Source organism: Gobio gobio, assembly GCF_949357685.1.
Source record: "Gobio gobio genome assembly, chromosome: 6".
NCBI classification, from domain to species: domain Eukaryota; kingdom Metazoa; phylum Chordata; class Actinopteri; order Cypriniformes; family Gobionidae; genus Gobio; species Gobio gobio.
Window position 1 is genome coordinate 38831947 of NC_137102.1, and position 72089 is coordinate 38904035.

A 72089-nucleotide genomic window follows, 5' to 3' on the forward strand; every position below is an offset into this window, starting at 1 on the left:
TCAATTTTGACCAAATGTGCAGTTACTCCGCTTTGCCTTTGGACACACATCTCTTTTAGTATGTACATCTCTCTCTCTCTCTCTCTCTCTCTCTCTCTCTCTCTCTCTCTCTCTCTCTCTCTCTCTCTCTCTCTCTTGCGCATGTGCGGAGTGATTGTGGGAAGCGTGTGAACGGGGAGTGTGTGGGGAAACTGAGTAAGTTTCAAACTTTTCCTTTTCTAATTATATTACATCTGATATTGTTGTGGATTAAGAGTAGAGGTTGTAGTGCCTCAAATTCGGACGGTTTCTCTAGTTTATCTGCTCGACATGCGTGTAAGTGCATGCCGGCAGATTACTCGATATCTGTTGAGAGTGTTCTGGTCGTTATTGGCAGGGAAATAGGTGCACAAAACATCATGTCTGCCTCTAGAATGAACAAGGCAATTGTTGTTTTTCTCAAAGAAGTGGAAATGGTTAATCATTTAGTGGAGTGTGGTTTGACTGTTCAGAATGTGTTTGTTCCGGTTTTACCGTTGTCGAATCTCTCTAAAAAGGTGATGCTGTCAAATGTGCCTCCGTTTATTTCCGATAAAGCGCTTGAATCTATTTTAGCTCGCTATGGAAATTTGATTGGATCTATTAAAATGATTCCTCTGGGATTGAAAGCTCCAGAGTTGAAGCATGTCATGTCATTCAGACGTCAGGCCCTGATGATATTAAATGCTGAATTTTCAATGCTGGATGTTTCTGTTAAATTGTCAGTGCTTGGTAAAGATTACACGATCTTTATCAGCACTGACACCATGAAATGTTTTGTTTGCGGAAAACACGGGCACATTAAAACAGCTTGTCCTGTGGCTAGAGAGGCTCAAAATGCAAACAGTGTTTCAGAATCTAATTCAGTACAAATCTCAAATGCTCTGGAGAATAATGATTTGGTCTGGCTGACTCATGAAAGCACAGAAGGTGTTTTGAACGCTGAGGTTTCCATGAGGAGTGGAAATGAAGAGCATTTGAATCAAGGCTGTAGTGTTGAGATTACAGATGCTAAAATACCTGATATCACACATAGTGAAGTGAATAATACTGTAGAGACTGATGGTGAGCTGGAGCCAGTCGGATAACAAGATGGGTCCAAAGTCAGTGATGTCTCGCAGGCATCAAGCAGTAATGTGAGTCATAACGATATTGATTTGTCCGTTGAAAAAACTATATCTCAGGTTACTGAAAGTGATTTAGAGAGTGAGTGTTCAGACCTAATCACTGATGAATTGGCTGAATTAAATTCTCAAGAAAGCGTAGTTGGGAGATTCACAAAGCTTCGGTATTATACTGTAGAACAGTTAAATGAATTTTTGAACGAGACAAAAAATCAGAAAAGACCAAAGGTTGAAATGTTCTTTCCTGATTTAAGGCTTTTTATTGAATCCTCACTAGTTGCTATGAAGAAAGCAACAATTGAGGAATTGGATCAGCCTAAGCGTTATCGGTTAAAGAAGTTTGTGAGTGCTGTCAGAAAAAGAGTAAAGAAAAGCTCTTAAAGAATTATCATGTACTGGAAATTACATCAATATTGGATTTTATTCTTTCTCTCTCTATTCATCCTGATGGTGTCTTTTAACATCGGATCTTTAAATATAAATGGATGCAGGGATGCACAAAAGAGAGTCATGTTATTTAAGTACTTGCAATTTAAAAAAGCAGATGTAACTTTGTTACAGGAAACTCATACTGACGCCTTCAATCAAGCAGATTGGATAAATGAATGGGAGGGCAGTATTAGTCTTAGCCATGGCACAAATCTCAGTGCTGGGGTTGCTTTTTTGATCTCAAAGCGAGTTAAAGATACGGCTGTTTTTTTCAGAAATAATACCTGGACGGCTTCTGCCTGCAGATATAATAATAGATGATGATAAATTTTCTTTTTATAATGTTTATGCTCCTAATATAGGAAGTGAGCGTAGTGATTTTTTTCTAAGGCTTTCTGAAGAACTGTTGAAGTGTCCTGGAGATAGGATGGTTGTGATAGGTGGTGATTTTAATTGTACTGTGGACTATACGTTGGATAGAAATCATAAAGAACCTCATTTTGGTTCAGCAGGTGTTTTTAAATCCTTAATTCGCAGACATAATCTGACAGATTTGTGGAGGGATGCTTATCCTCATGTTAGACAGTATACTTGGTTGAAAGTCAATTCAAACAATGTATCTGCAGCAAGACTAGATCGTTTTTATACTGAGGAATGTAATAAGGGAAGATTTTTTGGTAGTTGAATCTCACCTACATCTATGTCAGATCATCATTATATTTCTATGTCTATGTCTGTTCTGTCATCTAAACCCTATCAGTCACACTGGCACTTTAATAACAGATTACTTCAAGATCACATTTTTGTGCACTCTTTTGGTGTTTTTTGGAAGTCTTGGAGAGAAGAGAGAGCTAGTTATTCATCCCTAAATCAGTGGTGGGATTTGGGAAAAGTGCAGATAAAGGCTTTTTGTCAACAATATACAGCAAATAATACTGAAAACTTGAAAACTAAGATGAAGATAATAGAACAAGGAATTCTTCAGCAAAGCATCCATAAAGAGGGAGGTGGATTATCATCAGCTGACATCATCAATGAGAACAAATGCCTTTTGAAGGATTTATTGCTGGAACAGGAGAAAGAAACTCTTGTCAGAATGAGATAAAGTGCAATGAAATGGATGCTCCAACTGCCTTTTTTTTTGGACGGGAAAGGAAGTCAAAAGAGCAGAATTTTTTTCACAAATTAAGACTTTCTAATGGCAAAGAAACAACTAATCAAGGATAAATTATATCTTCTGCTTTGTCTTTTTATGAGGAACTTTATCATTCAGAGCTCTGTGATGAAGCAGCAGTGGATGAATTTCTTCATGAACTTCCACAATTGTCTAAAGAAGAGGCGAAGGAACTGGAAGGATTCTTGACTTTCTCTGAGTTTTCAAGTGCTGTGAAGGGACTGAACAGTGGAAAATCTCCTGGGCTGGATGGTCTCTCTGCTGATTTTTTTAAAAGCTTTTGGGATGTGCTTGGAAATGATCTGTATGATGTTTTTCTAGAGTCATTTAAACAAGGTATTTTACCCCTAAGCTGTCGAAGAGCAGTGCTGACATTAATCCCCAAGAAAGGAGACCTTGGACTTTTAAAGAATTGGCGTCCTGTGTCGTTGCTGTGTATTGATTTTAAAATCTTGTCAAAAGCTATAACTAACAGGTTGAAGAGCTATATGGCAACTATAGTTCATGAGGATCAGTCATACTGTATTCCTAAACGGACGATTTTTAACAACCTGTTTTTGATAAGAGACATTATTGAAGTTACCAAGAAACATCAAATTGATATTGGACTCTTTTCGCTAGATCAAGAGAAAGCTTTTGACAGAGTGGACCATGTATATTTACTAAAGACTCTGAAGGCTTTTGGCTTTGGTCCGCAATTTGTCTCTTGCATTAAACTGCTGTACAGTGAAACATCTAGTATGCTCAGGATTAATGGTTGTCTAACCAGACCTTTTGCAGTAACAAGAGGGATACGGCAAGGATGCCCTCTTTCTGGACTCTTATATTCAATTTCCATTGAGCCTTTGTTGTGTTACTTAAGGAAATGTTTATGTGGTTTTGGTGTTCCTGGTCCTTCAGAAATCCAACCTGTTAAACTTACAGCTTAAAGGCCTGTTCACACCGGGACGATTTTCGCACGCGTTTATCGCCGACGTTTAACGCCTCGGGACTAAACAATGGGCGCCAATATGAGTGTTCACACCGACGCGCAAAACGCCAGGCGTAAAAGCGTCATTTTTAAAAAAACGCCTCGGGTTCGTTTTTTTATTTTGACGCGGCGCGTAAAAAACTGGCCGACCAATGAGATCGGCGCTTTTGTTCACGTGCCTGGAGCTGCTGAAGTGACAGTAAAACACGACTTGGTGGCGCTCGAGCACAAAACGGTCTTGCCGAGCACACATTGATACGACGAAGAAGTAGTAAGTAGACAAAGAAGAAGATGAACTGCTAATGCTGCTTGCCAGTTAGCAAAAAGTGTGTGAATGGTTTTGTCCATATACATAATATGTCTATGGTTTTGGCAAGCACATAAATACTGTCTCTCTTCTCCTTCTGTGTGACAAGCGAGTGTCAGAGGCTTAAAGTGCCGCAGCACCATCTTGTGTACCGGGAACGCATCGACTGAATGTGCACGTTCACTCGGCGCAGCGCCAGTGAAAATCGCTTGGGTGAGAACACTCAAGACGCGCCGAAAAACGGCACGAAAAACGCTGGCGATAAGCGCGCGCGATATTCGTCCCGGTGTGTACAGGCCTTAAGGCCTGCTTACACCGGGACGATTTTCGCACGCGTTTATCGCCGACGTTTAACGCCTCGGGACTAAACAATGGGCGCCAATGTGAGTGTTCACACCGACGCGCAAAACACCAGGCGTAAAAGCGTCATTTTTAAAAAAACGCCTCGGGTTCGTTTTTTTATTTTGACGCGGCGCGTAAAAAACTGTCCGACCAATGAGATCGCCGCTTTTGTTCACGTGCCTGGAGCTGCTGAAGTGACAGTAAAACACGACTTGGTGGCGCTCGAGCACAAAACGGTCTTGCCGAGCACACATTGATACGACGAAGAAGTAGTAAGTAGACAAAGAAGAAGATGAACTGCTAATGCTGCTTGCCAGTTAGCAAAAAGTGTGTGAATGGTTTTGTCCATATACATAATATGTCTATGGTTTTGGCAAGCACGTAAATACTGTCTCTCTTCTCCTTCTGTGTGACAAGTAGTGATGGGCAGACCGAGGCTTCGTGAAGCACTGAAGCAGTTGAAGCAAATGTGTCATATTGTTTCGAAGCTTCGAATCAATCTAACACCCGTCTCTACGGCGCCATCTAGTGGTCATTTCCATGTGTTGATCTGAAATACCTTGACAATTATCCATGTAAAAAAATTTTTTTTTAACATCTGTCTGACAACTACATGATCTTGGTTTTGTAACCTGTAGCCTCGTCATTGTAAATAACTATATATTTTGTTTGTTATACAAAATTAACATTAATAAAATAAATAAAGCCACAATGTGTCACATTTGTCACAAAACATTTTTATTCAAAAATATGAATTGCTCTGCTGTTGAAGGACTCAGCTGACTTCTTTTTTTACATATAATTTCTCCAGCCTTTGAAAAAATCCTCTCACAAGGGACACTTGTTGCTGGCATGCACAAATATTTTTGGATGATGTAAATACATGGATGATGTATTGTTGCAGAAGGCTAGCTGCCTATCACAATACACACATCTCACTTTATTTGGTGCTTCCAAATGGAAATGCTCCCACACCACAGATGTACGGCATCTCTTGCGTGCAGCCTCCATTTTTATATATTCTATTAATATATCTATCTATATATCACCTATGAATCTATATCTATATAATTCTATATATCTAACTTATGCTGTGCTATCTATCTGTCACTATCTAACTTAGCCTATATGAATGTGTCACTATATCTATCCTAACTATATGTCACTGTCTATACCTATCAGTCAATATATCTAATTTAAATCTAGCCTAAATATAACTAACCAAAGCGCACTATAAATCTCACTGCTATCACAAAATCACTGCTATCACAAAATCACTCTCCTCTCACAAAAACCCACGAGGTGAAGATGAATTTACTTCACTTTTAAACTGTGGTGAATTAGGTTTATACAGATGTGTGACTGTGTGGCTTGTTCCCGCCCCCTTTAATCAACGCAGTTTCGGAAGGCGCCACCTGATGAAACACTTTGAAGCTTCAAGGGTTAGTTCACCCAAAAATGAAAATTCTGTCATTAATTACTCACCCTCACGTCGTTCGAGACCCGTAAGACCTCCGTTCATATTCGGAACACAAATGAAGATATTTTTGTTGAAAGCTGAAAGCTATGGTAATTTTCTAGTGGGACAGGCAAAGCTGGCCATTTTAAAATCCCACAAATGTAAAAATGATGGACAAAATACTGATTTGCTTGGAATGTTTAAATCCTTGTTAAATCCGAGTTGCTGTGGATCATGCATACTGTAAACTAACAAATAATATGTACTTCTTTGATGTGAGGTGGAGTGTGAAAAATGCTCTTGTGGTAAGAGATGAATCTGGAGATGGTTTAACTGGTATTTTTTTTATTTATTTTTTTGTGTTCTTTTTATTGCAAACAGTAAAAAGATTGCTTTTTTAAGACTAGTTGTTTGATTAAAAGAGTTTTAAAAGTCTCTCTCTCTCTCTCTCTCTCTCTCTCTCTCTCTCTCTCTCTCTCTCTCTCTCTCTCTCTCTCTCTCTCTCTATATATATATATATATATATATATATATATATAATTAAAATGAACTTGTCCTCCTATATCTCTTCTCCTGGTTCAGTTTTACTACTGTATTTCTTTTTAAGGGGCTTATTTTGGGAACACACACACACACACACACACACACACACACACACACACACACACACTAGGCTACAATGCTTTTGGGAAACGCAACCCTGGTTATTTGTGTGATTTGGTTGAGTGAGTAAAGTTACACGATCTTCTTTTTTTCGCATTTCCTTTTAACAACTCTCCACACGCCACTTTAGAATTAAAATTGTAATTAAACTTTTGCGTTTGCGAAGCTCGTCTGTTCTCACCATTTAGCGATAAACAGCGGAAATGAAAACCTGCTAGAATCCACGTCATGACTTGACGCCACTAACCAATGAGAAGAGTTGTGGGCGGGAGAAGTCGTCCTCGATCGACGTAATACTTTGGAACTAACCAATGAGAAGCTTTATGGGCGGGGTGACAGGTGCAGCCCCTCCTCGATCTGCAGGCTGCAGCCAGGTGCTTCTCTCTGAAATCGAAAGCAAAAGTTTAAACTTTTTGGCTGAGAAGACGCCATTTCGGAGACCTGGAAACTTTAACAAATCTCACACTTCACGGTCAGTTATTTGCTTCTGATAACATATCATATTATAATCGCATGTGTTAGACCCGTTTTCCTTTGATTCATTTGTTGGATCGGTTTCGTTAGCCAAACTGAACGCCTAAAACACTTTCTTGTAGAAGCAAAGCTTGATTGCTTATTTTCCCATTCATGCGAAATGATTTAATGATATTTCAATTTTATTGGTCATGTGTATAAAGTCAGTGAGAAAGTATATGTTGATACTTTTGTTAAGGCACAGGTGTTCTACAGCTGTAGGCCTAAATTAATTAGGCCTGTCGTGATTATTGAAAATCTGTATTCTAATCACATTTATGTGAGAGAACCGCAAAATTGTTGCTGTTTAATACCTTTTGACAAATATATATATATATATATATATATATTGATGAAGATGATGACACAAATAATCAGACTGCATTAGGCTATTATTATTAATTGTATAAATATAAATTTTCACAGCTTTAAAGTACATCATATGGGCCTATATTTTATTATAATTTTTGTTACATTGCATACAATGCCAAGTGAAAAAATATAGGGGAGAGCGGGGCACAACCTAACGCTTTTTGACTTTCTCTAGTTTGTGTAAATCCACTTGGGGTTCAGAGTATTTATTTTTTCCCCACTTTAATTGCACACACATCTAGTACAATTATGTGGTTTTGTTTAATTAATACAGTGTATGCTTTTTTTCTTGATTTACCCCGAAACAATTGAAGTGAAATGTGACAGCATGACCTATAGGTGGGGTACATTGTAACATGACCAAATGAATGTTACCTGATATAATCAAAAAATATATATATCCAAGACAAACTAAAATATTTTGTCAATAAAATACAATTATTAACTTTTTTACATAAAATAATGGCATTTTTTAATCATTACAAATATACTACTTTTTGAGTTTTACAACAAACGCACTGCAAAACACATACAGCATAGTAAAGACATAATAATAATAATGAATAATTTCTGAACATTGATTCTTATTCATTATTCACCTTTTTCTCATGGTTTCTCAATAAAATGTATAAAAGTTTAGAATATAATAGCGTAGTTCTAATAGGGGCTCATTGTAACTCAGTGTTACAGCGCACCCCACCTGCGCAACTGGGATTTAACCCCGGATTGTGTCTTCTGCTGATTAGATCAGCATTAAAGGGTTAGTTCACCCAAAAATGAAAATTATGTCATTAATTACTCACCCTCATGTCGTTCGATACCCCTAAGACCTCTGTTCATCTTCGGAACACAAATGAAGATATTTTGTTGAAAGCTGATGGCTGAGAAAGGCCTCAGATAGGCCTCCATTGGCATTCAGTACATTTACACTCACAAGACCCATAAAAGGCACTTAAAATGTTGTTACAAAGTCCATCTCACCACAGTGGCTCTACAACAATTTTACGAAGCGAAGACAATAGTTTTTGTGCGCATAAAAAAATAAAAATAACGACTTTATTCAACCTCTTCTTGTCTTCCATGTATGCCTCCACGACGCATGCGCGAGAATATGACGTAGCGCCGGCGTTCGGGAATCCATGAAATGCACACTTTAACCCCATTTGAGCACTACGCCGAGACCTAAAGCATGATCAATGTAGAATTCAACAGCTTAGACACGCGCGTCTTCCTCTGCTTGTAAACAAATCGCTTCTGGGTCATGTGTTTGAACGCCGGATCTGCGTAATATTCTCGCGCATGCGTCGTGGAGGCATACACGGAAGACAAGAACAAGTTGGATAAAGGCGTTATTTTGATTTTTTTTTGCGCACAAAAACTATTGTCGCCGCAACGTAAAATTATTGTAGAGCCACTGTGGTGAGATGGACTTTGTAACAAAGTTTTATGGGTCTTGGGAGTGTAAATGTACTGAATGCCAATGGAGGCCTATCTGGGGCCTTTCTCAGCCATCAGCTTTCAACAAAAATATCTTCATTTGTGTTCCGAAGATGAACGGAGGTCTTACGGGTGTCGAACGACATGAGGGTGAGTAATTAATGACATAATTTTCATTTTTGGGTGAACTCGGGGCTAAACTCAAAACTCAAACTCAAAATCGGGGCTAAAATTAGGGAGTGTGAACTCGGCATAAAGTGAACGTATAAATTGAGAAATGTATACGTGTTTTTGCAAAAAAAATCTTATACTTCTGGAACACTAGGTTGTGCTTTTCAAACTTATCTATCATCAGGACATGCTGTTGATGATCCCTACCAAATTTTGTGAAGATATGTAATTTGTTTTGAAAGATATTGCAGTTTTTGACACAATTCAAAATGTTGGACGCGTGGTTCATCCGATCCTTGGCCTGTGTGGCTCAGTCCAAAGATCATCTGATCAGATTTTGGACAAAATTGGACAAAATTTGAAGGAGTAGTAGTGAAAAAAATGTAATACTCAAAATGGCCACTATTGTAATTAGGGCTGCAACAACGAATCGATAAAAATCGATAATTAAAGAGTTGGCAACGTATTTCATTTTCGATTTGTTGTGTCGCGCGACTATTATGCCCCTCAATAAGACACGGAGATGTTTGAGTATAAAAAAAGCATGGTTGAGCGCAAAGCAGAGTGGAAGCGGGCGAGCCGTGCTGTACCCGTCGTACCACGCAGCGGAAAAGCAAACCGAGCCGAGCCGTAGGCTACCAGTCGAAAAGCGCCATTAATAAATCGATGATGATTGAATGAATGATTCAGCACCTAAAACGAAAACATCTTGGAGTCCTTAATGAGGAGGTAGTTCAACAGCAGCGTAACGTTAAGTCACTACAAAATCCCACTTTTGTTCCGTTTCGAAGTGAGGGTGACGTCCCTCCAGTAGCTCTTCTGGTGCTTGTTTACACGTTATCCAGCTTGACAAGCATGACAAGTTAGCGTTAGCTTGTTAATAACAGTAGTAAAGCAGGGGTGGTTTAGTTTGCAAGACTAAAGACACGTTTTTATTCACTTGCCTTTTTTGGCCCATTCGTTTTTCAATCTGTTGCTATGTTAATTTCGTTGACAAATAATTTGTCAATATTTTAATCAACAACATTTTTCACAGACAAAAACGAGACGAAAATCAAAACCAGCTTTGAATGACAAAAACTATGACTAATATCTATTGTCTTTTTCGGTCAGCATTCGGTCTTAAAGTGACAGCAGTCCATTAACCTGCTTCCATTTGTGCTCTTAATATTAATCAAACAACAAAAGACAAAGATAAATCGCCTCTTTAGTTTTAATAAGGATTCATTATATTTGTACATTAATTATTTAATCTATAAGGAATGTTGTTTGCAAGTTGTTATAAAGAATGCATATCATTCATTACTTAGTAACGCGTTACTCTAATCTGACTACTTTTTTCCAGTAACGAGTAATCTAACGCGTTACTATTTCCAAACCAGTAATCAGATTAAAGTAATTTATCCAAGTCACTGTGAGTTACTATTTTTGTCATTTTCCTTAGTGAAAATATATATTTTTGCTTTCTTGTTTAGTCTCAGCAGGGTTTTTCCTGCATAGAGAATTACGATGCAGCCGCCTCCGTAAAATTTCGTGCCGCCTCCGTCTGTCGACAAAACTCAAGACAGGCAGTCACTTGCTAAATAATCAGTGAATGTTCTGACCGATATACATAGTAGACTAGGATTTGTGCGCTCACCGCTCATCTTCTCTTTATGCCGTGAACTTTTCAATGTTCACTCACGCTGCACTGTGCCCTCTGATTCGATGTTGCTTTAAGCGCATCATTCTGCACCCGGGATGCACATAAAGCGCTTTGTTGCTGCTCTGTTTTGAAGCGTTTCATATATTTTCATAGTTTTGTGCACTTAAAGATTATTAAAAAATATCTTGTTCTCACGTATCTATCATATATTTGTTGTCCCTTTACAGATCTGCACATTACGTTTACAATAAACTATAAATCTTGTAATTGTATATTATTTGTGTAGGCCCCAGTGTTGTAGTCGAGTCACCAACTGTCGAGTCTTGAGTCCCAGTGTTCCGAGTCCAAGTCCGAGTCACCAAAGAAGAGTCCAAGTCGAGTCAGCATTACCTGAGTTCGAGTCCGAGTCGAGTCCCGTGTTCGAGAATACAGAAAAAATACAGAAAAAAATGTAAGATTGTGATATATTATTACAATTTACAATATTTGGTTTTCAATTTATTATACTTTAAATTATCATTGTGATGCAAAGCAGAACTGTTTCCAACACTCATAATAAATCAGAATATTAGAATGATTTCTGAAGGATCATGTGACACTGAAGACTGGAGTAATGATCCTGAAAATTCTGCTTTGCATCACAGAAATAAATTATAATTTAAAGTATAATAAATTGAAAACCAAATATTTTAAATTGTAATAATATATCACAATATCATTTTTACCCCCCCTGTATTTTTGATCAAACAAATCCAGGCTTGATGAGCAGAAGAAATTACTTTCAAAAACATTACAAATAGTAATGTGTCCAAACTTTTGGCCTGTAGTGTATGTCATGTCGGCAAATATATTTGAAAGGTTGTTTATTGCTGCTTCCATAGACACCATTGTGTATTTTACAAACTATAAATGTATTGTTTTGCTAGAAATTATATGTATTTAAATATCTGAAATCTAAAATAAACATAAGCGGGATTAAGCGCTGAGCGCGTCTGTCTTTGGCTCAGCGCAGCGATTGCAGAAAGCACAGTTTGAATCTGGCAGTTATTGTCACGTCACTGTACATTCGCTTCACTGTACATAGACATCGCTGACGTATGATGCCAAATAGGCAGACATCGCCCAACCCTAGCTTCCTCTGTTTATTATCATATATGCATTAGGCAATAATAGTTTTTTTAAAGCTAATGTTAGCCAATGGAAAGCATTTTACTTACTTTTCTGGGTGCATCCATGACAGATGTCTGTTAAAGTTTGAATTTATCCCAGTCTTTTCCTCAATTGTGCGATTACACACACAACATTTAGCGCTGCTCTTTTCAGCATTAGATGCAAAATCTGTGTTGGCAAACTTCACGACAAATGTCAACATTTAGCCCGCGCTAAATAATGCACAAGAATGCGGCGAAAAGTGAGTGACGTCAGTCAGTGAGTGTGTTGTCAAGCAAGGAGAGCGAGCGGTAGCAGTGTCTGTGAGGGAAAAAATAGATCACGGCCTGTCTTGGGAGCCCGAAACAGGAAAAGTGTAACAACTTATATCAAATTTTGATAACCTATTTAGTCAGAAACAACGTAATTAATTTGATGAATGCTCAAGTGCGATTTTATATATCCTCGAGACTCGAGTCCAAGTACGAGTCATCAGTCCGCGAGTCCAAGTCGAGTCACGAGTCCAGAGAACGGAGTCTCGAGTCGGACTCGAGTCCAGAGAATAAGGACTCGAGTCGGACTCGAGTCCGAGTCCAGGACTCGAGTACTCCATCACTGGTAGGCCCATATAATTATTTACATTCATATATAAATATAAATTAAAAATTAAATATAAATTGTTTTTCATAAATGTATTTAATAAGAACACAAAGTAATTTGTACCTTTTCATTAACATTTTATAAAATTAGTCAAAATATTTTTTTTGGGAGATACAATTTCAGGAGATTCATTGTTGACGTTACTGTTAAAAATGCACTTCCAATAAAGTGTTGGCAAAAACGTCATTTTTATGTTGCGGCTGCAGAGGTGTTGTCGGCAACTGATGAATGTAACTAATAAAGTCACTTGTAATCTAACTTAGTTACTTTTAAAATCAAGTAATCTGTAAAGTAACTAAGTTACTTTTTAAAGGAGTAATTAGTAATCAGTAATCAGATTACTTTTTCAAAGTAAATGTGGCAACACTGGTTCTGGTTGGTGCGTCTGAGTGTAGTGAAGAGAAAAAGTTCTAACATCCTGTTAAGTTTTCTCATTATTATTTTTCTTAAAAAAAAAAAAAAAAGATTTATAGGTTTATTGTAGCAACCTGTGCACTTTCTGAAAATGTTTTGCACTGTGAATTTGCATTGTCAGTTCTGTTTTTAAATAAAGGATTGGAAATTAATGCTTTTTTATCCGATTCATAGATTAATCGAAAAAATTATCGACAGATTAATTGATTATTAAAATAATCGTTAGTTGCAGCCCTAATTGTAATGGGGAGAGTCTTAATGTAAGATGATTAATGTGATCAGCATAAAGAGAGGAATCAGGTGAACTCCTTTTTTTCTTCTTCTATAGCCCAGGGATGGGCAAACTGGTCCTGGACGGCCACTGTCCTGCAGAGTTTAGGGCCCTATAAAATCTGTTTTATATTTTCCCAAATTCCGTTTTTTCCGTTTTAATTTTTGCTAATTCCGTTTTAATTTTTGCGAATTCCCTTTTTTCGTTAAAATTTTTGGGAATTCAGGTTTTTTTTTTACCCTTAACTGTTATTTTAGTCGTAAAAAGAGTGCGCTTTTAATGTTAGTATAATAGAACATAAAACATAAAATAGGAATTACCTTAAATTTATTGAGGTAACACACATCACATTTACTCACTGTACTTTTCAGGACAAACACTGCACTCTAAGTACTTCAAGTCACAACAAAATATTAGTGCTGTGAATTGATTAAAAAAACGGAAGTAATCAAAACAAAATTCTGTAATTAATCATGATTAATTCCAATTAATTTTTATTTTGGAGTTTTTAATATTTTGATATTGTAATAATTTCAGTTACCTGCCAAATTAATGAAGAAACAACTTAAAGACAGCATATTTTAAATGTGTTGTAATGCCATCTTTTTATGAATGAAGGCCAGTATCACTGATAATGTCTCTATGAAACATCAGTGACATTACATTACAGTATAACTGAAAGCAACCAATTTCAACATTTATTAGGCTTTAAAAAACAACTTTTGATTTAATTTAACTTAAAACAATCTTTACATAAACCCATTATAATGTTATATTTACCCATGGCCTTCACTGTCATAGCCTACACAGAAATTGAATAACGTTATCAACACCTTTCTTAACTGCATAAATAATAAGTGAAATATAAATTAATCATCATTAAAGCTATAATTTTCTCTATTTCCGCTGTTCTGTGATGAATATTAATGACAGATATTATCAGTGCTGCTGTCACTTTAAGATCTACCGCTTCCGAACATGACGCGGATCAGATGCGCTGTCCCGCACATCTCTTTTTCTCTCAAGTTCATTTAAGACATTATTTTCCAAACAGTACATTAAAGTGCATTAAAAACAAGGCAAAATACAGCAAGCACTCCCTGCGAGGGAGCTGCTCGGCTCGGTACTGAGGGCTTAGCGTTGAGTTTCTTAACTTTTTCGCAGACGAAAGCAGAGCCGTGGAGAGCCGCTTCGCCATACTTTCATTGTTTTGAAGGGGGAGCTGAAATGACTGGAAGGGTTGTGTCGCCCAGATTTGCTTCCCCCGGTCTGCATTTTCCCCAGACATACATTCTTCTCCCACACAAAAGTCAAGTCAAGTCAAGTCAAACAGCATTTCATTCCAAATATGTAAAATTCCGCGAAATTCCGCGTTAACACTAGATTCCACGTTAATATGCCAATTCTGCGATTCTGTGAACGCGGAAATCATAGGGCCCTAAGAGTTTAGTTCCAACCCTAATCAAACACACCTGAACCAGCTAATCAATGTCTTCAGGATTACTAGAAAGCTACAGGCAGGTGTGTTTGATCAGGGTTGGAGAAACTCTGTAAGGCAGTGACCCTCCAGGACCAAGTTTCCCATCCCTGCTATAGCCTTTAGAAAAGTAATTTTTTGAACTGGTGGTGACTAGGGATGCACCGAATATTCGGCCACCGAACATTTTCGGCAGAAAATGGCCCTAAAGTGCATTTTCAGTTTTCGGCCGAAAGACTTTTATCATCGAAACAACACGGCCAAAATGTTGTGATGACGCAAACAGAAACCGCGACCTGCACGTGCTTGTCTGAAGCAACATGTCTGCGGTGTGTACGTATTTCAGTATATCTGAGAAACACCCACGTCTGCTCCATGCACAAGCACTGACAGCGAGAGCTGTTCAGTGCAGCTGTTCAGTGCAGCAGCTCATGTTCTCGATGAGAAGAGGACCAGACTTCACTGTGAAACCGAACGGTTTCCGAATGTAATCTTTAACAGTGGGCATGTTTTAAGCGCGGAACACACTTCAATCCGAGTTCCCACACCAACATCGATCAACATGTATCACGAAATTCAAACGATAAATGCCGCTTTGACGCTCTTTAATGTGGGATCACTGATCACATCACAGTTCAAGCGGCGGCACACGCGCGTGAACGCGATCATCTGTGAACGCGATCATCTGTGAGCGCGATCGATCATCTCTTCCTTAAGAATAAACATGAATGAACATCTAAGGTGTGTTGAGGATACATTACAACTTACTGTCTGGTATCATATGCGGTGTAATCGCTAAATTCATGGTTCCAACGGCGGAAAGACGTCAATATAACTGCTTGTAAACTAAACAACGTCATGTAACTTTAGCATCACCTTTACCTCAGGCATTCATTCAGTGTCCACAGAATTGTATTAGCTAAAGAAATCAACTCTTTCACTAAATATATGACCTATATTAGCCGTTATATTCATTATATTAGCCGTTATATTCATTATATTAGCCGTTATATTCATTATATTCTACTTAACCTGTTAATGATATCTTGATTATTTCATGTGTGTTTAAATAAACCTGTCATGAAAATGACAGACACTGTGTATAAATGATTATATTTCAACAACGAATTGGATAAAAAACGATTTTATAATTAGATTTAGAAGCTATTGCAAAAACTGCGTTTGCGTACTGTGTTATTTGAGTGTTGATTATTATACCTAAAAATAAATTGCAACTGAATTTAGGCTTATAGTTTGGGCTCTGTTGTGAACCTTTAATATTAATGTGCAAGTAAGGGCTCCCTATATAGTTCACAGCAATATCTTCAGTAAACTTTGTTATAATTTAATTCATTTAAGGACAGATACTTTTTTTTCTTCAGTATACCAATAAAAATAAATAAAAAGCCATTTTGTAAAACTGCTGTAGCGAACCGTCAGTTTTGTGTACCGTTACACACCTATTCTACAGTTAATATATGGGCTATGGCAGTCTTTGTTTTGATACACTATTATGTTGAAGGCCTACAGAGAAAGTAGTTGTATCTTTAAGCAGTTGCACTTGTTCTGAATGCACTTTCTTGTAGTAGTCCTACAGAGAAAAATGTTAAATGCACTTCACCTAAATGCACTTTGTTTTTACGAGAGAACATTTAATTTTAAAACCTTTCTGTAGGCCTGTACATTATTATTTAATGTACAAATGAGTGGGGTCAAGTTAAACATTTTAGTTTGAATTTTATTTTATACTGTGCATTGTTGCAATGTGCTAAATAAATATTGGCATAATTTGTAATTGATTTATTCTTTGAAACTTTAAAGGAACTGTATGTAGGATTGTGGCCAAAACTGGTACTGCAATCACTTTCAAATTACTGTAGAGTGGTGTATCCCCTCTCCCCCTCCCCCTGACTCGAGGTTGCGAGATAGGCTGCAGTAGAGCCGTTGAAAATTATTATATGGCTATGATATAATTATTATATTATATTATTATATGGTTCTGGGCTGCAGGATCCAGCAGGAACGTAGGCTGCTAAAAGGAGCTTTCAATGGCAAGTGACGAGTCCTACACAGCAAGTTTTTTTTTCTTCTGGTAATTATGTGCTTCATGAGAAATGTTTTGTGAAGTAATTATGTATCGCAAAAATTTACTAATGGCGATTAGCCAAATAAAACGTAAATTTTTCACGTAAATATGAACGCTCGTATGTGACAGTACATTGTTAGGACAGTTAGTTAGGTGTTAGTCTAACTTGTAACGGTAGGTATCTGTCATTAACGTAAGTAAGTTACAAGCCCAAGCCTAAGTCACTATGTGTCATGCGCTAACCTAACGTTATACTTTGCACGAATATGCATAACTTTGTTCGACTGTCATGAATATTTGAAATGTTCATTTCAAAAACATTGTTAGCCAGATGAACCTTACCTGTCCAGGAGGAAATTAGCAACGTTGGCGTCTGTCTTCAAATACTTCTCCATTTTCAGCCGTCTCCATCTTTCAAAGGCATCTCCTATACAAATCCTTGTTTTATTTCGGACATTGTCACAACGTTTTTCTGATTCATAACGAGGTCTTTTATGTTTCGTAAAGTTAGAAATTTTTTATCCAAAAAGTTTGTAGCTGCAGCTGTGTTAACTAGAGCTGGCAACCCCGATGCCAAAACACTACTGACTTCGTGATTGGTAGATAGGTGGAGGTGGCGCTTCAGGCCAAAACACAACATGTCAACATCAACATCAGTTGAGGGCTGCAACTTCAATTTTAAAATGACAATTGCCGGACAACTGTTGTCAGTGATAGAAGTATTTGAAATTAACATGATTTCTTAATGTCTAGTGACATATCAGGGCCATTTTATGATTAATTGAGATAATTTCTTGCATACAGTTCCTTTAATATTAATTTATGCAATTGCAATGCCTTGATTTTAGTAAAGTTAGTAAACAGTCATAGCCATAAATGCAATGGTACTAATATTTGGCATAATTTATTTCGGTGTTTCGTTTTTTCGGCCTTAGTTTCCTCTTTTTTGGTTTTCGGTTTCGGCCAAGAATTTTCATTTCGGTGCATCCCTAGTGGTGACGCTATAGAGTTGGTCCTAGAGACTCCAAAATTTGTCAGATTAAGGCGCTGTGCCTTTTCACGAGCCGTTGGTACGTAAAAATTAGGGGTGCTCCGATTGATCAGCAACCGATCTCCATCTGCCGATAATCGCTTTGGGATGATTGATCGGATGATTTGATCTCATAAAACGATCGCATACTGACGACACATAAAAACCCGTGCCTGCCGTGAGAGCTAGGGCATGATATGCAGCGACACCGTCTCATTCTCTTTCTGGCGCGGGTAAAATAATTATAATGCTGAAGGTGAGGTACAATTCATATTTCTATATTAAATAACTTACGCAGTCATTTGAAAACGTTCTGTGAGACGCAAATTCACAAACAGAGCGAGTGAATCACCGCATGCGCGCGCTCTCTCTTTCCCTCAAAATGCTCAAATGGCTTCACATCAGCGCATCGCATCTGCATTAAAATCGAGCTCCACAGTTGACACAGGATTTGCCCTTTGCACAATCGAGGCAGTGTCGCATCGTCACAAAGTTTATCATTTCCATTTATTTTTAAGTCTTGCCAGTGTTCAAACCGCTCAGCACACACACACACAGGCCATCTCAAAAAAAGCGTGCGAGTACAAATTGCGCTGAAATGGTCAGATACACACAAATGTATGTACTAAATTACCGTCTTGACGAGTATGCACGTAAACCCCGTTGTGACTCTCGAGTGAACATTTGTGCAACTGCATGTAACCGTATCCATGTTCACTCTTAAAGTGACAGCTGTCGAATAAACTGCTGCTGTCTCTGAGTTCCCATTCAGTCGGTCACTCTCGACGCCACGTCGGAGTACCGACGAATAGGAATCTCGCTCGCGAGAGCCAATCTACTTCGAGTGTAACTAAACGAGCCAATGCACATTGGCATGCAATGATTGCACCAGGTGCTCATGCCACGCCGTGCGGGTATAAATGAGACATAGGTGATTGCATCAAATCAACCTTTTGCTTCGGAGCCGAGAGTGGTGAATGGTTTGTCCTAAAATCACTCTCTACAAAGTGTGTGTTAACATTATAACGAGTCAAGCTCTTCGGTGGACCTCTCCTCGTTTGGTGTTGGAGTGACGGCACTGCAGCGGGGTTGATTTCTCTCTTTCTTTTTCTATTTTGAGCAAAAACAAAAGGCTGTTCTCACAGCTGGTTCGGTGCGCTATTAAGAGCGCTGAAAAGCCGTTTTCACGGCTGGTAAGAGATCGTCTTCTATGAGAGAGAGAGCGCGCACGTCAGGCTGCACTTTTTCCCTGTCTGTGTCGCCGCGACTATTCCCCTGTGTGCTTCAGCACCGCGGAGAGCAGTTTCCCTAAAAGAGCTACACAGATAGAGCTTGCGTCTTTTTAAAGATGACATTCTATCTGTGTGTTTCTGGATGCGGTTGTTTCCTGTCCTCACTGACGGCCACGAACACTGTTTCACATGTCTGGGCGCATGCTGAGACTGTGTTCGTGGGTGGTCATGTTTTCTAATGAGAACATGACCACGTCGGCACGCCGGTCGCGACTCATCTTTCTCCGGGAAGCTTGAGTCCCCTTTGTTGTTGGCCAGCCGCCGCTCGTGTGTAAAAGCACAGCCGCGTTGTGCCGTTGAGTGCTAGGCTGTAGCGCGGGTTGTCACGGCAACCCAGCGCTCGCTCTGCGCTCTAGGTGCGCTGTCCCCTTGCCTATTTCTCATTGTAGCGCCCTCCCTGGCAACAGGAGAGGTCTATTTCAGTGAAATGGCTGGGGTGACCTGAGGAGAGGAGGGCTTCTCCTTCGGGGAACCAACCCCCTAGGGCCCCTCCCCCTCTAGCGCACTGCAAGCTGTGCAGCTCTGGGTGGAATTGCTGGTCCTTCTTATGGGGGAGCCTAGCATTTCATTCAGTGCTCCAGCTGAGGATCAGATGTCAATCGCTGCATCGGAGAGAGGGCTGTTGTGCTCTGGGAATGAGGATGATGCTGAGCCCACTGTAATGGTGTGTAGGGCTGTCACGATTATGAAATTTGGCTGACGATTAATTGTCCAATAAATAATTGCGATTATGACGATTAATTGTCTGTTTTAGGGCTTTGGCGATTAATTGCCTGTTTTAGGGCTTTGCCGATTAATTGTCATACAAATTGTTGTGATTATTTAATTGAATCCCTTGTAAGTTGTCACTTGCAATAACACATTAATACACTTAAAGCCTTTAAATATTAAAGTAATTTAATCAATGAAAAATATGTATCTTTCAGAAATGTGTACATTTAAAGAAACAAAATGTATATGAAAGTATAAATAATAGAAACAATCACCATAAATTTACCATAACACATAAAGGACTGTCAATATCTCATTCCAAACTAAAGTAAAATATAAATATATTTTACAACTTTGAAAATTCTGTAAATAACAGAAACAATGAATCACAAATATAAACTATGACCATAACAGAACAGGCCATAAAAATCAAATTATGAAATAAAAACAATCATGCTCCTTAATGGCTTGGTAGATTACGGGAAAGAAACACTAGCATGTTGACTTTTTCTGGCTTAAGACAGCATCTAACTGGGGTGACAATGTTGCCAGCTGTACTGAACATTCTTTCAGAAGCAGTACTTGTTGCACATATGCACATGTAGGCTACTTTCTCGCCAACTTGGAAATTAAAGGAAACCTATGTATGACACGCCAATTCGCTATGCCATTTTGGAGTGCTATCAAGACGCATAATCGCTTTTTAACGTGTTTATCAACGCCGTTTCATTCTATCCCCCTACACTGCCCCTACCCATCACACACACACACACACACACACACACACACACACACACACACACACACACACTTAAACCTAAGCCCCTAAACCTACCCATCACAAGAAACATTCTGCACTTTTACATTTTCAAAAAAAAAACATAATTTAGTATGTTTATAAATCCATTTACATTCACGCGGAATCACACGGCGTAGACATACACGCGGAGATGATGGTTCGTTTCGGCGTACACATACAAGCGGAATCACACTGCGTAGACATACACGCGGAGATGATGGTTCGTTTCGGCGTACACATACAAGCGGAATCACACGGCGTAGACATACACGCGGAGATGATGGTTCGTTTCGGCGTACACATACAAGCGGAATCACACTGCGTAGACATACACGTGGAGATTATGGTTTGTTTCGGCGTACACATACACGCGGAATCACACTGCGTAGACATACACGTGGAGATTATGGTTTGTTTCGGCGTACACATACACGCGGAATCACACTGCGTAGACATACACGTGGAGATTATGGTTTGTTTCGGCGTACACATACACGCGGAATCACACAGCGTAGACATACACGCGGATAGCTCAAAATGCGTACAGATAACACGCCATTTGGCTTTAGAAAGTTAAGCAAAGCCATGATGTCATGTTGATTGGCGTTGTCGTTTTCGGCTTTGAAACTAAATCCATCTTTGTTGAATAACTGGGCTGCTCTAACTCAGGATGGAGAAATCAACAGGGCAATATAATTTGAACGTAATGCTCAGCGTAATGAATTCAGAGGGAGACCGGTAGAAGTAGAGTGCTGCAGGTACGTCGTTCATGAACGAATGATTCTTAATATGACTCGGGACTACCGAGTTGTCTCAGAGAGTGATCCGTTCATTTTGTTGGCCGCGCGTGTGCGCAAAATCCCATAGGTTCTGTACATGAAACAGAAAATGTTAGTTCATCCCTCGAGTTCGGGTTGAGTCTTTCGTTCTTCCTGTCAGTCCTATAGTAGACTATGCTGTCAGAACCGGAAAGAGAAATTATTAGTTCATCTTTCGAGGTTCGCATTCCGCGGGGTCCGAGTCTTTCGTTCTTCCTGTTATGCTGAAATGACTCAAATTTTTTTTTTTTTTTCATTTTGCTGAACGAGATTCAAAGATCCGAGTCTGTAAAATGATCCGAACTTCCCGCTACTAACTACAGGGCCCCCTTGCGTCTTCTAATAGTGGGCAATAATAACGATCACCTGTAATGACCGCGATTAGACCAATTAATCGCGATCAAACGATTATTTTTATAATCGTGACAGGTCTAATGGTGTGTGCTTCGCTGAATCGGATTCAGAGTTAACAGCCATGCTTCCCGGGATCACTCCTGGATGTGCATGGAAAACTTGGCAGTGTGGCACTTCTTTGGATATGGAAAGCCAAAAGGGCCAAAACTGCATAAGTTTTTCCTCTCTCACTACCCTCAACGGTGGGGTGGCTGTGCGCAGACCACCCCTGCCTGCACAGGGTAGTTCTGAGTTGAGGTTGAGCTGTGCATGTTGACTAACCGTGATCAAAGTCATGGCGCAGGCCCTCGGCCAGACGATGTCCACCTCAGTGGTCCAGAAAAACCTCCTGGCTTGCCTTGCTGAGATGTGAGTGGTCGTCAAAGTACGCTTTCTCGATGCTCCCATCTCACAAGGTGGCCTTGGGCGACACTGTTGAGAACTGGGCCCAGCAGTTCTTCGCAGTCGGTAGCAGGATGAGGCAATCAAGAGCCTCCCCCGACGTACCATCAGAGTGCCTCGTGGGCCGCCCCTCAGTCTGCTCGTCGCCAAAGGCGTCGTCCCCTGCAAAAAAAAAAAAAAAACACTTGGCACAGCCTGCTCTACTGTGTCCTGCAGGGGATGACGCTACCTGTCTCTGCTGCTGTTTAAGCGGTCGGTGAAACATCACCTCTGAGACGGGTGACCGGGAGATGGGCGGGGCTGCTTTTCCCCGGAGGAGGGCCGGGTAGAATATCTTGAGTCAAAATCCGTTCTGCCGCTGGTGTCACAACCAGTGGTACCCAAATTATCAAAAAAAAAAAAAAAAGAGCAGTTCCTCCCATCTCTGGGTCCCAAGGGGGTTCGGAGAGCTGTGGACGGTCAAACGTCGGACCACACTCATCCTCCTCCTTCGCCAGTGGACAGTAGTGGACAGTTCGAGGACGCAACCTAGCCTTCTCACGTACCCTCTGCCCTCTCGTGGAATCAGGTAAGTGTGCACCGCACACTCACAACCGCGCTGCGGGCCGCCTCCACGAGACAGCCGCCCCAGCCTGGTACCTGCATTCCACCTCGCTGCCCCACGGTGGGTACCCGGTGGTCCCTATTGTCCCGCTTGCACGGACTCTGCGAGCCTGGCTAGAGCTCCCCAGTCCGTCTCGCTGGCTCATTCAGACCATCAGGCTCGGCTATGCGATTCAGTTCGCCCGGCGCCCCCCCCCCCCCCCCCAGGTTCAAGGGCGTCCGCTTCACCTCGGTGAATGCCGCAGATGCCCATGCCCTGCGTGCGGCGATCGCTGTCCTACTGGCAAAGGACGCGATAGAGCCGGTCCCTCCAGCCGATATGAAGACCGGCTTCTACAGCCCGTACTTCATTGTACCCAAGAAAACCGGTGGGTTACGACCAATCTTGGACCTGCGAGTCCTGAATCGGAGCCTCCACAAGCTACCGTTCAAGATGCTCACGCAGAAATGCATTTTCGAATGCATCCGTCCCCAAGATTGGTTTGCAGCGATCGACCTGAAGGACGCGTACTTTCATGTCTCGATTCTTTCTCGACACTAGGCATGTGCCGGTATCACATTTTCATGTTGCGATTAATTGCTGAAGCTTTTATCACGGTATACGGTATTATCACAATATTGAAATGTGTTGCAAAAAAGTGTTGTCATTCTATAACAGGTTTAATAACTTTCTTATAACAAAAGAACCAAACATTTAAATACAATAAAGCAATACACACAAATGTATAAAGTAAACAAATATTGAAAACAGATTAAAGTGCAAAAGAATTATAAAGAACAATAGGTAACACTTTACAATAATGTCTCACCAGTTAATGCATTAACATTAACAAAGAATTAATAACTAAATTTTTACAGTTATTATTCTTTGATAATGTTAGTTAAAAAAGCAACTGTTAGTTAGTGTTAGCTCAGGTCCATTAAATAATACAGTTACAACTTTTGATATTAATAATGTGTTATTAAATGCTGAAATGTACATCTAACTAAGATTAATACATGCTTTAGAAGTATTTTTCATAGTCAGTTTGTTAATGAATGAACTAATGTTAAATAATGGAGCCTTATTGTAAAGTGTATGACTGAATAACAATCAGAACATATTCAAACAATATCTAGGGCATGTAATTTAGTCCAGATTAAAATATAAAATGTTTAAGTTTGAAAATGAATAGTCTTAAGTCTTTAAGTATTTAGGGGAAACGGCTGCATTTCTGCTGTTCCGCCAGCGCCCTCTGCTGTCAGAGAGTGAATGTGCACTTCAGCGTGTCTCGTTCACGCGCTCAGCCATGTGCTCATGCACGTTGAGTTTGTTTACATCAGTGCACGTTCCTCTTTTACATATTGTTCATTTTAAACGGTTGATGGGTAAAGTATTCTTAAAATGCATTCTAAAAATCTGAATAATTCGTAATAAATAATTATTCACGGTATTTTGAAGTGCCCACGATAACAATATTGTGCATGTTCATTATTGCGGTATATCGTATTACCGTTTACCGGCACATGTCTACTCGACACAGGCCGTTTCTGCGCTTTGCGTTCGAGGGTCGAGCATATCAGTACAGAGTCCTGCCCTTCGGGCTGTCCCTGTCCCCCCGTGTCTTCACGAAAGTCACGGAGGGGGCCCTTGTGCCCCTGAGAGAACAGGGCGTTCGCATCCTCAACTATCTCGACGACTGGCTCATTCTAGCACAGTCAAGCCAGGGATCAGTTGTGCGAACACAGGGACCTGGTGCTCGGACACCTCAGCCAGTTGGGTCTTCGGGTCAACTGGGAAAAGAGCAAACTCGCCCCCGTGCAGAGGATCTCTTTTCTCTGTGTGGATTCGGTCGAACGGACAGCGTGCCTCCCAGAGGAGCGTGTCCAGTCGATGCTGAACTGCCTGAACACGTTTCAAGGCAGGATGGCGGTTCCACTGAAACAATTTCAGAGGCTCCTGGGGCATATGGCAGCCGCTGCGGCAGTAACACCGCTCGGCCTGCTTCATATGAGACCGCTTCAGCATTGGCTACTCGGCCGAGTCCCGAGATGGGCGTGGCAACGCGGCACTCTCCGGGTGAGCATCACACCGGCCTGCCGCCAGTCTTTCAGTCCATGGTCAGACCCCTCGTTCCTTCGGGCCGGATTGCCCCCGGAACAGGTGTCCAGGCACGCTGTGGTTTTCACGGATGCCTCTGCCATGGGCTGGGGAGCCACGTACAACGGGCATGCAGTGTCAGGGGTTTGGACGGGCCCGCACCTGCATTGGCATATCAATTGCCTCGAGTTGCTAGCGGTGCATCTTGCTCTGGGCCGCCTCAAAGCGCGGTTACGGGGCAAAGATGTACTGGTCCGCACGGACAACACTGCGACCGTTGCGTATATCAACCGACAAGGTGGTCTGTGCTCCCGTCGCATGTCGCAATTCGCCCGCCATCTCCTCTGGAGTCAGAAGTGTCTGAGGTCGCTTCGGGCCATTCATGTCCCTGGTGTGCACAACCGTGTGGCCGACGAGCTTTCACGAGCTGCGCTCCTAGGCGAGTGGCGACTCCACCCCCCAGGTGGTTCAGCTGATTTGGAGACCGTTCGGGGTGGCACAGGTCGACCTATTTGCCTCCCCAGAAACGTTCCACTGCCAGTGGTTCTATTCGCTGACCGAGGATGCACTCGGCACGGATGTCCTTGCGCACAGCTGGCCCCAGGGACTGCGCAAATGCGTTTTCCCCAGTGAGCCTACTTGCACAGACACTGTGCAAGGTCAGGGAGGACGAGGAGCAGGTCCTGCTGGTGGCGCTGTACTGGCCCAACCGGACCTGGTTCCCAGAACTTGTGCTCCTCGCGACAGCCCCTCCTTGGCCGATTCCTCTGAAGAAGGACCTTCTGACTCAGAGACGGGGCACCCTTTGGCACCCGCGTTCAGACCTTTGGAAGCTTCATGTCTGGCCCCTGGACGGGACGCAGAGGTTCTAGGTGACTTACCCCAAGAGGTAGTTAACACCATCACTTCGGCACGAGCACCGTCTACAAGACAGGCTTACGCCTTGAAGTGGGACCTGTTCGTCGAGTGGTGTTCTTCTCGCCGAGAAGACCCCTGAAGATGTTCGATCGCGTCTGTGCTTTCCTTCCTGCAACAGGGGTTGGAGCGTAGGCTGTCGCCCTCCACCCTCAAGGTTTATGTTGCTGCAATATCTGCCTATCACGACCATGTAGAAGGTAAGACGGTTGGGAAGCACGACCCGGTCGTCAGGTTCCTTAGGGGGGCGAGACGGTAAAATCCTCCTCGCCCTCCCTCCATACCCTCTTGGGATCTTGCTCTGGTGCTCAGAGCACTTCAAGAATGCCCCATTTGAGCCTTTGCAGTCAGCAGAGCTAAAGATTCTGTCTATGAAAACTTTGCTGTTGGCTGCATTGGCCTCCATCAAGAGGGTAGGGGACCTGCAGGCATTTTCGGTCGACGAATCGTGCCTGGAGTTCGGGCCGGGTGATACCCACGTGGTGTTGAGACCCCGGCCTGGCTATGTGCCCAAGGTTCCTACCACTCCCTTCAGGGACCAGGTGGTGAACCTGCAAGTGCTGCCCCCGGAGGAGGCAGACCCAGCCCTAGCTTTGCTCTGTCCCATCCGCGCTCTGCGGGTTTACGTGGATAGAACTCAAAGCTTCAGAACCTCAGATCAGCTCTTTGTCTGTCACGGAGGCCAGCAGAAGGGAAAGGCTGTCTCCAAGCAGAGGGTGGCCCACTGGATAGTGGATGCCATCACCTTGGCTTACCAAGCACAAGGTGTGCCCTGTCCGCTCAGGGTGCGAGCACACTCTACTAGAAGTGTTGCATCCTCCTGGGCACTGGCATGTGGCGCCTCGCTGTCAGACATCTGTAGAGCTGCGGGCTGGGCGACACCCAACACGTTCGCTAGATTCTATAGCCTACGTGTAGAGCCGGTCTCCTCCTGTGTTCTCACCTCAAACGGGTAAAAGCACTGAGAGGCCCCGTCTCTTGTCGGCTTGCTGCGCTACGGCGCTTATATTCTCCAGAAGCAAACTCTGTGAGTCCTCCACCGCCCTCGGTGCCGGACGTGGCGGAACGTCTGGCATCAGGCCCCTTGCCGCTGAATCCTTGAGAACCGGTATTTGGCTCGGGTTATGAGTGACCCTACGGGGATCCCATATATCTTTCCACGGTCGCTCCTACGGGAAGCCCGTGTCTTTCCCTTGGGAGAGCCTTCCCGTCAATGGGACTGAGCCCCCTCTCTCCGTTGCGGGCTACGGCTCAGCATTGTACTCCACATAACTCCTTCGGGGTACGATGTGGGCTCCGCAGCGTCCCCTTCACTAGGGCACGCTTCCCAGTGTTATCCAATAAATCACTGAGCGGGTCTTGCGGAACGGCAGTGATGGACTTCCCGGTGTGAGCCCCGTCTCATCAGGTAAGAGAGCTCAGGTGGCTCACACAGGGCACTGGAAGGGGGCAGAGGCCATGGCGCTTTGGTAGGGATTCCTATTCGTCTGTATATTAGTCTGTAGTCTGTATATTCCTATACATACGTAACCGAGACGTTTCTCTTTGTCTTGTGTTGTTTGATGAACCTTTATGACACTCACTGCTCTTGAATGACTAACTTTTGCAACCTTAAGTGTAAGGATTAATCTAATTTAATTTATTCAGGGAAGACCAATATTAATTTACATTTGATTTCTTATTAAATGTCTTTAGTATTTCTTACCTCAATACTAATGTTAGACCTACCTGAAAATTTGTCTTTAAAAACTAAAATGCACTGCATGATCAAATATTTAGGTGAGATAATTATATACATTTATATGACAAGAGTCACCTAAGGGGGGGATTCCCCCATTGTCAGAAATAAAATTCAGGCCCTGAATGAATGTCTGTAAAATTCCCTATAAATAAATCTACATGATAAAAAGAAGGCTTCAAATAGATCGGTATTGGTGATCGTATCTGCAGATACTGCTTCCTGTGATCGGTGATCGGTTCCAAAAATCCTGATTTTGTCCTTTGTGGCAGTAGCCAGTTTTGGTGTGACAAGTTTTACATATAGCTGGCAATAGTGTTGCTTTCGTCAACGAAAAGTGTGACTAAATATCGTCGTCAACGAACCTTTATCACGTGACGAAAACGAGACGAGACGCAACGTAAATGCTGGTCATGTGACGATGACGAACAAAAACGAGACTAAATGTGGTTCACAAAATAAAAACTATGCTAAAATGTCTCTTCATTTTCGTTGACGGAAATGAGACGAGACAAAGTCGCGTTTTTATTATTATTTTGCAGTATTTCTGTGCGTCTCATTCAGGGGCTGCATCAGGTCTCACTGCGCAGACGCAGGCGACATCACTCTCTTCAAGCTCCACTCGCGCAGCATTATAGAAGATGCTGCTGCGATGAGTGAACGGGACCGATGGGCGGCCAGTCGGCGTTTGTAAGCCCTATTCGGACAGTAATTGTTTGTCCTGCGTTCGTAAGGTGTTTTCATCATTTACAGGGGCTAGTCAGTGATTTTATTGTTGTCTTAATCCAGAATATCAGTGTTTTTCTCCCACCACCCGTGTACAAATCTACGGCCGAATTACCTAACATCACTGTTTGACAAACACCAAGGTCGTGTGGTGCCGTCTGAATCCACATCTCTGAGTTTTCAATAAATCACTTCAGAATTCACTGTTTATATCCTTTTTGGCCACTGCAGAGCACCGTGCGGTTGTGCTTCGCAGTTATTTGGATGCATTTTAAAGATCTAGACTTGTATTACTGAAATGCTGGCAAGTATTTACAAGAGCAAGATATTTCATCACCGCTCAAAAAAAAAGAATGAAAGAAAAGCTCGTAAACATTTTTAATGTGCCGTTATAACGGCAGCAATTATATATGTTAAAATAACCGCAGCATTATGATTACCTCATAAGCGAATAAGAGGCTGTATTCACTTATTTCCGCTCATTTCCATGTGGAATAAAATTACATACTTTATTTTGAGATAAAATACAAGACAGAAAAACATTTGAACTATAATGTGGGTCTAATTTTAAACAGATTTAAATAATTAAATAATAATTTGGATATTATTTTCCTATTCAGGGTTTTTCCTGGGTCAAAAATGGTCTTCGGTGGTGGCTGACAGACATGGTCATCCATACACACACACGCACGCACGCACCGTAAAAAGTACCCTACCCACGTGATCTGCAAGCGCAATACTGACAATACATTTTAAATAAATTCAAAGAAAGTTTGTAACTTTTGCTTATCTTATTTTGATCCCACATGAAAAAATACTATAGTATATTATAGTAAAATTACTCTAGTAAATACTATAGTGTTTTTGAACCGTACTATAGTAAATATACTACAGTACATTAACAAAGTGTAGTAATATACTACAATATACTACAATTTACTGTAGTATCTTTACCATAGTATGGTTCAAAAACACTATAGTAATTTTACTATAATATTTTTTCATGTGGGATACCTTGATGTTTGTTTTTGTTCCTCATTTTTACACTATTTACTGATAATTGTTTTGGTATATAGTCATATCAATATTAAAAAGTAGTATTAAAAAAATGAACAAATAGCCTAATTTTCTGCCATATACAATTTCATAAAATTATCAGCTAGCTAACAACAACTTAGTTTAGACTGGAGTGAGGTGAACCCAGAACAAAGTGATTTATAGGCTATTTATTTTACTACACATTATGAACATAAATAAGCTGAAAGACTGTGGATAATTAAAACTAACTCTTACACCCACTCTTGCTAAATTGTGTAAGCACACTTGTGTTCTCATTTCAGGTGTTGTTCTGAGTAAATGATTAAACTGATTCGTGAGTTCAGTGTTGGACAGATCAGTTGTTCTAACCAGTCGTTAAAATGATTCGGTTCAAAGGAGTCATCAGGTGGCGAATCGGACATTAGCAGACGCTTTGTGTGCGAATCCCGTCTGTTAGAACATCGCAAAAGATTTGTCAACACATAGAAAACACTTCATAACCGGATAGGATTTGTTTCCTGTTTATTGAAAGTATGCTTTATGTCAGCTGGTCAGAGAATCAGTCAATGTTTTTTGAGCGCAATTCACACCCAGCAGTAATTCAAGTAAAACATTGTCTGATAGCGCCACGTGCAAGATGGATTCGGTCTTCCGACCTTTTGATTTTGATTAACGTAATATGTGAAATATTAGAAAGCTAAGAATGCTTATTTTGAAGACAGAGAGCGTGAGAGCGGGGGAGGAGCTCTCTGATCGTTTTCTCTGTCACTCAGTTACAAGCGCAGCATCTATTCTACATCATTCATAAATCACAATAACTCATCAAATAAAGCTTTGGCGGGACAAAAATTTGTTCTTCGTTAGCAATCACTCAGTCTCTGGTACATTAGTGATGTCCGGTTCGCGAACGAATCATTCTTTTGAACTGGTTCTTTTAACTGAACCGAATCAGTTCACCAAATCGGACTGAATCGTTCTAAACGGTTCGCGTCTCGAGTCTGCGCTGATCCATCATTTACTAAAGTTACCAACTTTCTGACATGAGTGACAGCCCCTCCGACTAGAAATAAACTAATAACCTGAAGTATAACTACAACAGTTCGATGAACTGATGAGAAGTTAACTCAGGTCCATCCGTCTCTCTGGCAGCAGCTTGTACCTGCTCGTGCCTGGTAGACCTCGTTAAACCACGCCCCCTCCGCTAATTTCAAATGCAAAGATGTCAGCCAATCACAACAGTGGGCGTTTTTACTGAAGTCTCACAGCAGACACGCCTCTTGAAACAGGGCATTCAGCCACAGGGCAAACATCAGTATTGAAAAAATGCCTTTTATTTCTAAATTATGACATTTTATGATGTAAAAATCATACTAACAATATAAGTACACCTCAGGAAACATTATAAAATAATAGAAAAATGCCATGCCATGGGACCTTTAAGAGACATCCCAATGTTTTTATTTATTTTATTTAAATGTATGTGTGTGTACTTCTAACAAGTTTAGTTGGTAAAATAAATATGTTGTAACTTCAAATCAGAGCGTCTTCCGTGTCTGGAATGGATGTATTCTTGAGTCTATAAGGTAACAATAATATAATAAGATAACATTGTTTGAAACGGGTTTGGCTAAAAGAAGATTTTGGTTTTGTCTTTAATATGTACTTATACTATATTGACTTGGTTAAATAGAATTGCATTACTAAAAAGAGACTAAAATACAATTTTCATTGACTAAAACTTGACTAAAATGTCATCAGTTTTCGTAGACTAAAACTAGACGACAATAGTCATAGATAATTCTGACTAAAATAAGACTAAAATGCTCAGACTTTTAGTCGACTAAAACTTGACTTGACTAAAAAGAGTGACTATGACTAAAACTAATAAAAACTAAAATGACAGCTTGACACAAAGACTAGACCAAAACTCAAATTAAAACAGGCCGCCAAAAACAACACTAGCTGCCAATTATTAAATGTAATCAGTGTTTTAAGAGGCTACATCCCATTAAGCTGATCTGATGTGTGTTGGTCTGCCTAACCCCTCTTTGTTTGGAATAATTTTGTTACTCTGCCTTATTTGGGAAAGATGGCCTACAGTAGCCTTAAGTTATCTCATTTTCTAAAATAAACACTTGGTGGTTCTTCAAGATCTTGACTCTAGCCTATTTCTATGTTTTTTTTTCTCAATACAGTTAATTTAGAGTTGGTTTCATTTCTACAAATGGTGCAAACGCTGCAAGATTATAGATAAAAGATTCCCATTCCCCTGCCATTCTGTGATCGGCAGTGATCGGCAATCGGCAGATCATGATCTTGGTGATCGGTAATCTGTGATCGGCCCCAAAAATGCTGATTGGAGCATCTCTAGTAAAAATGCAATGTCAGAACTACTGTCACCACCTTCAGTCACTACCATGAGGACTGCCCACCCTCCCACCTGCCTCATCACATCGTTGTCCCTGCCCACTGGTGTTCAGTCGATGAGAAGCGAGTGGATCTAAAGTAGTTGTTTATAAGATTGTGATAATAACAAGATAGTGATACTGTTCCTGGCTGTGAAAAAACATCAGAAAACGCATTGCAATGACAAGATCACTGTATTCACGCGATCAACACACTGTCATCTACTCAATGCTCGTCACTGCAACCTTTCATGTGATGGAAAAATATCTAAAAATAATGCTATAATCAACACTTCACTTTTCGTTAGTCTTGACTGCTGTAATAGTAAAAAAAGCATAGTAAAAGTATTCGAGAGGGTTCCACATGTACTGTATATGTACAGGTGCTGGTCATATAATTAGAATATCATCAAAAAGTTTATTTATTTCACTAATTCCATTCAAAAAGTGAAACTTGTATGTTATATTCATTCATTGATTGATTCAAAATTTGAATATTGTGAAAAGGTTCAATTTTGAAGACACCTGGTGCAACACTCTAATCGGCTATTTAACTCAAAACACCTGCAAAGGCCTTTAAATGGTCTCTCAGTCTAGTTCTGTAGGCTACACATTGACACCTTGCACAAGGAGGGCAAGACACAAAAGGTCATTGCAAAAGCGGCTGGCTGTTCACAGAGCTCTGTGTCCAAGCACATTAATAGAGAGGCAAAGGGAAGGAAAAGATGTGATAGAAAAAAGTGTACAAGCAATAGGCATAACCACCCTGGAGAGGATTGTGAAACAAAACCCATTCAAAAATGTGGGCGAGTTTCACAAAGAGTGGACTGCAGCTGGAGTCAGTGCTTCAAGAACCACTACGCACAGATGTATGCAAGACATGGGTTTCAGCTGTCGCATTCCTTGTGTCAAGCCACTCTTGAACAACAGACCGCGTCAGAAGCGTCTCGCCTGGGCTAACGACAAAAAGGACTGGACTGCTGCTGAGTGGTCCAAAGTTATGTTCTCTGATGAAAGTAAATTTTGCATTTCCTTTGGAAATCAGGGTCCAAGAGTCTGGAGGAAGAGAGGAGAGGCACAATCCATGTTGCTTGAGGTCCAGTGTAACGTTTCCACAGTTAGTGATGGTTTGGGGTGTCATGTCATCTGCTGGTGTTGGTCCACTGTTTTTTTAGGTCCAAGGTCAACGCAGCCATATACCAGGAAGTTTTAGAGCACTTCATGCTTCCTGCTGCTGGCCAACTTTATGGAGATGCAGATTTCATTTTCCAACAGGACTTTGCACCTGTACACAGTGCCAAAGCAACCAGTACCTGGTTTAAGGAGCATGGTATCCCTGTTCTTAAATGGCCAGCAAACTCGCCTGACCTTTACCCCATAGAAAATCAATGGGGTATTGTGAAGAGGAAGATGCGATATGCCAGACCCAACAATGCAGAAGAGCTGAAGGCCACTATCAGAGCAACCTGGGCTCTCATAACTCCTGAGCTGTGCCACAGACTGATCATCTGCATTCCACGCCGCATTGCTGCAGTAATTCAGGCAAAAGGAGCTCCAACTAAGTATTGAGGGCTGTACATGCTCATACTGCATACTTCATGTGCATACTTTTCAGTTGGCCAAGATTTCAAAAAATCCTTTATTTGTATTGGTCTTAAGTAATATTCTAATTTTCTGAGATACTGAATTTGGGATTTTCTTTAGTTGTCAGTTATAATCATCAAAATTAAAAGAAATAAACATTTGAAATATATCAGTCTGTGTGTAATGAATTAATATAATATACAAGTTTCACATTTTGAATGGAATTTGTGAAATAAATAAACTTTTTGATGCTATTCTAATTATATGACCAGCACCTGTATTTATTAGGGATGCCACAATTCTCAAAATAATATTGAACTGTTCGGTACGATATCCACGATTCAATACGTGCTTGTGAATTGTTTTTTTTCTTTCGGTTTCACGTTTAAATAATTTCTGTGCTTTTTATTTCTCTCCAAATTGACATTTTGTGTGTGCTCGTAAGTCTACGAGCTGAGATGAGGAAACTCCTCCCCACGAGTAAATATTCAATCACTATGCACTAAAGTTAGGGGGCACTTAACCATCATTCTACACTTTAACATGACGAGCAGTGTGAGGCAACAGTACGAGGAAGCGTCGCCTCGTAAAGATAATTCCCGACCTCTATGAAAAGACATTCAACTGTATTGTAGACAAATTGGCTAAAGCACAGAGCCTTGCTCTGACTACAGATAGTTGGAATTGTACATGGGCTACCAGCAGCTGTGAAATATCAGTGTTCATTTTAAAATCTAAATTTATTTTATATTATACAATACACTTGGAATGTGTACAAGGGGATTTTTCGTTGCATTTAAGTAAGATAAAGGAATATTGCAATACATTTTTTTTCTCTTTAACCTCTTACTGTTACTATTACCTAAGCATAGAATAACTAAAAAAACACTCTGATGTGTCAAGCCATCAGAACCGAACCGAATCAAAAACAGTGGATCAAAAAACCGAGGTAAGTATTGAACCGTGGGCTAACTGTATTGTTGCATCCCTAGTATTTACGTAATATGTATTTCAAATGCGGAGATGTTAGCCAATCACAGGAGTTGGCGTTTACACGGAAGTCACACAGCAGACACACCCCTTCAAACAGAGTGTTTAAATAGCCTTCAATTTATAGGTTATAACTGCATCTGTCAGGTATCACTGGGTAGAAATGGGAGCGAAGACTCAAATGATTTATTGTAAATAATAAAATAAAACAAACATAAACAAAACACCCGCGAGGGGGAAAACCAAACATCAGGAGAGGTAAACAGGAAACATGACAGGGAGCAGACGACATCCAACAACGATCCAACACAGAATTGCAGACACAAGGAGACTATAAAGAGAACAAACCAGGCAGGAAATGAGGGAGAACAGGTGGGGCAAATAAACCAATAATCAGATAACAAGAGGGGCGGGGTTAGACAATAGACAGGAGACGTGACATCACAAGCACATGCACAGAAATGACAAATACAAAATGTGCTTTAACAAATCAAGACAGACATGTGACAGGATCTGTCTTGGATGTAGACTGGTGTAGATTTATTTTAATATGGATCCCATACTCTAACGTTAACCCAGATAAATGTGCTCTATTATTGGCGGATATTCAAGTTTTTGTGCGGAGTCTGGACGCTGGAGGTACTGACGCGATCATTTGCATTTTTTCTAAAAAAATTTGGTCATACAAGTAAGAATATTAAAACTTCCCAAACTTTAAAATGGTCTACTTTTATTTATGTAAACTGACAATAACAACAAAACGTGCTTTTGTAAAATAAAGAAAACAAACAGGATGAGCTTCATGCTGTCTCTGATCTGGAGTGCCTCAGACATGAGAAATAATGTCTAGCCTATAGAAAGCTTGAAATGTCTTTTAAGCTAACAGTTCATATCAAAATCAAATAGGCTACTCTCTACTTTTTAATCTAGATTAATTTTACTGTAATCTTGGAATTAATCTAGATAAAATTGGCTCATTTGAATTCTGCCGAAGGCATTCAGAATATGTGTGCTCGTAAGTGATTGTCTTTTTGTAGTTTGAATAATAAATAGCTTCTGTCCCTTTAAGACCTGACGCACGCATGGATCCCAAACACTGTTCCTGTGAGCTGGTTACGACTGTGTTTATGTTAAAACTCACTAAGATGGGCATTGAGACATTTTTGAGAGTATTTGACCATTAATAAGATGGAAAAAGGAGCTTATTTCTGCACTTGTATGTCAGAGGCGGCTTTATTACGCTATGTGTGTGCGCTTCAGATGCGAGTGCGAAATCTGCAGGAATTAGTAGAATAGTAGAATATATATATATATATATATTCTACTAATTCTTCCCACAGATTTCGCACTCGCATCTATATATATATATATATATCTCACCTAAAGGAATATTAGGAACACCTGTTCAATTTCTCATTAATGCAATTATTTAATCAACCAATCACATGGCAGTTGCTTCAATGCATTTAGGGGTGTGGTCCTGGTCAAGACTATCTCCTGAACTCCAAACTAAATGTCAGAATGGGAAAGAAAGGTGATTTAAGCAATTTTGAGCGTGGCATGGTTGTTGGTGCCAGACGGGCTGGTCTGAGTATTTCACAATCTGCTCAGTTACTGGGATTTTCACGCACAACCATTTCTAGGGTTTACAATTAATGGTGTGAAAAGGGAAAAACATCCAGTATGCGGCAGTCCTGTAGGCGAAAATGCCTTGTTGATACTAGAGGTCAGAGGAGAATGGGCCAACTGATTCAAGCTGATAGAAGAGCAACTTTGACTGTAACTAAAAATAACCACTCGTTACAACCGAGGTATGCAGCAAAGCATTTGTGAAGCCACAACACGCACAACCTTGAGGCGGATGGGCAACAACAGCAGAAGACCCCACCGGGTACCACTCATCTCCACTACAAAAAGGAAAAAGAGGCTACAATTTGCACAAGCTCACCAAAATTGGACAGTTGAAGACTGGAAAAATGTTGCCTGGTCTGATGAGTCTCGATTTCTGTTGAGACATTCAGATGGTAGATTCAGAATTTGCCGTAAACAGAATGAGAACATGGATCCATCATGCCTTGTTACCACTGTGTAGGCTGGTGGTGGTGGTGTAATGGTGTGGGGGATGCACACTTTAGGCCCCTTAGTGCCAATTGGGCATCGTTTAAATGCCACTGCCTACCTGAGCATTGTTTCTGACCATATCAATCCTTCCAATGGCTACTTCCAGCAGAATAATGCACCATGTCACAAAGCTCGAATCATTTCAAATTAGTGTCTTGAACATGACAATGAGTTCACTGTACTAAAATGGCCCCCACAGTCACCAGATCTCAACCCAATAGAGCATCTTTGGGATGTGGTGGAACGGGAGCTTCATGCCCTGGATATGCATCCCACAAATCTCCATCAACTGCAAGATGCTATCCTATCAATATGGGCCAACATTTCTAAAGAATGCTTTCAGCACCTTTTTGAATCAATGCCACGTAGAATTAAGGCAGTTCTGAAGGCTAAAGGGGGTCAAACACAGTATTAGTATGGTGTTCGTTCCTAATAATCCTTTAGGTGAGTATGTATGTATGTATGTATGCATGTATGTATATATATGTGTGTGTGTGTGTGTGTGTGTGTGTGTATATATATATATATATATATATATATATATATATATATATATATATATATATATATATATATATATATAATATATAATTAATTAATGGCTCATTATGGTTTATTATATTAATTAACATAAACGTGTGATTTATAGTCAACTAATGGCTTAAATGAACGGTGGCAGCCCTATTAAACACAAGGGATGCAACAATACAGTTAGTCCACGGTTCAATACATACCTCGGTTTTTAACCATGGTTTTCGGTTCGGTTCTGATGGCTTGTCACATCAGTTTTTTGCTATGCTATTCTTAAGCGACAGGAACAGAAAGAGGTTAAGGAGAAAAAAGACAATTTTTTTTATTGCAATACTCTTCCTTTATTTTACTTAAAAGAATTGAAAAACCTTACTTAAACTTAAAACTTTACTTTGAATGTATGAATAAATTTAAAAATAAAACACTACATAGACTTCACTATAAATTATACATTGATTCTTATTAAAGCTACTGTATTAAAGTTTTTCAGTCAAGAGCAGTGAGTGATTATAACTTTTATATTTAACTTTTGTTATTTTATTAACCTCTAAAGGAATGGTTCACTCAAATGAAAATTCTGTCATTGATTACTCACGCACAAGTTGTTTTAAACCTGAATAAAGTAATTTCTTCTGTTGGACATCAAATATATTTTGAAGAATGTTGGAAACCAAACAGTTGCTGGTTCCCATTGTAGGAAAGGATAATATGGATGTTAATTGCTACCATCAACTGTCTGGTATTCAACTGTCACATGTGTTCAACAGAAGTAATGAATACTGGTTTGGAACAACATTAGAGTGAGTAAATAATTACATTATTTTAGAGGTGAACTGTCCCTTTAGCATTTAATCCAATTAGCATGCTAAGCTAACTAGCATCTGACAACAAAGACAAGCAGGGTCAACTTCGGAGAGATATTTCTCAAGAATATCAAAAATCCATTCAGTCAATGTGCAGCTCGGTCCAAAGATCATCTGAGTCAATCGTGGGCAACATTTGTAGGAGGCATTGCGATTACACGATTTACGTAAGAGCCACAATGCATGCATATGGTGCTCAGCCAATAGTGAGCCAGTGTTCTGCCATAGAACCTGGAAGCGCTGCACTGTGTGAATAGCCCAACAGTGTGAATAGTGCAAGAGAGTGACAGGGAAGAGTGACATTGCTGAATAAAATCGTTATTTTTGTTAGTTTTTTGTGCACAAAAAGTATTCTTGTCGCTTCAAAACATTTAAGGCTGAGCCACTGGAGTCACATGGACTATTTTAACAATATCTTTAATACCTTTCTTGGCCTTGAAAGTGGTTGTTGTATTGCTGTCTATGTGGGGGTCAGAAAGCTCTCGGATTTCATCAAAAATATATTGTGTTCGGAAGATGAACAAAGGTCTTACGGTTTTGGAACGACATGACGGCATATTAATGACAGAAATTTCACTTTTGGGTGAACTTATCCTTTAAGGTAATGTCATTTTGCCATAGAAGAACTTTTCTTTAAATGAATGTTCATTTAAAAGTAGTTTAGCAGATTTGTTTGACGTTAGAGCTGATCCAGCTTTTCAGTTTTCCCTTTTTGAATGCCAAATGTAGATTACAGCCACCTGCTTCCTCTCATGAAGGCGCTGAACATACATGCTTGTTGGCCAACATCTGTAGTCTTTGTGGTGTGTTCAAGCGACACGAGGTGACGCCACAGTTGGCTTTCATCAGCGCTAATTCTCTGGTGTCGGTTTGGTGTGTCCTTACCCTAATGTGTCAAGTGTTGTGAGAAGAGCAGCAGCATGTGAGCTTCTAAACAGAAATGTGTTTTGATAGGCAGTTTAAGGTGTAAAAGACCACAGAGCATGTCAGATGTTTCCCTTCACATCTGGAAGTTGTCAAGCCAACTGTTCATTTTTGCAAAGCTTTTCGTTTTCTGCAAGAATTGTTTTCAGATTTTTGTACTGCCCTCAATGGAAACAATCAATTGTGAAACATCCATCTTGCATATGATGAACATACGAATGTTTGTTGTTTTACTATGGAAATGTGGAAATGTGTGATAGCTCACATGAAACTATCCTTTCTTTTTATCCTTCTCCATTAGTTTCACTTGCAAAACAGTAGGACTCATGTTTTCCTGATCATCACGCACATTGTTTGCATAAATCAGATTTCCACATGGTGATTAAAGCGAAAAGGTAATTATTTATTTTTAATTATTATTTAGCAATTGTCTTCTATGCATTTTTAAAGACAAACTGATTGATATATTTTCTCACGTTTTCTGTTTTCAATATACAAGTCAGGTGTCGCATTATGGAGAATAGAGAGAATTTTGCATCTGAAGTGATGCAAGAGACTCTGAGAACATCATCTCCAGAACCCAGCTGTATGTCTCTGAAGAGTGAGATATCATTGAATCTTCCTCCTGACCTCAGTGATGGACCAGTAACCTCTGACCCCAGGTGAGACTCTATCCAGTATTAGAGACAACAGACTTGCTCATAATAAATTAAATGGCAGGCAGAACTGAAGGAAGAAATATTTCTGTATGTCTCAGTATCTCCTGGAAGAGGAGGAGACGGAGAATATCATCTCCAGAACCCAGCTGTGTGTCTCTAAAGAGTGACATATCATTGAATCTTCCTCCTGACCTCAGTGATGGACCAGTGACCTCTGACCCCAGGTGAGACTCTATCCAGTATTCGAGACAGCAGACTTCCTCATAATAAATTAAATGGCAGGCAGAACTGAAGGAATAAATATTTCTGTATGTTTCTGTATGTCTCAGTATCTCCTGGAAGAGGAGGAGACGGAGAACATCATCTCCAGAACCCAGCTGTGTGTCTCTCAAGAGTGACATATCATTGAATCTTCCTCCTGACCTCAGTGATGGACCAGTGACCTCTGACCCCAGGTGAGACTCTATCCAGTATTAGAGACAACAGACTTGCTCATAATAAATTAAATGGCAGGCAGAACTGAAGGAAGAAATATTTCTGTATGTTTCTGTTTGTCTCAGTTTCTCCTGGAAGAGGAGGCGACAGAGAACATCCTCTCCAGAACCCAGCTGTTTGTCTCTGAAGAGTGACATATCATTGAATCTTCCTCCTGACCTTAGTGATGAACCAGTAACCTCTGCCCCAATGTGAGTATCAACATATAGCTTGTGGGTGATTTTTAACTTATCTAGTGAAACTAATATACGACAATTCATGCGAGCTAAAAACACACTGAATTCACTAGGGGTGCATTCACTCATGCATTCACACATCACTCACTACCCGGACTTCCTTCCTGATTACATCCACATGCACCCCATTACCTTGTTAACTCACACTTTATAAGCCTGGTCATGGCCGTCATTCATTGCGATGTCTTGTTTTGTTCACTCTGCAATTCTGATTGTTTTTCCATGATTGTCTTGTTGAAAGTCTTGCCTGTGTCTCTGACTACCCTTTTGCCTGCCCCTATTGTCTTGTTTGCCTGATTGGACTGATTACCTGTTATGACCTCTTGCCTATTTGTTGACTAAGAGTGTGGATTACCTTTTAAAATAAAGCTGCATTTGGATCCTAACCCTTTGTGTCTCGGAGCAGTACGTGACATTTATACATACATATACTATGTATGTATGTATGTATGTATGTGTGTGTATGTGTATATAATATATACAGTGGGGCAAAAAAGTATTTAGTCAGCCACCAATTGTGCAAGTTCTCCCACTTAAAAAGAAGAGAGAGGCCTGTAATTTTCATCATAGGTGTACACTTCAACTATGAGAGACAGAATGAGAAGAAAAATCCAGAGAATCACATTGTCTGATTTTTAAAGAATTTATTTGCAAATTATGTTGGAAAATAAGTATTTGGACAATAACAAAAGTTAATCTCAATACTTTGTTATATACCCTTTGTTGGCAATGACAGAGGTCAAACGTTTTCTGTAAGTCTCCACAAGGTTTTTACATACTGTTGCTGGTAGTTTGTCCCATTCCTCCATGCAGATCTCCTCTAGAGCAGTGATGTTTTGGGGCTGTCGCTGGGCAACACAGATTTTCAACTCCCTCCAAAGATTTTCTATGGGGTTAAGATCTGGAGACTGGCTAGGCCCCTCCAGGACCTTGAAATGCTTCTTACAAAGCCACTCCTTCGTTGCCCGGGCGGTGTGTTTGGGATCACTGTCATGCTGAAAGACCCAGCCACGTTTCATCTTTAATGCCCTTGCTGATGGAAGGAGGTTTTTACTTCAAATCTCACGATACATGGCCCCATTCATTCTTTCCTTTACACGGATTAGTCGTCCTGGTCCCTTTGCAGAAAAACAGCCCCAAAGCATGATGTTTCCACCCACATGCTTCACAGTAGGTATGGTGTTCTTTGGATGCAACTCAGCATTCTTTCTCCTCCAAACACGACAAGTTTTTACCAAAAAGTTCTATTTTGGTTTCATCTGACCATATGACATTCTCCCAATCCTCTTCTGGATCATCCAAATGCTCTCTAGCAAACTTCAGACAGACCCAGACATGTACTGGGTTAAGCAGGGGGACAGAATTTGAGTCCCTGGTGGCGTAGTGTTACTGATGGTAGCCTTTGTTACTTTGGTCCCAGTTACGCAGGGGGACAGAATTTGAGTCTCTGGTGGCGTAGTGTTACTGATGGTAGCCTTTGTTACTTTGGTCCCAGCTCTCTGCAGGTCATTCACTAGGTCCCCCCTGTGTGGTTCTTGGATTTTTGCTCACCGTTCTTGTGATCATTTTGACCCCACGGGGTGAGATCTTGCGTGGATCCCCAGATCGAGGGAGATTATAAGTGGTCTTGTATTTCTTCCATTTTCTAATAATTGCTCCCACAGTTGATTTCTTCACACCAAGCTGCTTACCTATTGCAGATTCAGTCTTCCCAGCCTGTTGCAGGTCTACAATTTTGTGTCGGGTACCCTTTGACAGCTCTTTGGTCTTGGCCATAGTGGAGTTTGGAGTTGGACTATTTGAGGTTGTGGACAGGTGTCTTTTATGATTTCAAGTTCAAACAGGTGCTATTAATACAGGTAACGAGTGGAGGACAGAGGAGCCTCTTAAAGAAGAAGTTACAGGTCTGTGAGAGCTAGAAATCTTGCTTTCTTGTAGGTGACCAAATACTTATTTTCCACCATAATTTGCCAATAAATTCTTTAAAAATCAGACAATGTGATTTTCTGGATTTTTTTTCTGTCTCTCATAGTTGAAGTGTACCTATGATGAAAATTACAGGCCTCTCTCATATTTTTAAGTGGGAGAACTTGCACAATTGTTGGCTGACTAAATACTTTTTTGCCCCACTGTATAGTGCATATTAGAGTGCGGATCAGGCCGCATTTTTCTCTCCGAGCCTGGCCCGCGTCCGACAGAGCAGTAACCAAACCCTACCCGAGCCCGACAGGCATTAAGATATTTATGTCCGAGCCCGACCCGAACCCGAATCTATTTTTTTTCCTCATACTAATGACACATGTACGTTTGTTCGTGTGGAAAGCCTGCTTTTATTAAGCAACTGTAGGAAGGCATTCTGAAATGTTTACAGATGAGCGCATCAGCGCGCAGACGGGGAAACAAATACACACGTTAACACAGGGCCCAATCAAATAACCAATTGAAATTAAATGAACAAAGGTCTACCAAAAATGGCCCAAGCTAACAGAACAAAACATTAACGTAACACAAATGCAGCTTCTTGAAATGAAAATCACTCTTACCATTTTTCTCGAAAACTGTATGGCTACTAAACTGCAACATGGGATCTATTTACATAATCCATCCATCAAAGTTTAGGCTAATCCAGGTTTTTATGCAGAAAAAGGATTGCATCTACTGTGGATGGCTTCAAGGCTGTCTTCCTCTGCTCGATGGTCCTGCCTGCAGCGCTGAAGTTGCGCTGCCAGTCACATGTAGCCTAATATGCAATATGCACGCACATGTTGCGCGTTGTCAGAGCTACATAAACAAATTTCCGCACACAGGACTACGGATGTTAGGGTAATATTTTTAATTAATTTTAATCACAAAAACATACCTTTGCATCAAGTTAAACAGGCCCATTGGCTACCTACATAATAAGCAAATGTTCAATGTCTTATCGAGCTGACGTGACCGTGACCGAGCCCGACCCAAACCCGAACATTATTTCTAAATATCTGTCTCAACCCGGCCCGGCCCGTCAGTTACTGACAGGTTCCATCGGGCTCGGGTTGGGTATCCATACTCTAGTGCATATACACTTTATGAACACACGTTCCCTGGGATCGAACCCACGATTGCATGATCACATGATTACATGATGTTGTTTTTGCAATGCTCTATAAATTGAGCTATGCAAACCTTGAAATATGACACAAATATAAGGAAACAAAGCAGTGAAATGAAAGTGTCCTGTTGATATCTGCACACCTTTAGTAAACGCTCTTATGGGTCGTATTTCATGAATTCAAATAAAAGTGTCCTATTGTCGATAGGGGCACGCCTTTAGTAAACGCTCTAATGGGTCGTATTTCAGGGAAGTGACAAACGACCTATATAGGCCTATTGGTTGGAGGACATGTTGTTTATTTAGCATTTATATGGAGCTCATCGCTACACCTGCTTAGCATTTATAATGTAAATATCCATTATTGATATAAAAATAACCGTAATCGCATGAAATCACACACAAAACAGATGCCATAGTTATTGTGTATTTATTAGCTTCATAGAATTGGTTCGTTCTTCACTGAGCACAGGACGAGGAAGTGAACAGAGGACAGCGTCATGCAGGAGGGCAGTATTGAGTCACGTATGATGATTGACAGCTTTAGACATCGAATGAACGTGCAATGACTTATATCTGACGCAAATCAGGAAGAGGAGAGACAGAGCTCGCTGTGATCACTGTTTTAGCTGTCAGATCGGATAATTCAGTTGGAAATGAATAGAAATGATATTCTGTTTAAAATAAAACTAAATATTTTGCAAACATTGTGGTGATAAATCAATATTTCTCCAAATACTTTTGAACTATGAGCCATAGCAAACGCTGTTCATTGCAGCTGTGTGGACACAACTGAACTGCTGCAGACAAGAGAGAAAATTAATTTGCGTGTGACATTTGATTAAAAAATATTGTTCATTACAGATAGATTATTTTGCATTACTGACATAACTAAGAAATTAATCTCACTGAAACCCAGTTTTATCATAAACAATGGTCAAATATTGAAGCTGGAGTCTTTAATCTTTGTAATGATACTCAGTTTGTCCAGATAAAGAAAGTGTGAATTTTGAACAACAGTAATATGGGGCCTTCGGCGATCGCTGACACTGAAGGGGTTAATACCAGCTGTTAACAGGACCTAAGAGATGGGGGGTTTTTTTCACCTCAAGTCTATGTACAAAAGTTCAGTAATGGAAAATTAACTATAATTCCAGAGTCAATATGTAAGACATGAAATAAATGTAAAATACAAGAAATTTGTAGTGGTTTACATTTTAATTGTGTTCATAATTTAAATACTTTTTTATAATATTTATTCCATGTATGTATTTTTTTTTTTTACTCAACATTGTGAATAGAGATGATCAGACTGGAGAACTGGAGACTCGACCAGTAGATGATGTCCTACAGAAAGTCAAAGACAGACACAAAACCATCATGAAGAACAAGTATGAGAGATTATTTGAGGGAATTAAACTCCAAGAGAATGAAACCCTCTTGAACAGGATCTACACACAGCTCTACATCATAGAGGGAGAGAGTGAAGGAATGATTGAAGAACATGAGGTTTTAAAGATGGAGAAATCAGCCAGAACGCAACAATCACAAGACACTCCAATCTTCTGCAATGACATCTTTACAGCCTCACCTGAACCAGGATGTGAGGAGAAAGAGAAAATCAAGATAGTCCTTACTAAAGGCATCGCTGGAATCGGAAAAACTGTCTCTGTACAGAAGTTCATTCTGGACTGGGCCGAGGGAAAAGCCAATCAGGATATAGATTTCATGTTTGTACTTCCATTTCGAGAGCTGAACTTGATCCGAGATCATCAGTACAGTCTTCACAGACTTCTGCTGGACTTTCATCCTGAACTTCAAGATCTGGACTCAAAGATTTATGAGGAGTGTAAAGTTGTGTTTATCTTTGATGGTCTGGATGAAAGCAGAATCACACTGTTTTCAGATGCTCAGAAAGTTTGTGATGTGACTGAGACTTCATCAGTGGATGTGTTGATGACAAAGCTCATGAAAGGAGAGCTGCTTCCCTCTGCTCTCATCTGGATCACCTCCAGACCAGCAGCAGCCAATCAGATCCCCTCCAAATACATCAACCGTCTGACAGAGATTCAGGGATTCAATGAGCCTCAGAAGGAGGAATATTTCAGGAAGAGAATCAGTGACAAGCATCAAGCCAGTAGAATCATCTCACACATCAGAAGAGCAAGAAGTCTCCACATCATGTGCCACATACCTGTTTTCTGCTGGATCTCATCCACTGTGCTTCAAAAGCTCCTGGAAGAAAATCTAAGTGGAGAAATCCCTCAAACTCTGACTGAAATGTACATCCACTTCCTGCTGATTCAGATCAAAATGAGGAATCAGAAATATGAAGAGAGAGATCCAGAGAAACTCCTGCAGTCCAACAGAGAAGTGATTGTGAAACTTGCTGAAGTGGCTTTCAAACAGCTGATGAAGGGCAATGTGATGTTCTATGAGGAGGACCTGAGAGAGAGTGGCATAGACGTCACTGACGCCTCAGTGTATTCTGGGATTTGCACAGATATATTTAAGGAAGAATCTGTGATCCATCAGAGGAAAGTCTACAGCTTTATTCATCTGAGCGTTCAGGAGTTTCTCGCTGCTTTCTATGTTTTTCACTACCATCTTTGTACAACAATGGAAGCACTTAAGTTTTTTGCACTGCATAATATGTTTGAAGCAGCAATAGATGAAGCCCTTGAGAGTGAGAATGGACAGCTGGATCTGTTCCTGCGGTTCCTGCTGGGCATCTCACTGGAGTCTAATCAGAGACTCTTACAGGATCTACTTACACACACAGAGAACAGCTCAGAGAGCATCAGAGAAACCACACAGTACATTAAAGAAAAGATCAAAGATGATCGTGTTCTCTCCACTGAAAGATCCATCAATCTGTTCCTATGTCTGCTGGAAGTGAAAGATCAGACTCTGTCCAGAGAGATTCAGGAGTTTGTGAAATCAGACAAACACTCAAAGAAGAAACTCTCTCCAGTTCACTGCTCAACAATCGCTTACATGCTTCAGATGTCAGAGGAGGTGCTGGATGAGCTGGACCTCAAGAAATACAACACATCAGATGAGGGTAGAAGAAGACTGATACCAGCTGTGATCAACTGCAGAAAATCTATGTGAGTGTTTTGTCCTTGTTTACTTATTGAAGAGTCTTAATGTTTTTACATAACTTGGCAATCAGATGCAAGTCTCTTTTAAAGGCATTGAGAAATTTAATATTCTAATTGTTCATTAGGTTGAACAGAGGTAACCAACTTTTGTTTAAATGCAATCTACCTATTTTTCTCAGTAAACAAATAAATGTATCTTAACTATTTCCCCATTAGTGTTTTATTAAAAAGTTTCCAGCCAGTATTTTTTATCATATTCACAAAATTGTCATGGCCCTCAGAATATTTTGTTGTATGAATATGTAAATTCAATAAATCAAGAGAACATCTTCACAAACTAGTAATGTGAAGCATTCATAAACCTGTTGTCCAACAAAATACGTTTAATAACATGTTTGAACTCCATATAGTCAGTCAGTCGAGCTGACGTGGCTTCTTATCACAGACTGAGGCAGACAGTATTCTATACAGTGATAAAGTCTATGTCAATCAGCACTGCATATTTATGTTTTTATTATTTACATTTTTATTATTATGAAAATACCCGAGAAGGCTTGAAGAACTCAAATACACCATATCTTGATGCAGTCGTGTTAATTGTCTTTATGTTTAATCAGTCAAAGCGTTTCTGTTTTCTTTTTATTCAGCCTACAGCCAGCTTCACATTAGGGATTTCCCATAGGGATTTCCTGAAAACTATTACTTCTCTGTAATGTGGAGTTTCTACTCGGGGGCGCCCTCTGGCCTCCAGTATGAAGGAAACTTTTTGTAACAAATGAGAAAAATAATACTTCTCTCTAAAAAAATATATATGGCAATCTATGTTTTTCTTAAATATACAGGAGTTTTTTTTCCCCACAGTTGATGCATAAGAGGCTCATATAAATTTATTTTCTAAAAGTCTATGTCTTTAATATGAAATATCACAGATAAAAAGCACAGATTTTTATAATAATAATTTTACAATAAATCCTTAGACCTTTCTAATGATTTTTAGTCATAGGCTGTCTGTATATTAACAGGTAACCCAGCAGTTAAAAGAAAATAAAAAAATTGTTTTACAAAAATTGTAAAATATAAATATTAGTATTATTATATATATTATACGTACATATACATGCATACATACATGCATACATACATGCATACATGCATACATACATACATACATACATACTGATTGGCTTCATCACTCTGTCTCCTCTCTAATATATACAGCCCTAATAAATATATATATATATATATATATATATATATATATATATATATATATATATATATATATATATATATATATATATATATATATATATATATATATATATATATATATATATACTGATTGGCTTCATTACTCTGTCTCCTCTCATAAACTGATGTGTGGTGGCCGTTCTGGCGCAAAATGGCTGCCATCGCATAATCCAGGTGGATGCTGCTCATTGGTAGTGGTTGAGGAAATTCCCCCCTTCCATATGTAAAACGCTTTGAGTACCCAGAAAAGCACTATACAAATGTAACAAATTATTATTATAAATACAATTCGTATAAATTGTAGGTTATGACTGTTAATAATTTAACCAAATCATTTAGCGCTCAAGACACCTTTATTTATATAGCGCTCTTTACAATGCCGATTGTTTCTAAGCAGCTTCACAGTGTTAAACAGGAAAATAATGCCGCTCTGGAGAAAACGGTGATGTCATCCAGCTCATTTCAACTATCATATAGTGTCAATGCGTGCAGATCAGTAATTTAATTTATTTGAATATTTAGTTGAGTATTTAGTGTCCCCAACTGAGCAAGCCAAGCCAAAGGCGACAGTGGCAAGGAACCAAAACTCCATCAAGTGGTATAATGGAGGGAAAAAAAACACTTGGGAGAAACCAAGCTCAGTCAGGGTGCCAGTTCATGCCAGTTCAGCAGTATATGATTATGATTCTGGCAACATTACTTGTCAGAAGTCATATTAGATCAGAATATTCGAAAGGTTTGAGTCATCACGCCGGAGACAGGTTTATTGAGGATGTTGTGTCGATGAGACAATTATTAAATAGGAATATTTGAAAGATCGGAGTCATCTGGATCACCTCCAGCTCAATTGAAAGTGATTACGATTGTGATCTACCAATTGGACACCACTGAGATAGACCATATAATTCTGAAATGTATTTAGTGGCACCTCTGTTTCTTTTGCCTTTTTATTTTGCATTATATATAATATATAGCTGTATATTACACGCACTGAAACTTGTATTTGGCTTTCATTCAGATTATCCAGCTGTAATCTCACTGGTCAGAGTTGTGAGAGCTTGTCATCAGCTCTTCAATCCTCAAACTGTGTCCTGAGAGCGCTGGACCTGAGTAACAATGACCTGCGGGATTCAGGAGTGAAGCTACTATCTGATGGACTGAAGAGTCCAATCTGTCAGTTGCAGATACTGAAGTGTGTAACAGTAACATTTTCCATATATATGTGTATATATATATATATATATATATATATTAGCGTGTGTGTGTGTGTGTGTGTGTGTGTGTGTGAAAGTTTGTCTATATGCATGTACAAATCATATATAGCACCTTTAAACATAAAACATGTAAATGGTCAGTGGCTGCCAAAAAGAAAAAAAAACATGAATTACATTTTAAAACTACTCTCTCTGTAGGTTGTCTGGCTGTATGGTGACAGAGGAAGGCTGTGGTTGTGTGTCTTCAGCTCTGAGTTCAAATCCCTCACACCTGATAGAGCTGGATCTGAGCTACAATCACCCAGGTGATTCAGGAGTCAAGCTGCTTGACAAATTGATGGATCCAAACTGCTCACTGAAGATACTCAAGTAAGTAGGGTAGTTAACTCGTATATCTATCTGCGTGTAATCTTTGTTTAGATGTTTCTTGAAGAAAAAAAAAATGTCTTGTGCTCCTGCTGTTTTTAGCTGACTTTATCTGTCAATAGCCCATGTTTACATGGACACTTTTTGTTTCAATCAGAATTAAATCATTACGATTAATAAATCCGAACATATTCAACAACATTCGAGAATCTTTTGCATGTGGTGTGGGAATGTGTAAGCATGCATATGTATGTATGCCATGTGTATATGTGTGCGTGTATGAAAAAACGGCTCCTGAGTGAAAACTGTGCATCCCAGTGTAATAAAAAGACTTGTAGATATGTGTTATAGCTGATTTTTCAAGTCTTTTGTTCATGGTTTTTCTACATTTTTCTCAATAAAAATCCTAAAGGGTTAAATTTGCTCACTTGCACATGTCCAGTGACAGCAGAACTCAACTGTCTGCATCCAATTCACTCACTGTATTGCAGGCTCAGCAAAGGTGCGCATCGCAGGCACGTATTGGGTGGAAAGGGGGTGCTCGCGAGCACCCATCTGAAACCTAAAATTACAAATGGGACACCCTACGATCTTGTGACCACAAGTGCAAATGAAGTGTGCAATTTGGGAGAGGGCTTTAGTTGAAGGTCAAGCTGACTTAAAAAATACATTAATAACTGAGATGAGAGATGAGAGAGAAGTTTTTTTAATCCCTAGGGAAATTACAATGCCGGAAAGTTGTTTGCTTACAAGAAGTATCAACAGTGAAGCAAAGGATATTTGACAGTGAAAAATACATTAAAGGGGGGAAATAAATAAATAATACAATAAATAAATGAATAAAGATAAATAAAAAATAAACAAAAAGGTAGACAGCAGTACAATAAACAGGTTAAGTGAAAATAAAAATAAATGGACAAGTATTACACAAGTAAGACCATATACTTGTTACATGTCGGTCTGTTCCTGTTGCGTTTCGTTTCATGCATCACGTGTTCCCTTGTTAGTCTAGTTCTGTTCAGCTGTTTAGTTAATCACCTGTATCACCTGCCCCTCGTTAATCAGTCATCAGTGTTTGTATTTAGTTTCCTCTTGTTCACCCAATCTTTGTCTGGTCTACGTTATGTGTATGCTGTGTGGTGTTCTGTCCGATGTTTATCCGAATAAAACCTATCTTTGTGGAAGTCCCAAATCTCCTCTTCACTGCTGCACCATACATCCGTAACAATACTATTGCACAAGTAAAATATTACACAGGTGAAGTATTACACAGGTTTACAGATGTTCATCCTGCAGAAGGGAGAGGAGTTGTACAGCTTGATAGCTACCGGAATAAATTACTTTCTGTGGTGTTCTGTAGTGCATTGCGGTGTTCTCAGCCTGCTGCTGAAGACGCTCTGGTATGAGTGCAGCGTGGTATACAGGGGATGTATACCTCTTCCATACCGCCTCCTCCAGAGACTCTAATTCCACTCCGAGGACAGACACTTCTTTCCTGAAATGTTTGTCAAGACTATTGGCGTCAGCTGCCTTCACCCTGCTACCCCAGGACACTACAGAGTAAAAAATTACACTGGCCACCACTGAGTGGTAAAACATCTGTATCATGGCTCTGCACACATTAAAGGATCTGAGCCTTAGTGCTGGGTGGTATACCGGTTCATACCGAATATCGGTATTTATTTTTGTTATGATATGAATTTTGATGATACCGGTATGTGTCGCGTTCAAACATTAGGAACGTGGGGCAGCGCGTGACTGTTCGAGGGGTCACGTTTCACTGTTGAACTGTTATGAGAGCACGTATATCATTAACCTAATAAATACAACTTGATTTTATGTTTTCCTTTGATATGCTGTATTTTTACATTAGTGCCAAGAGGTCAAATGTTATCACAATTTGCAGTACGCTTTTAACACCTTTGTTGTGGTCTATCAGGTTCAAATACAGAATTAAATTATCTTTCCTCAACTTGGTACTGCTGTATCTATTTTACACAACAGTGAAACTATTTCATTAGACATAAGTTATCAGTCCATTGAACATCATTTGTTTGTGTGTACATTTCTTTCTCTGTTCAGTTTGGACCATGGAGGACAATTCAGGATCGTTCCAGGACTGCAAAAATGTAAGTCCTCTCACACATTCAAACACACCTATGCATAATTAATGATGTCAAAGATGTTCTGACCTCTCTTCTTGTGTTCAGATGCCTACGATCTCTCACTGGATTCAAACACAGCACACACTCGTCTCACTGTCTTTGAAGGGAACAAAAAAACAACATGTGTAAAAGAGGAGCATCCATATCCTGATCACCCAGAGAGATTTCAGCGCTTTGAGCAGGTTCTGTGTCGAGAAAGTCTGACTGGACGCTGTTACTGGGAGGTTGAATGGAGTGGCTGGAGTCATGTAGCAGTGTCATATAAAGGAATCAACAAGAAAGAAGGGAGTAGTCGTTTTGGACTCAATGAAATGTCCTGGAATTTGTACTGTTGCGACACGATTTATTGTGCCTGGCACAATAATAATAACACAAACATTCCTCCCTCTTCACCCCTGTCTAATAGAGTTGGAGTGTATGTGGATGTGTCAGCTGGCATTCTGTCCTTCTACAGCATCTCTGACACACACACACTCACACACTTACACACATTCACCACCACATTCACTGAACCCCTCTATGCTGGATTTGGGCTTTATAATAATTCCTCAGTGTCTCTGTGTCAGATTTAACATCATCCTTTAAGACAGTGGTTTTCAAACTATTTTTATTTGCTTTTATTGTCGCAACCTATATATAGGCCTACAACCATTTACATTAAACTTGTATACAATCGGCCATTTGACTGTATTCTCCACTAACCCATTTAAGCCCACAGGCAACTATAGTTTCTGCAGTGTATAGTTGTCATTTTCCTTTTGTAAGTATTTTTCTAGATGTTATCCATGTTTTATGTCTCATTGACATGCAAGCAAACAACCAAACTTCCTTCCTGTCACATGAGGGTGCCAACTTCCTACCCCTACTTCCAGGAAGCAAGGCTAAGGCAAACCCTCCCAAAGAAAGGTCATTTTCATGTTACTAATAAGTATTTTTTTTGTTGACATATACAACAAAAAACATATGTATTGACATACATATATAATCATGAAGGTCTCTAGAATCATACAAACAAAACAACAGATTACAAGAGATTATAGTTTGTTGTATACTTAGTCAAAAGTCCAAGCAAATTACTTTTAAGTACATATATCATGGGGTATACTGTGTTAATAGGTTGATAAATCAAGATTTTTGGTCTTGTTTAGTGCTTTTTGCTTTCATAATATCCAACCTAAAACATAACTTAACCCACATATTCAAAAGATTATAAGATAGATGCAGCTTTTTTCAGTTTGTATCGAATGTTCTTCGACTTTTATACATTATAAATGTGTTTATGAATAAAGATTGATCTGTTGAAAGCAGTTATTTTGAGTTAAATGTTCTCCTCCTATTCAAATTTGACATTGAAGGGGTGCATACAACATATTTGCCCACTGGCTACTATATTTTTCTTCATATTTTCGATTTTCATGAAAAAAAAAAAAACTGAAAAATAAATGCAGAACATGTTTACATAGGACACTATTAACATGACTATATGCATGAAACCAGAGCCGGCTCTCCCTATAAGCGAACTAAGCGGCTGCTTAGAGCCCCGCCGCCACTAGGGGGCCCCCGAACTACAGATTGTACTCGCCGGCGTCACCGCAAATTAATGCTGCGTTCACACCAATGCAAATAGAGCATCAAAATTGCGTCTACCGCGTCTAGTTTGACGCGTGAACATTTTGAATCCATTCGCGTGTTTAAGGCGCTCCAGGAGAAATATGTCATAAAACACCCCTCTGCCTCTTTTCATTTTCATTAAAAATATATATAAAGCATTAATAGCCACAGAAATATGGTCCAGGCAACTCCTATATTATTTTCACTGCATGTATATTTAAATATCCAAAAAAAAAAAAAGTTATGAAACTTCTCTTTGCCCTCAATCAAAACGATTTGGCAGACAACAAATTATAGATTCATGACACCAAAGATCGGCCGTTAGATCAGCACAAGACGAACCACTACAGGACATCAGAGCAGCGGCAAGCGGCTCAATTCGCGTCCAGTTCGCGCGAACGCGCCGTGGGACCTCCAGACGCGCGTCAACGCGCCTTTCCATTGATTTACACTGAAATCACTCGCGCCAGACGCTCTATTCGGGTTTGGTGTGAACGCAGCATAACGTTAGCTGTCCGTCAATTATGCTGAATCAACATTGCTTGCGCTATGGTCCAGCCGTCGGCCCCAACTCTGGGCTACAGAACGCGTAGAGACAGACCCACCTCCTATGAATGTATTTTCTTTTTAACAGTTAAAGTTACATGACCTACACTAGTTCTGGGAAAGAAAAAAACGATAAATCTTTGTCTCAATAGACGCTTATTACAATAAAAATAGTTTAATTATTGAACATTAGAGAGAAATAAAGTAAAAAGTAAGAGAAAGAGCAATCATGACAGTCAAAATCAAAATGAAGTTTAAAATAAAGCGGTTAAATACAAGCTTTTTCTTATGGTCTAAATTATTAAAGATTATTAATAAATGTTAATCTATATAGGCTTACTATTATGAAATATTTTATTTATTGTTAAACTAAATCGCCCAGACCATTTAAACCTAAAGAAAACACTATGTCCTCTCTGAAACATTATTGAATGATGATCGATACAAGACACCTAAAAGCAAAATGGATTTGTGGTAAATTTTAGTAAAGAATGTATTACTGTATGTAATCATAAAAGGTGAAAAAAATTCTCACTCCATGCTGTGAAGGTTTAAAATATGAACAGTAGGCTATGTAAGAGTTAATCAACCAATATTTAAATAAAATATTATTTAACATTGGATTTCTTTTAATTTACTCTTAACATTGTTTTCTGCTCACACTAATAGTAAAAAACAAAATTTCACTTTCTCAGGAGGAGCCATTCTTAAATATTTTGGTGGTCGTGGAGAAACATTTCAGGAGGCTGACACAAGTAAATATTTCCCAATGCCTTTCTTTTGAATAGTTTTGTGCTCAACTTAAGCTAATTTTCCTCTTGCCAATAAAAAGATTAGTTTTATAATCATAATTCACCATGTTGTCTTATTGTACTTTAATATTAATTTTAAATTAATGTGTTTTATCTACTCTGCATACTGTATTTATGATTATATTATAATCTCAACAGCTGGAGGAGGTGATTCTACTGCTGCTCCAGTAGAGCATAGCGAACCGCATACCACTATGGCTAATGTTGTAAGTTAGCTATATATTATTAATGCTAAATTATTAATATTTATTTGTTTACAACAAATTGACCTTGTGTATGAAAGATGTAGAAATTTGGCAAATCTGTAATCTTTACTTTTACTGTTTCAGTGAGTGTAGGCTACTTTAATAAGCAGTAAAATATTTGTAGGCAATCATGTTAAAAGGTTAGATTGTATACAGTTGCTGGTTTGCGGTGGCAATACTCCATTATTCACTGCAAGGCAGGGCCCCAAAATGATCCTGCTTAGGGCCCCCAGATTTACAGAGCCGGCCCTGCATGAAACCATTCAGAAAAATTGCCAACAAATGGGTTAAACCAAAGATGGCACAAATTCAATTTACTTTTCCACATAACCGCTTTTGATCCTTGTTGATCTGTTGATTCTGCACTAATTTTATCTATATATGGGACAATAAAACGGTTAACCGTTAACCAACAAGAATTTTAACCAATAAATCGTTTGCTGCATGCTTTTTTTTGCGTATTTTTTACACTTTTTTTTCATATTTTTGACAGAAAAAGGGTAAATCGCATATAAAGCCTTGTTTCCACCGAAATTACCCGGAACAATTTGTACCAGGAATTTTTTTTTACAGCAACTTTTTTCCCCCCAGACCTGCTACTGTGTGCGTTTCCACCGCGGTCTAAAGTACTGTGAAGATAAGGCAAATTAGTCCAGAGACATGGGACTGCGCGTGGCTGCTCCTCCCAGTCAGCAACAGACTATAATAATTTTTGTGCAATACAGTCTGCAAGCAGCGCTGCTTTTGCTAGTTATGTGGTTTACTAAAAATGTAATTAACAAAACGGCGGAAAAGAGACGAGCACTGATACTAAAGCGTATTCTGAAAGCTTGTAAAGCTAGATTTAATGTTATTATCAGCTATTACGGACATTAACCGTGCGATTGCTGAGACAACGCGCGCCATCGGACAGAAAGAGCAAGACTGATATTTACTAAACGCAGAACGAACCTTGCAAGACTTTTAAAAATGCCAGTTAAAAATAAAATGCTGCATGAGCTCAACCAATCAGCATGTTCAGCGCCCAAGTCCCACCCCCGAAAGTTCCCGAACTTTGAAAAAGTACTACCTCGCGAGCAGGACCGTTTGGAGGGGGAAATATTTACCCGAAACTTCATTTAGACCTTGGTTCCTGCGGTCGAAACACACAGAGTACCACCCCAAAGTTCCTAGTTCCTGAGGAAAGTTCCTGCGGTGGAAACGCGGCTTAAGTCACATTTTATTGCATTCAGAAATAAATAAAGTGAAATGTTATAATGTACTACAAACATTATAAACACTACAAACACAGATATAGGCTATTTTGGGTCCCCTCATTCCACAACAAATCATTTAAATGTAATTTAAATGTATTCAGAACAGAACAAGAATGAAAAAATATAAGTAAGCAACTATAAACAAGCCAAAACAAAATCATTTAATGAGAAACTGAAAGTAACTAGCGTTAGGCTCACGTAGCCTATCTCTCTCATTCACATCCAAATGTGTCCATATTTGCGTATTTGGATGCTAAACCATTATTTATTATATGCTTTGTACTTCTTGCATCCCAATATTAACGGAAAAAATCCTCCTCTTCACGCGCAAAAAATGTGATTGGAAACCACAGTGGAGCGGTGCTCATGCTGAATGGCACAAATTATACTACTGACTATTTAAACTAAGCTGTGTAACTTTTTATGCGTTAGATTGACTGTTTTTTTTTAAGAATGAACAGGCCGCGATGCCAATTTTGCAATGCATTTGAACATGTTGTGTGCGCATGAGGCGCCGGCGCGACCAAACAGAGGAAACCTAAAATACTCTGTAATTTATTTGGTCATACAGATAATAAGAGTAGGACATCGTTCAAAGTGTTTACTTACATTTTGCTATTGTAAAATAAAGAAAACAAGATGCGCTTTCTGTAGTCTGGGTTTCCTTTCTGTGAACTTTTTTGATGAGCGCGACGCCTCACAAAAAATTTTTTTTTTTCTTTTTGTTAATCTGTTAAGTCAAATATATTTTGCGTATTTATTACTTTTATATAGGCCTATAGATTATGATTTTATGATAACAAATGTTATTTATTAAGTCTCACAACCCACAGTTTAAAAACCCCTGCTTTAAGATGGAACAGAGAAATCACACACAGTGGAATATTCCAGAGGAAAAATTAATTGCTAGGATATTGCTTCTACTAATAGACTCAGGAGACAAGAGTGGAAATTAATTTTAGTATCAACAAAAGGGTCTCAGATGTTTCTCCAAAAATTCCGTAGGAGAAGTTAAAAGTATACAAATGAGACATGAGAAAGTTCTGAGAGAAAAGAGTCAAAACTGAGAATATGGTGTGAGAAACAGGAGATCTCTCTCTGTCTTGCAGTAATCTCTTTCAATACTCTATTATAGGAACATCTTAATGATCAGAGGTTGTTCTCTCCTCCTTTTGTTCAATACATTTTTTTTGTTTCACTTTTATGGACAGGACAGTGGGTGGATAGAAAGGAAACAATGAAGGATGCAACAGGGGAGCAGGAAAGGACCTTCAGCTGGGACTCAAACTCATTACATGGTCTTTTGTCTCTAACCATATTGTGCATTGTGTCCACTACATGTATCACTTGAGGGGGGGGGGGGGGGGGATATTGGGAATGTTTATATTCTTGTTAACCCTTAAATGCATACCTCGTGTCTTTAGCGACCCGAGACATCATTCACTACCCTCCTCCTCATTCATTTTTTAAAGTTAGACATCAACATTCTTAGTATTCCTCAATCAATCCATTTTAAACAATATAACAAGAAAAAAATTATAATTGAATGCCTGTTTTTCCACTAGTTTTTTGTCAAAATTGTATAGGGTCGCTAACGACCCGAAGTGTGTAAGATTGTACTTTTTTTTTCTGCACAATAATAAATGAATCTATAATGCAGAATATAACTGTAATTCACCTTTATTCCACAAGGTGGCAATGTCTGATACACAATGATGAAGTGACGTTTCACTCATACTTATTGCAGACTGAAAACGAAACAATAATAATTATAATTTGCAAAACTTGAAATGGCTCAGTGATTTACTGCAGAAAAAGTACTGAACAAAATAAAATATTAGTGTCACTGTCACTTGATGATGGATCTGGGGAAGGAAGCTGTCAGTGATATTTATTTTCAAGATGTTTAAAATGAGTTTTGAGAATATGCGTGAGATCGTGAATATGATCCAGATGCAGAATGTACTGGGAAATGAGTTCTGACGAGGATAGTGGTGATGGTATAAAACATCTGCTCAAACTGAACCCTTACAAGCTCCAAAAGGTAACGAAATATGTTTTATTTTATTCTTCTGTAATTGTTTCTCTAATATCAGGAGTTTTATATATTATCGAGATATATATTATCTATATATATATATATATATATATATATATATATATATATATATATATATATATATATATATATATATATATTGTATATATATTATCGGTATAGATCTATCCATGTTAGATATAGATCCGGGTCGCTGAAGACCCGAATATGTAAGAATGTTTGTCGAAACAGTCATTCATTTAAGGGTTAATGCATATGATAAATATGAAGATTTCAAAGCAGCTTTACAGGATAAACAGAAAAATAATGATTTATTGATGCAAACAGAATTCATTTCTGCTGTAAATCAGCTCTAAAAAGACAAAAGTAAACAGTAATTATTAATTTGCAATCTGTTTATTTATTGGAATCAATCATTTGTTGATTCAGTTTGGTTAAATAACAGTGTAAAGATCAACAATTATGAAATTAGTGCAAATAATTTATAAAACAATTCTGGAGAAAACATCTCTGTTACAACTCTAATCCTGGTTCACTGTTAGGGGAACGAGAAGCGTCAGAATATTGATGTTATGGGAACGCTCCTGCATGACTGCATCTGAAGCACACGCTCCTATTTCATTGGTGTAATGTCACCTCCTGACATGTGGTGGCGTACCGTGGAAGTTATAAATGATACCTGGACCTAAGGGTGTAGGTTTGACTTTGAATTTTTTTATTTATTGATAGACTATTTAATGCACTATATGCACATGCAGGCGATTACGTACTTCCGCTAAAATCTCCGTCAGCTAAGCTACTTCCGCTAACATACTGCTGAAGTGTTTTTTTCCCAAGTGATAACGATATGTCTAAGAAAACGTTTATATTTCAGCGAACCAACAGCACTACAGCTGAACATTGTTGTGTGCCTCTGTGTCAAGCCTCGAGTAAGTACAACAAAGTACTTAGTTTTCACACATTTCCATCTGACACGGAAATCAGACTTGTCGCTATCCAGAGGGACAACTTCACAGTTACTCCCCATACCTGAATGTGTAGCCAGCATTTTAAAAAGGAGGATGTTTGTGAGCCAGGGTCAGAGACAGGGAGATGGCTATAAGTTAAGGGTGCTGTTCCAGCATTATTTGAGTGGAACAGTTTCACCCTTCCCACTTCAAGACCGAGGGTATAGGAGAGGAGAGAGCGGCTGCCGCCAGCAGTGTTGGGGGATGACACAGCGTGCAAGGCAACTGATATCCCATGGACCATGACTACGCTTCTGCTCCAGATCCCGCAGTTTTCAATTTAGCCCTTGATGACAACATGTCTCTCAGAGATGAGATCCTAAAGCTGAGGGAACAAGTCGAGAAGCTGACATTAGGTGCGTTTACATGGAGCACTGTAATCGGTTTAAAAGTCCAATCCGAATAAAAATACTCCATATAAACACCTCAATCGGAATAAAAATGGCCAAACCGAATGAAATTGTAATCGGTTTGAGAGGGGTGGGATAAACCTTTTCATGAACCGATCAAACGAAAAATTCCACCATGTAAACGATCTGATCCGATTACTTTGAGTGCACGTCTTTCTGTGACGTGATATACAGCGCGCGCCACCTCAACTGAAGAGCGCGCGCCGCGCTCACACCAGGCTTTGACTGAGAGGAAAGTTCATTTTTCTGAGGTATTAAACTTTTTATTTCGTAACATGTTATGAACATGATGTTTGAATAATGACACAGACATAGCCAGGCTACACCATCTCATCTTGACAGCGTTTGTCCGAGGCTTCAACTGCGCCTGACAGAATAATTTATTTTTCTGAGGTGATTCTTACACTTTACGACAAATAATAAATAGCTTTTATTAAACTGTACAAGTCCTGGTGGCCGTTGAGAGCTGCCGTTTCAACGGGGAACATTCAAGCTGCTCTCTGTTTCTCGTTAGTTAAGTTAGCTATAAAAAAAAAATTCGACAACTGCTTCAAATTTGTTAAGTAACATTACAGTCTACTTTAATTACTTTTGTTAATATGTATACCTTTGTGATTATGGTATCTTTCCTTAATCATCTGAAATATATATCTTTAGTACTAGGCCTACTAGTAATGATGCTGAGCACGTCTTGAATGCTTCATTCATGTTTCACCGTATATCCTATGTTTTTATTAATAATTTGAGTGCATTTTATTGTTAATTTTGTGTTTTTCAAAATAAATGAATTGAATTCATTTTTGATTCCGCATTCATCATTCACAGCTGTTGAAATAGCCATTGTATAGGACATAAATTAGGTTAAACTACTGCATGTCCGCCCACAGAAAAATAAATAAATATTAAAATTACCAACACAGAATTATTGATCCACGATACGTAACGAATCTGAGGCGGCAGACAAACTGTGTGCGCATGTCACAAAATGATTCCTACCGAAAGTCAGCACATGTAAACACCAGATCGGTTTAGATAACGTCTCATGTAAACAGTCCACCGAATCTTTCAATCGGAATGATTTTAATCGGAATGACAAAAAAGTGCGCATGTAAACGTGGCTAATGATTCAGCGCTTTGGGATTCATAATTTTGCTGCCTCAGACAAGGACATACGTTTTTTTCACAAGGTAAGATGTCCAGATAGCTCAGATAAAAGATTGTTGGGGTAACTTGATGGACTAAAGTTTACAGACATGACTAAACTATTGTCAGTATCCTTGCATTGGTGTAATTGTCAAACATACTGATTGTTCTATAGTACTTTTGCAGCAACAGATATAGTAGTGTGTGTGCGTGTGTGTGTGTGTGTGTGTGTGTGTGTGTGTGTTGCACATTTCACTTACGTATATACACTCATATTGTTTTTAAACATTATACCAGGGGTCTTCAATGTTTTTTAAGGGAAGGATCCATTAGGCGATAGAAACATGGAGCAGGGACCCCCTCTGTTTCAGTTCACAGTTGCCTTAATCACAATTATTTTAATAGATTTGCAATTTCATACATTTCATTTTTTTTTTTGTCAGGATAAAATTGGCATTTTATTGTAAGGTGGACAAATATACTTTTTTTCTGAACCTCAACTTTTCTGAAGTTTAAACAGAACTTCACATTTTTAATTTTACTGTCAGGTGAAAAAAATTACATTTACATAAACCTCAGCTTTAAGTTTAAAATTTCTTTAATGAGGTGACTGACCCTGGTGTATTGCACAAAGGCTGTCTATTCTGGGTGAGATTGAGGTTGTTAGGCAGAGCATCATGTCAGACTCAGGCTGTAGTTTGCACGGTATTTACTTTTCAGGTAGGAGAGGGAGGAGAATGCACTTTCACAAATATATGTTGTGGCAAAAGGCTCATCATGGCCTTTGTTGCCAGTTGGGGAAAGTCTTTCTGGCAAGAGATCCAGAACTGCGTGAGAGGTCTTGTCTCGTATATGTTTCTGTATGTAGAGTCAGTGCTTAAATCAATGAGTTGATCCTGCTCTGTCACTGTCAAGTTTGATCCATCCGATGCATTGTCAATAAATGGAAACTGTATCCATGTCTTGTCTTTTCGCCAGGAAAAGTACTTTCCAAATTGCCCCTCGAGTGCCTCTAAGTGCGCAACAATTAAATGCGTCAGTTGAGGCGAAAGCACTGCAGAATCACCATGGGGCCCGTTTCAATAAGGAGGTTCAACCAACTCTGAGTTTAAACTTGAACTCTGAGTTGACTTACCCTGAGATGGGAAACTCTGAGTTTTGGGTTTCAGAACAGCTGAATTGAGGTAGTTCAATTAACTCTGACACTGCATGAAAAGTGGGATTTTCGACCCCGTAAACGCCTGTAGACTCCCGGAAATCTCCCTAATTTTCGGCAGTTTTCGACAATTTAGAGGCAGCGAACGTCGCGTTCGTCTGTGCCACAAATTGTCGTAAACGAACCATGACGTAGGTGGAGAGCCCCCCGCGGAGAGACCGCGCGGAGGTGCGACGCCTCTAATTAGCATATGAATAGCAGCGAAACCAGAGAGTCAACGGCCAGACTTGAATTTACTCACTTAGTATTGGCTGAAGCCACTACATTTAAACAAGAAAAATCCCTCGTGATTGGTTGGCAGATCACTGCAAACCAATCATTATTGGTCACCCTGGCTCATTATAAATGTAAACCCCAATAATAATAATAATAAATATATAATTTATGTTGTAATAATTTATGTTTTATATTAATGTTATTGTGCTATGAACTACACTATTCATACCATCAAGGAATATATGGGAAAATTTGCCCGGACCGTGCCGTTTATTCAAAGAAAGAGCTTCATTTATAAACACACAGCTGTTTATTCAAAGAAAGAGCTTTATTGTCAAACACACAACTATGTACAGTGCAGCAGTAATGTCTCTTATGTTGCCCTCCAAAAACGTCAAAAAGAAGTGCCCAACACATTCGGGAAACACAGGCGTATATGGTGAGTTGCCCTGTATTTCGGTATCGCCTCTAATCTGGATTGCAAAGTGGCACAGAGTTCGGAGAGCTCCAGGCTGCGAGAGGGCGGTGGTCGCACTTCCAAATGTCCATCTCATCCTCAGCCAGCACACTTCGTCTCGCTTCCAGCAACTGTAATACAATCCAGAAAGACAATAAGCAACCTGAAAAATACTCACATTGACAAAAAACGGATCTAATATAATAAACCTTATCCTTTATCTTCTTGATCGACTCCGAGCTAAACTTCGCAGTTTCCGCTCCGGCGTGTCGATTCATAATACAGCTGGAAAACAATTAAATGAGACTGGTATTAATAAAAACAGTCACGGTAATATTAAACAAGGAATGAGAAAAACATTAGAAGTTATACTTACACACAATGTCGTCATGATCAGCGGTTAAATCTGGACTCACGGCAATCGCTCCAAGCAGATAAGAGGTCACGGCGTCGTTATGAGGCTGAGGATAGTCTGTGAAAACAAAATGTGCAGTTTTAAGCTCGGATCTATTAACGTATCCATGTCCTTATACAGCTGAATAAAAGCATATTCTTTAAATCGTAACGTTACATTACCCATGCTCTGGTTCATAGCGCCTGCAGTTTGCCTCAGAGTTGTGAAGACGCCGGATAGCCTCCTGAAAATTAGTCCAAAAAGTTGGTCGCATCCATGCAGAGGAGTTGAAGGCGAGACAAAGGCGAGACGGCGTCCTGTCATTGTTGATCACGAAAAAGGAAAGCAGCAAAAACATAGGAAATGTAAAAAAAAAAAAAAAAAGTCCAAAACACGTCTGTTTAAAGCTCATCTTCACGTCTTGTTCGCGTCATGGCCATGACCTTGCACGTGATTGGACTAGGGCGAGAAGCTCTACTATGGAACGCGCCCGGGGCCAAATCTCTTTATACGAAACGCGTGACTTTTGACCGTGTCAACACGCACTGTTTGTCCGCGTCAACGCAGCAATTTTTTACGTGTTTCTTTTGTATGTGTAGACACGCACATTCTGGTTAAGCGTCAGTTGTCATCGCGTTACTTTAGTACATGTACACTGCATAAAAAGTGGGATTTTCGACCCCGTAAACGCCTGTATACTCCCGGAAATCTCCCTAATTTTCGGCAGTTTTCGACAATTTAGAGGCAGCGAACGTCGCGTTCGTCTGTGCCACAAATTGTCGTAAACGAACCATGACGTAGGTGGAGAGCCCCCGCTGAGAGACCGCGCGGAGGTGCGACGCCTCTAATTAGCATATGAACAGCAGCGAAACCAGAGAGTCAACGGCCAGACTTGAATTTACTCACTCACTATTGGCTGAAGCCACTACATTTAAACAAGAAAAATCCCTCGTGATTGGTTGGCAGATCACTGCAAACCAATCATTATTGGTCCCCCTGGCTCATTATAAATGTAAACCCCAATAATATTAATAAATATATAATTTATGTTGTAATAATTTGTTTTATATTAATGTTATTGTGCTATGAAGTATTCATACCATCAAGGAATATATGGGAAAATTATACGGACCGTGCCGTTTATTCAAAGAAAGAGCTTCATTTATAAGCATACAGCTGTTCATTCAAAGAAAGGGCTTCATTTATAAAACACAGCTGTTTATTCAAAGAAAGAGCTTTATTGTTAAACACACAACTATGTACAGTGCAGCAGTAATGTCTCGTAATGTAATGTAAAGTTCGGCGTGCTCCAGGCTGCGAGAGGGCGGTGGCCGCACAATCCATCCAGACACCCCGTCAACAAAGCCGTCTTCCTCGTCAGATATGAGTTCAATGGTCGCGGACTTCCAAATGTCCACCTCATCCAGCACACTCTCGCTTCCAGCAACTGTAATACAATCCATAAAGACAATAAGCAACCTGAAAAATACTCACATTGACAAAAAACGGATCTAATATAATAAATCTTACCCTTTTTCTTCTTGATCGACTCCGAGCTAAACTTCGCAGTTTCCGCCTGCGATGTAAGTTCAGGTTGTTTGTATCTGAAGCTGCGGCGTGTCGATTCATAATACGTCTTACAGGCAGCTGGAAAACAATTACATGAGACTGGTATTAATAAAAACAGTCACGGTAAAATTAAACTATGAATGAGAAACACATTAGAAGTTACTTACACACAATTTCGTCGTGATCAGCGGTTAAATCTCGACTCGCGGAAATCGCTCCAAGCAGATAAGAGCTCACGGCTTCGTTATGAGGCGAGGATAGTCTGTGTAAACAAAATGTGCAGTTTTAAGCTCGGATCTATTAACGCATCCATTTCCTTATACAGCTGAATAAAAGCATATTCTTTAAATCGTAACGTTACATTACCCATGCCCTTGTTCATAGCGCCTGCAGTTTGCCTCAGAGTTGTGAAGACGAAGACAGCCTCCTGAAAATTAGTCGAAAAAGTTGGTCGCGTCCATGCAGAGATTGAGTTGAAGACGGCGTCCAGTCATAGTTGATCACGAAAAAGGAAAGCAGCAAAAAACATAGGAAATGTAAAAAAAAATTAAGTTTAAAGCTCGTCTTCTACGTGTCATGGCCATGACCTCGACCTCGCACGTCATTGGACTAGGGCTCTACTATGGAACGCGCCCGGGGCCAAATCTCTTTAAACGAAACGCGTGACTTATGACTGTTTCAACACGCACTGTTTGTCCGCGTCAACGCAGCAATTTTTTTACGTGTTTCTTTTGTATGTGTAGACACCCACATTCTGGTCGTGTAACAGGCATACACGCACAGTCGACGCACAGTTGTAACATGTTAAGAAGACACATTTGAACGTGTTTCTTAACGCGCACATTCTGTACATGTCGAAGTGTAATATTTTTTTTTTAAAGTAGACTTACCTTTAGATGTAGCCTAGGCTACATACATATTAATATACAATATTAATTAATTGCTTAACTGACTGTGCTAGAGTAAAGTTGCCTTATGTTACAATGTATATTAAGTAAATGCTTAATATTATACAATTATTATAATTTATCTATATGGGTTATTGTTTGTTTTTTAAAGTTAGGCTATATATAATTTCTAAAAGTATATATAGGCTAATTTACACAGCACATATTTATAACTGAAAACACACACACACACACACACACACACAACTTTATTCACTTTCACATAATAATGTTTTTGTAATTTGGTGTTTAGTTTGTTGTATAGTTTGTTTATACTGTTCTGTCTCTGTTTTGTTTCCAGGAACATCTGATGAGTGCTATAATAAAATGACTTCATTATATTTAAAATATGTTTTGATATACATTTTATTTATATTATTAATATTTTATTTACCCATAAACGTGTCTTTAGGAAGCCATAAGTTATAGAGACAAGAATAACTTTTGCCATTTAAATGCCACATTAATTTACTGAGGACCCATACAGCCAATGATCATGTGTGAAAACACTTATACATAAATTGATCACTTAGAAATCAAAACTAAGGTTTGAGAAAGAAAGAATATGCATACAACAAAATATATTGTTTCATAGCAGCTTCAGTAACAAGTTCAAAACAAATTCTGCTGTAAACCGGCTCTAAGAAGCCAATATAGTGTCAATATTCAGCTCAAGTGACTTCAGTGTTGATTCAGTTCAGCTGATTTCAGTTCAACTGTAAATTCCTCAGTTGTGCATATTTGTGTGTAGTTAGATATATGCAAAAACAAAATTTTTGGAAGAGTTAAAATAGTTTTGCACAAAGTGTTGCTTTTGCAAGCGATGTCTGATGTTTTGCATGTTGTGTGTTTTGTGTGTAGAGTTACAAGAAATGGAGCCATATTTTCAGAAATTGTGTGTAAGCAATTAGATAAAACTGTAAATGAATCCAGTTTATTTTAGTTCAGGACTCATAGTCCAGGTGTTAGTAATCTGTGCTTAATCTTTGTTCCAGGCAACAATTTTTTAACTCGCGATTTACTAGATTAGGCCTACTCTTGGCATAATTTAAACCCTGTCCAGGAAACCACCTCTTGAAAATCTGCATTGATAATTCATAAAATGTGGTGTGAGCTCAATTTAAATGACAATTACAGAAAAACACAATCTGACTTAACTATAAACACACAAACTTGTACTTTTCACATTTATGATTAATAGCCATTTAAAAAATCATTCAGAGTGCAGGGTGGAAAAATTAATTTTGGTATGTAAACTGTATGCTTTACTTGATTTATTTGTGTGCTTTGGTTCATTGTCTTGTTGCATCACATAACCTCTCTAAAGGTTGAAGACATGAACTGCTGTCCTGTATTTTTTTTTTTTTTACATAACATTGGTTATTGCTAATGACATACAGAGTAATTAATCTACACTGTGAGCCCGGACAAGTTGAATCTACTTAAAAAATTGGAGCAAACTGGTTGCCCTAAAAATTTAGTAATGTGAACTAAAACGAGTACATTTAACTTAAATTTAAGTTAACATTTTAACTTAAACTTTAAACTTGTTTGAGTTAAAAAAATTCAGAACCTAGATAAAACTCCCCCTGCTGCTACTCTGATTTGCATTTGTGTAGCTCACAGCATGTTCATTTACATGATAAAGCCTCCCCTAGAATTAGATTCAAGATTCAAGATTCAAGATTCAAGAGTTTTATTTGTCACATACACAGTTATATACACAATATACAACTGGCAGTGAAATGTAAACAGGTCCGCTCCATGGACAGTGCAAATAACAGTTACAAGAAATTAAATAGAAATAGAATAAAGTTAGAATAAAAAGTATTAACATAAGTAGAATTATAAATAAATCAAGTAAAAGATAAAAATAGGAAATAAGATAAAAATAAAAATATAAAAAAAAAAAATATGTGGATGATAAGTGAGATAAACTGTAGACTTAAAAATAAGTGGTTAACATAAAATATATAATATGTATATATAAAGAAGTATAATGTGCAAGGTTTATTACAGGTTGTTACGCAGTAACAATAGGGACGTAAAGTAAAGTGCAGTGCAATTGCAGTATGTGGATGTTAATGTTGAAAGACCGTATGTTTATGCGTGTGCGGGGGTGAAGTGAGTCACGTGACTGAGTTCAGGAGTCTGATGGCCTGGGGGAAGAAACTCCTCCTGAGTCTTTCAGTCTTTGCCATCAGGCTACGGAAGCGCTTACCAGATGGCAGCAGGGTGAAGTGAGAGTTTGCAGGGTGATTAATGTCTCTGATGATTTTAGTAGCTCTACCTCTGCAGCGTTTGGTGAAGATGTCCTGCAGAGACGGGAGAGCTGAGCCTGAGATGCGCTCGGATAAGCGCACCACTCTTTGCAGGGCTTTGCAGTCGTGACTGGTGCTGTTCCCGTACCACGCTGTGATGCACTGAGTCAGGACACTTTCTATCGCCCCTCGATAGAAAGTTTTCAGGATGGCTGGTGAAACCCTGAATTTCCTCAGCTGGCGCAGGTGGTACAGTCTTTGCCTGGCTTTTTTCACCTGTGTCTGGATGTGTGTAGTCCAGGTCAGATCCTCTGAGATGTTCACACCCAGGTATTTGAAGCTGCTCACTCTCTCTACCGGTGTCCCGCTGATCATGAGAGGGGAGTATGACCGATGCTGTCTCTTCCTGAAGTCCACAATCAGTTCTTTGGTCTTGTTAACATTCAGAGAGAGACAGTTGTCCTGGCACCATGATGTCAGTTGCTCCACTTCGTCCAAGTATGCCGTCTCATTGTTGTTGTAGATGAGACCCAGGACAACAGTATCATCAGCAAACTTGATGATCGAGGTGGAGCTGTGTGTGGACAAACAGTCATGGGTGTAGAGAGAGTAGAGCAGGGGACTCAGCACACAGCCCTGTGGAGCTCCAACACTCAGGGTGATGGAGGTGGAGGTGAACTGGCCTACTCTCACCGCCTGGGGTCTGCCAGTGAGGAAATCTTCAATCCAGAGGCAGAGAGAAGAATTCAGGCCTAGATCCAGGAGTTTGTGTGTTAGCTTAATGGGAACTATGGTGTTAAAGGCTGAGCTATAGTCAATAAATAGCAGCCTGACATAGTTCCCACTTTTGCTGTCGATGTGAGTGAGGCAGGAGTGAAGGACGTGAGAAATGGCATCTTCAGTCGATCTATTGGGACGATAGGCAAACTGAAGAGGGTCCAAAGTGTCAGGAATGGAGGAGCAAATGTTGTTTTTAATGAGTCTCTCAAAGACCTTCATGACTAAAGATGTGAGAGCCACTGGACGATAGTCATTTAGGCAAGAGGGTTTACTGATCTTAGGTACAGGGATGATGGAGGATCGTTTGAAGGAGGTGGGGACAACAGATGTAGCAAGGGACTCGTTGAATATGGATGTAAAGAGCCCTGCGAGCTGATCAGCACAGGACCGCAGAACACGACCTGAAATACCATCCGGCCCAGCAGCTTTCCTGACATCCACACGTTTGAGTGCCCTCCGAACCTCGTCCTCCGAGACAGAGATCACGTGACCGTTGCTGCTCTGAGGGACTCTCTCTGACGCGTCACTCGCCGGAGTCGCGCTGCCGCGATTACCATCAAAGCGAGCGTAGAAAGAGTTTAACTCGTTCACCAGCAACGGATCAGCTCTCACCTCTGCAGAGGATTTAGTTCCAAAAGCACAGATGGTTCTCAGTCCCTGCCACATCCGCCGGGAGTCGTTGAGTTGGAAATGAGATTCCACTCGGTCTTTATAGCGGAGTTTTGCGGCTTTAACGGCGCGCCGGAGAGCGTAACATGAAGCTTTGTACTCCCTCATATCCCCCGTTAGGAGACCGGCATTGTAAGCGGTGGTGCGCGAGTTTACTGCAGTGCGAATTGAACTGTCCACCCACGGTTTCTGATTAGGGAAGGACGTTATAGTTATTGTTTGTGTGGCTTGCTCTGTCAGTGTGTTAATAAAGCAGAGCGCCACTTCTGTGAACTCGCTGACGTCCTCAGAACTCGCGCGGAACATGTCCCAGTCGACGTCATCAAGAGCTGCCTGTAGCGTGATCTCTGAATGGGATGACCAGCGTTTGACTTCCCTCCTCACCGGGGGCTCTTGAACGAGCCTTTGTTTATATTCCGGTGTGAGGAAAATGGCGGCATGGTCCGATTTGCCAAAAGCTGGCTGTGAACGAGCTTTGTAGGCGTTCTTAAACGGAGAGTAGCAATGATCCAGTGTGTTTGCTCCTCGTGTGGGACAGGAGACATGCTGGTGAAAGTTTGGCAATACTTTCTTTAGGTTTGCTTTGTTAAAATCACCCGCGACGATGAAAGCAGCGTCGGGGTGTTTGTTTATGAAGCCGCTGGTCACATCATGGAGGGCAGATAAAGCCAGCCCCGTGTCTGCTTGTGGTGGAATATAAACGGCAGTGGTGATGACCGAGGAAAACTCCCTCGGCAGGTAGAAAGGCCGGCACATGAGAGTTAAATGTTCCAAGTGAGGCGAGCAGGATCGCGAAAGAATGGAGATGTTCCTAGGATCGCACCATTTCTTGTTTATCATGAAACACACTCCACCGCCTTTAGATTTCCCGGCCTCGGCTGTTCTGTCCATCCGAAAAACAGAGAAGTTCTCGGACGGCGTCACGGCTGTATCCGGGACCGCTGGCGTGAGCCATGTTTCGGACAGACAATAGATGTTGCAGTCTCTCATGTCCCGTTGAAAACTTATCCTGGCTCTAAGATCGTCCATCTTATTCTCCAAGGATTGGACATTTGCGAGCAAAATGCTCGGGAGAGGAGGACTGAATGCTCTTTTTCTCAGTCTGTTGCGGATCCCAGCGCGTTTCCCGCGGTGTTTTTTGAATCTTCGCCGTCGACTCGAGTGGCCATTGTTCAACTCGGCGTCCCGGCGAATCTCAGATGGAAGATTGGAGAAAGTGTCCTGAAACAGGTCAGTGTAGCGGTAACCAATTTCCAGAAGTGTTTTGCTGTCGTAACAGATCAAAGCAGATGATCCGTTGGAAAAAATAGAGAGTAAAAGAGAGTAGAATAATAAATAAAAGCAAAGTCTTAGCGGAGCGACCTGAACGGCGACCGAGCACGGCGGCGCCATCTTTGGAGCTTGAGGGGAGGGGGGGTCATGGGGGGACAACTGCCAAGCAAGGCCCACGTCAATTTCCGACAATTTACGGCAGTTTTCGGTGTTGCCTGCAAATTGCCGTGCACAGTCGTAAACCTGAAGTTCCACGGCAATCTACAGTGCCACATACTGACGAAAATCCCACTTTTCATGCAGTGGTAAAGACGCACAGTTTTAACATGTTAAGAAGATTTGAACGTGTTTCTTAACGCGCACATTCTGTACATGTCGAAGTGTAATATTTTTTTTTAAAGCAGACTTACCTTTAGATGTAGCCTAGGCTACATACATATTAATATAAGATATTAATTAATTGCTTAACTTAAAAGTATATATAGGCTAATTTACACAGCACATATTTATAACTGAAAACATCTCGGTTACGTATGTAACCCTCGTTCCCTGAAGGAGGGAACGGAGACGTACGGCGGAACTGACCGACGAATTGGGATCTGATCTCAGAGACCAATCTACTTCGAGTGTAAAAACGAGCCAATGGAGATTGGCATGCGATCCACGCATTCCACGCACTGCCCCGCAGCGCGGGTATAAATAAGGAAGTGGAATGCTTGATCATTGCTTTTTTCTGCTGAGGAGCCGAACAAGTGACTCGGCCCCCTAGCGGAAGCACAGCACCTGGCGACGGGACGTACGTCGCCGTTCCCTCCTTCAGGGAACGAGGGTTACATACGTAACCGAGACGTTCCCTTTCAGTTGGTCACATTCAACATACGTCGAAACTGACCGACGAATTGGGATCCCTACCAAAACGCCAGGGCGCTGGCCAGCGTCCTGCTTGAGCGCACTGGACCGTCTTAGATGGTACGGAAGTCAGGGCTCCAAGCAGGGAGGTCAGTCACTGCTGTTTCTGCAAGACCCACCCAGTGTGACTATTGGATAACGCTGGGAAAGCGTGCCCATCTCGGGAGATGGTACGCTGCGGAGCCACATCCTTCAGTGGAAGGATTGGTGGCAGAATACGCATAAGGACTAACCTTGCAGGGTAGTGCAACATATGGCAGTCTCTGGGGTGGTTCCAACCTGGTTCCAAGGGGGAAAGAACACGCCCAGAGACGACAGAGCGGGCTCTGTCAAGGGAAAGACACGGGGCTAGCCAAGTAGGGTAGCTGGTACCGTGGAAGAATACACATATGGGGTAGCCGTGAGGGGACCGCTACATATGGAACCCAGCCTACACACACATTTCACAAGCATACGGGTGCAGGCCTGGCGTCAGACGGACGCAACGTCTGACACCGCAGGGGTGACGGAGGAGCTCGACAGGGTTAGCCGTTTCCGGGGAACACAACTGGAGAAAATAGACGCACGTATCCGGCCCAGAGGGCGGGAGTGGCGTTGCAAGCCGAACACTTAGAACGGGCACTTAGCGCTACTGGCCACTGGGGGCGAGGATGCGGGAAGATACTGGCTCTACACGGAGGCTATAGAATCTAGCGAACGTGTTAGGTGTCGCCCAGCCCGCAGCTCTACATGTATCTGTCAGCGAGGCGCCTTGAGCCAGCGCCCAGGAAGAAGCAACACTCCTTGTTGAGTGTGCTCGCAACCCGAACGGGCAAGGCACGTCTTGGGACTGGTAAGCCAAGACGATAGCATCCACTATCCAGTGGGCTAACCTCTGCTTGGAGACAGCCTTTCCCTTCTGCTGGCCTCCGTAACAGACAAAGAGTTGCTCTGAGGTCCGAAAGCTTTGAGTCCGGTCGACGTAAGCGCGAAGAGCGTGGACGGGACATAGCAAAGCCTGGGCTGGGTCTGCCTCCTCCGAAGGCAGCGCTTGCAGGTTCACTACCTGGTCCCGGAAGGGAGTGGTAGGAACCTTGGGCACGTAT

At 40.2% G+C, this 72089-nt stretch overlaps 1 protein-coding gene across 1 annotated transcript; it reads left to right on the forward strand.

The window, feature by feature from the left end:
- Positions 1-6815: 6815 nt before the first annotated feature.
- Positions 6816-53063, forward strand: LOC307128006 (NACHT, LRR and PYD domains-containing protein 3-like). The gene is made up of 11 exons (XM_079819523.1): positions 6816-6958; positions 38946-39039; positions 39144-39306; positions 39402-39527; positions 39633-39758; positions 39864-39989; positions 44427-46235; positions 48499-48672; positions 48893-49063; positions 51143-51189; positions 51271-53063. Exons 3-11 carry the CDS (start codon positions 39158-39160, stop codon positions 51795-51797), a joined length of 3255 nt encoding a protein of 1084 aa, XP_079675649.1. The 5' UTR covers positions 6816-6958; positions 38946-39039; positions 39144-39157; the 3' UTR covers positions 51798-53063.
- Positions 53064-72089: the final 19026 nt, after the last annotated feature.

Coding starts and splice junctions, on each gene's coding strand:
- LOC307128006 (XM_079819523.1), top strand. CDS start 39,158: ATGGAGAATAGAGAGAATTTTGCATCTGAAGTGATGCAAGAGACTCTG. Junction 39,528..39,632: donor CCAGTGACCTCTGACCCCAG/GTGAGACTCTAT, acceptor TGTATGTCTCAG/TATCTCCTGGAAGAGGAGGA. Junction 39,759..39,863: donor CCAGTGACCTCTGACCCCAG/GTGAGACTCTAT, acceptor TGTTTGTCTCAG/TTTCTCCTGGAAGAGGAGGC.